The sequence below is a fragment of the Castor canadensis genome, chromosome 2, assembly GCF_047511655.1.
Source record: "Castor canadensis chromosome 2, mCasCan1.hap1v2, whole genome shotgun sequence".
NCBI lineage: Eukaryota > Metazoa > Chordata > Mammalia > Rodentia > Castoridae > Castor > Castor canadensis.
The window spans coordinates 96,489,697-96,561,785 of record NC_133387.1 but is presented as its reverse complement, the minus strand read 5'-3'; the positions used below and the strand labels follow the sequence as shown (position 1 = coordinate 96,561,785).

General features: G+C 38.3%; 1 pseudogene and 1 gene segment (V, D, J or C); one reads left to right on the top strand and one right to left on the bottom strand.

Annotated features, from left to right (window-relative positions):
• Window positions 1–32,445: 32,445 nt before the first annotated feature.
• On the bottom strand, window positions 32,446–37,632 carry LOC109685115 (thyroid receptor-interacting protein 11 pseudogene; annotated as a pseudogene).
• A 15,495-nt stretch (window positions 37,633–53,127) lies between these two features.
• On the top strand, window positions 53,128–64,089 carry LOC141420727 (T-cell receptor gamma chain C region C10.5-like). The segment is given in 5 exon segments: window positions 53,128–53,336; window positions 57,435–57,764; window positions 60,605–60,652; window positions 62,054–62,092; window positions 63,901–64,089. Coding segments are annotated over 5 exon segments (639 nt in total).
• Window positions 64,090–72,089: the final 8,000 nt, after the last annotated feature.

Below are 72,089 nucleotides of genomic sequence, written 5' to 3'. Positions count from 1 at the left end.
TGCTGGAAAGTGTTGTCACCATTTGATTCATCAATTTACTCAGGAAACAAAATGTATACTCTAATATCATGTGCAAGGATGAACATTAATTTTCATCCTTAGAGCATCCTCAAATTAACCCAATAAAAAATTAATAATGGCAAGGATATCATATGATACACACATATGTGTCTTCAAAAAGTGCATATTCTTTAAAGAAATGGAAAATAGTCTGGATGTTGTGTTGAAAAATAACATGAACCACATTAACCTATTAAAATCATAAAATAATACATTTATAAGCTTCAAAAATTGAATCATTCCTATTTTTGTTTGTGTAAATATTAATAAAATATTAATATTTATTTGTATGTTAGTATATACATATACCGTCACTCTATCTTCTTGAACAAGATAGGATACAAAGTACATATACTTATCTCTTCATTTGTAAATTTAGGGCTCTTTTTATTTCCATATATATGGACATTTAGTAGTTAGGTGATATATCATTAGTTAACATAAAGTATGTTATCTCATAAGTTATCTTTACTAGATCCTTGGCTTATTTCCTGTTTTGAAATGTAAGAGAACTAAAATAATAAATAAAGAGGACTTAAGTGATTTTGAAGGTGTGCATTGGTAATTTTTATAGGAATGCCCATCTGGTCCCTACAGGAGCCCCATTTCAGTCTTCTACTGCCATATGGATGAATATACCAAAGCGAACATTCAAACATCAGGATTCTGCTAGTACGTCATATGAAAATAGGATCTCACTGTGGTTTTCTTTTACTTTTCTGCTATTGTGAGATAAGCCCCTCATGGGTTAAAGAACTACTTATATTTTAGAATCATATTTGTTTGTGCCTTGACTGTTTTTTCATTTATTATTATTATTGTTGTTATTGTATTGAGGGTACACTTTATAAAGTGACATTTACAAAAGTTCTTACAATATATCAGAGTTGAATTCATCCTCTCCATTAGTCTCCTTTATCTTCCTCCCCCTATTCCTGGAATAGGTTCAAAAGACATCATTTTCCATTTACATACATATGTACATAATATTTCCACTGAATTCATTCTTCTACACCCTTTCCTTATATCCCCCTTGCACGCTGCACACTCACACACACATGCACACGCACACTGGTACCGACCCACAGTCAGGACCTGTTAATGCCTTTTTGTTCTCTATTTTTGTTTAAATAAAAAGATATTTTTGTTTGTTTAAGATAGTTACACAGGTGTTTGTTTCATTGTGGCATTTCCACATGTATATGCATTATAACATGAATTGGTTCATCTCCTCTATTTTTCTCCTATCTTAATCCCTTTCTTATGGTGATTTCAATAGGTTTAAATATTCAATACTCATTATTGCATCAGAAGAAAATATCAACTATATTCACCTTCTTAACTTCCTACCATTACCCTTTCTCATATGTGACGTCCCCTTAGCACGACCTATTTTTCATAATATTGCTTGCATTTGTACTGAGTCTATATTCCACATATGAAAGAAAACATGGCCACTGGTTTTCTGAACCTTGCTAACTTAAGGTGATGTTCTCCAGTTCCATCCATTTACCTGCAAAGACAAAATTTCATTCTTCTTTATGGCTAAATAAAATTCCACTTATATAAATATCACATTTTCTTGATCCATTCATCAATAGTGGGGCATCTTGGCTGTTTCCATAGCTTTGCTGCAATAAACATGGGTGTGCAGATGCCTTTATTGTAAACTGATATACATTCCTTTGAATATATTCGTTAGAGTGGTATTTCTGGGTCATGTAGTAGTTCTATTTTTAGTTTTCTGAGGAGCCTCCATACTGTTTTCCATAGTGGTTGTACTAATTTACATTCCCACCAACAGTGTATTAGGGTTCCTTTTCCCCCACAACCTCACCAACATTTATTGTTGTTTGTGCTATTGATGATAGGCATTCTAACAGAAATGAGGAGGAATCAAAATGTGTTTTTTCTCTGAATTTCCTTTATGGCCAGGGATGTTGAGCATTTCCTCATGTGTTTATTGGCCATTTGAAAAATCTCTGTTCAGTTCATTTGCAATTTCTTATTGGGTCATTGATCCTTTGGGAATTTAGTTTTTTGAGCTCCCTGTATATTCTGGTTATTAATCCCTTGTCAGATGTATAGCTGTCAAAGATTTTCTCCCATTCTGTAGGCTGCCTCTTCAATCTGGTGACCATTTCTTTTCTTGTGCAGAAGCTTTTTAATTTCATATCGTGCCATTTCTCAATCCTTACTCTTAGTTGCTGGGCCACATGAGTTTTATTTAGGAAGTCATTGCCTATGCCTATTGATTCCCGTGTCTTCCCTGCTTTTTCCTGCACTAGTTTCAAAGTTTCAGGTCTTAAATTAACATACTAAATCTGCTTTCAGTTGATACTTGTACAGGGTAAAAAGCATGGATCTAGTTTCAATTTCCTGCATACAGATATCCAGTTATTGAGGCAACACTTGTTGAAGAGGCTGTCTTTTCTCCATTGTATGTTTCAGGCACCCTTGTCAAAAATCAGGTGGACGTAACTGTGTGGATTCATATCTGGGTCTTCTCTTCTGTTTCAGTGTTTTTCATGTCTGTTTTTGTGCTGTACCATGCTGTTTATTATTATAGCTCTGAACTGAATTCTGAAGTCAGGAATTGTGATTTTTCCAGCATTGCACTTTTTGTTCAATATTGCCTTGGCTTATTAGTGTTTTTTTGTGCTTCCAAATGAACTTTAGGGTTGATTTTTAGAACTATGTGATGAATGTGATTGAAATTTTGATGGGTATTTCCTTAAGCATGTAGATTGCTTTTGGTAATATAGACATTTTCACAATATTGATTCTGCCAATCCATGAGCATGGGAGATCTTTCAATCTTCTGTAGTCTTCTTTGATTTCTTTCTTCAGTGTTTTATTGTTTTCATTGTAGAGGTCTTTCACTTCCTTTGTTAAGTTTATTCCTAGGTATTTTTTTAAAGCTATTGTAAATATAATTGTTTTCCTATATTCCTTCTCAGTCTGTTCATTATTCGTATATAGAAAGACTACTGGTTTTTGTAAATTGATTTTGTATTCTGCTACTTGCTGAAGGTACTTACGATATTTAGGAGTTTTGCTTTTTCTTATGAAGTAATAATGCTAAAAATCATGACACTGATTTGCTAAGTATCTCTGTATTTATGCAGAAAAATGTGTAAAACATGATTTTCACTGTATGGTATTAGGGTGAGGGGTGAATAGTAAATGGTTTTTCTATGAGTACTTTTGCAGTAAAAGCTATTCTAATAAATCTTTCAAAGAAAGAACACTTGGATGTATTACAATTTCTTAAATACCTTCTTTAATTTGGAGAAGGATTTTTGTTTACAAGGAGATCCAGGTTCTATGAAACACTTTATTTTGTATACCACAAAGAGGAAGCAAAATAAGAATAACCAGACTCAAGAAAGAGAAAATTTAATGTACATGGACTTCTTGGTTCTAGTACACTGATCAGATATCTTTATGCCAAATTCCTGGACCCTGTTTATAGTCATCTCTGAACTGGGGAAGGTCAGAGCTCAAGACAGGGCTCTGCCCATCTGTAGGCCTTTAACACTGGCCAGAGCCCTAGGCAAGGTCACCTGTGACTTCAAACCTCTCAGAGAGTTCCTCGCTCTGTCCACCTGGGATGACCTGCACTTCAACAGCACAGAGAGGGAAAGAACTGATGATGAGAGGACAGAGAAATGGATAGGTAACAGACACTGCATGCTGGTGATTTCTTATTTTCTCAGACTTCTTTATTTTACTTGTTCTGACAAATGTGGTTTTTTCTTAAAAATGCTCAAAGTCAAACTGGCCCATAGTGTTTGGGAAAGCACAAGAAGGGTTGGGGTGTTTGAAGAGAAACTGCAGCTGTTAAACCACAACCAACTTTGCTCACTTTCAAATGCATTTATCTCCACATACAGGAGGTGATTGTCAAACACACTGTTCATTTGGTAGGCAGGCTGAGCTCCCTGAATTTGACACAGAAGTGCAACAGCTGTTGTGGGAGTTGGAATCAGATGCCCAGGATTCTGCAGACTCCTCTGAAGAGCAGAGAAGGATATCCGCACACCTGACATAATCCCTTACATTCTACAAGTGTGTGTAATTTTCTCTGGTTTTTGATTTATGAATGCTGATACCATTTGATTTCAGTTTCTCAGTGTAGACAGGGTGGCAGAAGACCATGTCCTGAACCCTGTAGCATAGGTAGACAAATATATGAGCAATGGTGAGGTGCTTCAGGAGCAGAGAGATACAGAGCCCTGAGTTCAACTGCGTAACAAAACATCAGACAATGAATAATAGGCCCCTTTCTTAAAGGGACAAAATGACAACAGAATGAATCAGAGCAAGGCTTATCAGAGGATATAAGCATCAGGTAAATAAGTCATTAGAGACACTCAGAGGAGGACTGTGCAAAAATCACAGCATAAAATGTACAAATGTCCACCTCTGTGCTGTCAAGGAATGGTGAAGACTAGACATCCAGGCCCCATGGGCTCATCTGTTCATTACTAAGGGGAAAATATAATTACTGTTGGGACAATTGCTTCAGAGTTTCATAATCTTACCTGCTGGTACATTCAAATCCCATGTATCTTTTCCTTTGGTTTGTGCTCAAAGAGGTAACTTGTAGTCAATATTTGCATTGTTCCTAAGAGGATTGCCCTCATCCTAACGGTTCAACTCAGCATGTCTCAGGAAGCACTCTTTCTCAGGTTGAATTAATATCCTGACTTTTTACCTAGGCCTCGTTTGTGGGCTTGTAGTGTATGACATTCTTCTCCTGGAAAAAGAAAAATTTTGCTGATATAACACTATTGAGTTCCTGAGGTCCTGTCCTAAAGCCATCCCCTGGAGAGTTTCCACAGTCCTCATCACCTTGAGAAGCTCTACCTGCATGGAACTCAGCCTCTCAGAGAGATACCCAAGTGGCACTTCTGAAATCTGGTGCCCTCTTAGAACACCACTTGTACATGACTGGATCTGCACAAGTGCTCAGTTTCCACCCAAACTAATAGCATCACCACTACTCATCATAGTGACACACCAGTGACGAGGGAAAACTAATGGGCATGCTGCCTCTCTTCTGGGCAGAAAGGTGAATGTTCCTGTTTGAAAAAATAGTTTTCGAATTTACTTCATTGTAATTCAGATTACCTAAAAAGAAAGGAAGGATAATTATGATTTTGTAGGTTCTTTTGTGATTTCTAAATAAGATGAGATAGAACACTTCAGAACTCCATTTTCAAATACAAACTATATGGAGATATTTTACACATTTTCATAATCCCTCCTTGTCTGTCTTTGGTTATTCCAACATTTTGGATGAAATACTTAATACACACAAAGGAAATCACAAGTTATCATCTTGATATGTTGGATTTCATTACTTTTCAATTTTACAAGGAACACATGTGCATGAGTTAAAACACAATGGAAATACTAGGAATTAAGAAAAAACGAGCATAAAAATTTGCTTAACTCATGGTCAATGTTAGCCTCTGTTTCTGTGGCTAGGGCTCTATAATGAAGGCATGGTTGTTGGCTCCTTAAAAAGCCCCTCGTCCACCTCTACACTATCAACCCTGCTACTGAACATCTTTGTCAAAGGTAATACCTGCTATCATTGGAGGGAGAGGGGCTGAAACTTGCTTTGATACCATTATTTTGTTGGTCATAACTCTTCACCATAGATGGTCACAGAGAGGAGAGGCCTTGTCTACCTCCTGCCCCTCTCTCAATGCCTATCTGTAGATAGGAGTGACCTCTGTGAGCTGGTGGTAATGGTTTTGTGTTCCAAGAGGAGCAAGCTCTTCAGATAGCTCCTAACAGGACAAGGCCCAATACTTTCACCAAAGGAGACTCTGCCAGTGCTGGGAATCCTAATCCCTCCTCACTGCTGCTTCACCCTTTTGAGCTTTGTGACCTGAGACAGGTCATGGCTCCAATACACATCAGTTTTCTCATCTCCAAAAAGGAGAAAAAAAGTGCCAAAAATTGATCTTCCCTGAACTCTACTATGTGATTTCAAAGACAACATCTGGAGTGTCAGTCCAGCCCTCTCCTGATTGACCATCTCTTGGGAAATCTTCTAGACACAAGCATTATATCTGTTTGTGTGTCATCTGACATTCATGGTAATAATTTCTGAACCCATAATAATTTGCTTTTAGGAAATAGTTCCAAGTTCTTTCTCTACGTGATCACTTGTTACATCCTATTGACTTGGCTCAACCTGAGGAATCTGGCATGACAAGAGCATGGCTGGGCTGGTGCATTTTTGTTGTCATCTGGGTTGGTTCACTGAAGGCACCGTGGCTTAATGTGACATAAATCACCACCACCAGTTTCTGAGGGCTTGCTCTGGCTCAGACACTATTCTCAATTCTCCATATTGACTTATTTATTCTTTCCAAAAACCCAATGAGAATGGTCCTGATTTGATTCTCTTTTGATAAATGAGAAAACAGAAGCAGAGGCAGGTTTTCAAAAGGAACAGACTAAGCTCAGTTACTATCTTTCCAGATTTTCCCTGCACTATGAAGTCTGGGATAGAGGTGATTCCAATTCCTTCTTAGTGGTATCCCCTAATGTCTTCTCTGATTGTCTGCCTTGCCCAGGCAGTTAACAATGGTACTCATTGTTCTCTCTTTGTAGAGCCTGGAAACATTCCCAGGGAAGTGAGGCCACATCTATTTTTCCTTTTATTCCCAAGTATCTCTGGAATAGATGAAAGAGTGACAGGATAAGTGGAATAATGGATATTGATGTATTTCTTTTCAATCTCATTTCAGTGAATCATTACCATTGACAATACAGCATTTGAAAGAGGTAGCAAGTGATTGCATTTGCTGAATGCCTTCAATGGGCTACATATTTTGTAGACATTATTGTTTTGAACTCCATAAATTTAGTGTAATTCTTCTGAGGTCCCTGTGGAAACAGATAAGAAAATGGCTCAAAGTTTCATAGCTTGTCATTGGTAGATTTTATATTAACTATGTCTGGTCTAATGTCCTAAGAATTCTGGACTTCAAGCTCAGAAGTAGGGTAAAGCAGGGTGAAGAATTCCAAGCAGGGAAATGAGAATAGATGTGTCCCAGGTGGAGGGGAAATTGGTGGGAGGAGCAATGTTGAAGGCATGGCACAGAAAAGGGCCTGCAGAGTTGAGTGAAGAACTATTTGGGTATGATGTTCCATAAGAAAGGAAATGTGATGGATTAGTTAGAAGAGTGAGTAAGGCTGACACTGAGTTCCCTGACTGGTAGAAGTTTCTAGTAATAATGCCTGTGTTAAGAAGAGATGGGTTATTATGAGGTAGTGAATTTGCTCTGTGCATACATTCAGTTTGAGGTCTTTGTCATACAGACATATGCCCATGTGTCTCAGGAAACAGGTGTGAGGTAAACACAGATGTGTATGTTCCTGTAACCAGAGGCCCAACTCCATGGGTTTTAACATGTTGAGTCTTCCACTTGTTACAATATGCTAAATAAAGAGGTGAGTAGTAATAAAAGGCAGGGAAGGTGCTTTACTTCATGACACAGGCACACCACGGGACGACACAAACATCAGAACTTCAACCCATCCTAGATATAAAGACATGAGCTTTAGGTTTAACTGGAGGAAGAACCGAGGGAGAGGTATGCATAATTAAATAGTCCCAGGAAAAGTCTGGCCTGGTTGATCATTACCTCAGTTCTGGTTCTGGGAGGAGATATGGAGAAGTTGTTGTCCTGCCACCACTTGAGGGGAATAATTGGTTCCCAAGAGATGATTATTTCTGCCCCAGTGTGCAGCCTCATTATGACAGGTAATTGTCCCCATTTGGGGAATGATCTGTCCTTCCAGGCTCTGCCATTACTTTCCATGTTAAGTAGCTTGTGCCCAAGTCTGGATTCAGTGCTTTTTAACAAAAGCAGATTCTATGTACCTGTTATATCCCCCCATCATCCCTTTATAACTTCCCTGACTACTCTGCACACTGGCCTGATAGCCCACTGTTGTTGTTAAACATTCAATCTTTGAAAGGTAGAAGATGAAAAAGGAAAACAAAAAACAAAAGACTAAAACCTTTGATATAAGTCATGACCTCTCTCCATTAGACAGCTCTCTGTGCTCACGTGCTATCACTGCATTTGTGTCCCAAAGAAGGAAACCCTTGTACACCGTGAGACCTTCTGAATACTGACTACATAGATGAGTCATCTTTTGAGCAGAATCTAAGTTTCCTACTGCTTATCACTCAACTGAAAAACTGAGAGGCAGAAATGAGTGGAAAGAAATAGATTTATTCAATTCTTGCCCTGAGTAAAATAGAAGAGACTTTTCTGTATCAAATTTCCATCTTTTGGGGAGGGAGGGATGGGGTTTGTGAAAAGCCCTTACAGGACACAAGGATTACAATGAGACATAGTGTAGAAAATCCCCATTGGGCAGAATCTTTCTCTCCAGAGCAAAAGCAGCCTTTTTTATTTTCTTCTAAAAGCAATGGGTAGGTGACCTCAACCTGGGGCCAGCACCTGAATTTTCTTTAGACAAACTATGTTACTGCAAATTAATTCCTGTGGGCAGAGGAGAGAGGGAGAAATTACAGAGAATTTATAACATCTTGTGACACATTTGGGAAAGGAAGGCAAAAGTGACAGTTTCCACCCACTCTGCTACATAAGACAAAGCCAAGCTAAAGAGAAACCAAGTCATCTATTTGGCAAAGCAATATTTGGTTGACTTTCTCACTTCTCACAGAGCCTCTAAACCTTTAGCCTCTAAACTAAACATCTTAAGTCCATATTTTTATAGGTTCTGTAGAACCCACGGTAGTTCTGAGGTGGACATTTCTATGAGGTGCTCTGGTGTAGGTGGTGTCCTCGTATGGCAGTCTTCCCCCAGAGTGGATGTGCTATCAAGCGGGAGAGCCCCCTTTCACCATGAGGCAGGAAAGCTCTGAGAGGAGGCCCCATTTGTCCTGCAAGCTTAAGGCTCTGACCTTCTTCTCAGTGGTGAGACAGACTGCCCTGGAGGAGACGAAAGCCACCAACCATGCTATGACTGCTGTCAACATTAGCTCTGGCATTCCTTGGGACTATAATCTGTTTGCTATCATAGTTAGTTCATTTTTTCCACTTATCTATATTTATTTATTTAAATTTTTATGGCATATATTAAATTATACATAACAAGTGGTTTCATCATGACATCCAGACATGCTATAATATGTTGATCATGTTACTTTAGACTGTCATCTCCAGTTGTGTATTTTTCAACTCCAGTTTTTTATTCTATTTACTGCCAGGGACTTAGCCCTCCATCTGCCATCATGTGCTTATTACAGTTCATAGAAATAACATTTTCATCTCCTCATACACACTAGTCCTGTGGGAAAAATGGTGTCCATTTCCTATGAGTCAACTCATAAAAATCACAGTTCTAGAAATCACTAGTCTGGATATCTAAGTTGAGTATTTGCCTTGGGTGCTCCTTGCTACCCATCCTGTGAGTGGTTCAGCAGAGTCAGCCTGGGGCAGAAGAATGGGCACTGACTTGAATGGTTGTCTCTAGATACTGGGATCTTGATACTAGGATTTTTACTAGGATTATCTCCTGATACTAGGATTCTTCTATAGTATTTTGTACTTTCTAAGTTGTCAAATAGAAACATTTATTACTTTGGAATATTATTTTAAAATTTAGATTTCAAAGCTGGGCTTGTTAGCATAAACCTATAATCTCAGCACCATGGAAACTATAGCAGGAGGATTTGATTATGAAGCCAGCCAGGCATACACAGGGAGAGCCTATCTGACAAAAAAGTTTGATTTCTTTCAAAAGACCCACATGGTTTATGATAAAAATTATATTTTCATACTATTGAGCCAATATTGATGACATCTGAGACATACTGGTTAGAACCTCTGTGATGTGTTCTGCTTGGTCAAACTTTTTTTCTCTTATCTTAAAATATTTATCTCTTTGAACAAAATTGTATTAGTGAATCTGTCTTGGGGCATTCAGAAGGTGAGACAAGTAAAGAAAAGTTAGAGAATGAAAAATATTAAAGCAACCCATGTATATATGAATATAATGTAAAACACTGTACTGTAAGCTGTTGAATATTAGGAAAGCATGATGATAGAGAATGGGTAAGAAATGGAGGGAAGGGATTAATTTGATTAGAGCATGATCTACACAGGCCTGAAATACCCTGGTGAAACCCCGTTGGACAATCAACATAACACTTTAAAAAATGAGGGAAAGAAGGAGAAAATAGGTCTTTCCAGGGGTGGTTACCTATAGGAGTTGGGTAGGCACAAGGAAATAGGAATGGGGGATGTATTTTGTATCCATCTATGAAAATAGGAGAATGAAACCTATTGAAATTGTTCTAAGAAGAGGGCAGAGGGTGGGGAAGAGGGAGAATGATGGAGGGGGTAAATCTAACTAAGATAAATTGGAAGCACATATGTAAATATCACAATGTATCTCCCTGTACAACTATTACAGGATACTAAATTTTCCCAAAAAGATTATAAAAAGAAAAAAAGAGTAGATATTAAGAAACAGTGCTTTTCTATAAGCAGGAAAAGCTTTGATTTATCAGGAAAAGTAATATTTTATCTGTTTGTATACTGACTTATTTAATCATTTCCCTTTTCTATGTAATTTAACATAGCTTTAATTTAAAAACAAACCAGATCTAGCATTTTCTACCAATTTCTACTGACACCATTTGCTAACACTTTGGGTGCTCAGGTAGCTTACTGAGTATGTTAAGCCTTCTTTAACACCTTGGATTTGAAGCCTCTGGATTCAGGGTCTTGGAAAAAAGAGAAATAAATTACTCCAGTGGGCTCACTGGTCTGGAAGAGAATGGCTATTCCCACATCCTCCTAATGGTTCCTTGACAGGAAGCTTCTGGCTTTGGGGTGGATAGCAATGTATCTTGGACACTGGGGAGGATACAGTCAAAGGAAGGCTGCCTCTCAGGGAGGGAACCCTGACCTCCTTGACCTCTTTCTGATGCTTCCATTGGCTGCTCCCAAAATCACCTGGAGGATGAGGTGATCATTAACTCAGTTGTGGGTCAGAAACTCAGGGCCTGTGGAGAGTAGAGGTAGGTAGAAAATGGATCTGGAGGAGCAGAGGGAAACCCTAAGCAGGCAGTCAAGGATGTGGGTTATGCTTGACTCCAAATGAGCATAGCACCCTGGGAACAAGAAGATGAATTTATCCAGTTTAATTCATTTCACTTTCTACAAAGTCACCAAGATCTGATTTCTGACATAACAGATCTGTCACTGTTCTTTCAATAACAAACAGGAAACTAGACAAGTCTGAAGAGGTGTGATTAAATTCATTACTCAGTAGAGAGGAGCTTGATGGTTATTTGCAATATTTTTGGTCTTAGGTTAGGTGAAGGATAAATACATTAACAATTACCTTCTCAGATATTTATTGACTGTTAGGTAAATCACCAACATATTAGTAGAATAAAATAAATAACATAAGTATATCTATACTTGGATAAGTGATTATCGTGCTTTGTGAACCAATATTATGATTAACACAATTCTGTATGATTGATGTTCTTTAAAGCAATTAATAAGTACAGGGTAGCAAAATCAAGCTAATCACTTATTAAAAAGCTGAGTATAGAGAAAGGCCTGTCACATTTCTATAATCTAAAGTTTATCTGCACACAGTTTTTGTTGAATTGTGTCCTCTCTAGATTGCCTCTGTCTTCTTGATCCTAGTGAGGTACATTTAACTATTCCATCTCATGCTGATCACTAGTATTCTGCTGTGCTTTTGTTGCCCATTTTAAACATGCATTTGCCATGTAATTCCCCCAAATCCAATTTTATTCTAAAAGTGGCAGAATCCAGATTTGAAGTCCATGGGTATTCAGACTTCTTTTAACCCCCATATTTTTTGTGGTAAGACAACAGCAACAACAAAAACCCTGAAAAGTTAATTAGTCTTTATGTGTAGAGTTGTCTATGCAAAGAATTTGCTGAAAGAATTCAGTTCTATAGGAAATCAGAAAATGTAATGAATGTCCCCTTAAGTGTATAATAGCTATTTAATTGAATACACATTATCTGCCAGCATTACAGAAGTGACTTAACATACTTCATGTCATTTAATCCTGATAACAATATTGGGATTAATTTTTATTATTTTTATTTTTAATTTTATAGATGTTTTGTATAAACAATTGAAGACTGATAAGCTAAATGAAATGATGTTTGGTATTTTAACCCCATTCCATTGATGTTACTGTGAATGACAGAATTTCTTGCTTTTAGATGGTTGGAAAATTTCTCATTGTGTATATACACACAGCATCTTCTTTATCCATTCATCTATTCATACACACCAAAGTTAATTCCACATCTTGGCAGCTGTAATTGTGCTGCACTAAACATGAGGGTGCAGATATCTCTTTGACATGCTCATTTCTATACTTTGGTATATGCACAGTCGTGGGGCAATCCTATTACCATTCATACACATGTAAAGACAAATTTGAAGAACATGTAAATGACATGGGTCTTTGTTGGCATTTTATGCCACATTTCACTCAGATTTTCTTTAGCAAATGAGTATTGCTTATCTGATTTTTCATATTGAAGAGCTCTGTGTTACTGAATGAGTCACTTTAGCTCTCTTTATCACTGTCCTCCTGTGTTAAGTGGAGAAGAACATAACACCTCTCTCAAAGGGCTCTGGAAACACCTAAGTGAAATTATACAAGAAAATGTCTAGTACAATGCTTATCAATTAGCATGTCCTAAGTAGTTATTAGATTCTATATTACTTATAAAAATATTATTGGATATTAAACATAATATTGATTTGAAAATACTCCTCTACATCACGTTTTCACAGTTCCTGGGTCCAGAGAGAGGAGAATCTGATTTCCACAGATAATTTTGTCATATGTATCAACAATTATTGCTCTGTTCCTTCTTAGAGGTATCTAAGTTACAAATGAAATGTCATTTATCTGTGTCATAATTTTCTGGGTGACATCCCAATCAGCTAAAACCAAAAATGAAAATACTTCAAGTGATCCTAGGTGTGACATCTTTAATGATATCAATGAAGTATTTCACTATCTGATTTATATTTGGTTGTGTTGTTTAAAAGTATAAGTTGAGTTTCTTACCTGAGTCAGAATGAATAGCAAATCATTGAAACATAGACATAATATCAGAATGGAGCTGGGATGCCTTCAGACTTGTGAAGCAACATCATTACTACAGTATGAAATCACAGAGGGGGACACTCACTCACTTATCCTGCCACAGCCCAGGTGAACACATTTTCCCAGCTACTGTGGTGTAGGAAACCCCAGAATTGCTTGTAACAGCAGTAGATCATGAAGAACCCTAGGAGATCACCTGACCCTCCACTCCTCTGATATACTAGGACCGCCCCACCCTCCTGCTAAGGATCTGAGGCCTCCAGCCCACAGGTCCACACTGTCTCATCTTCTCCCTGTGTTGCTGACCCTGCTGACAGGATGCCACTCCTAGAAACAGTCTTCTTCTCCTCCCTCTGGGCTTGTGAGTTGCCTCCATCACTTCCACCTAATGAGATGAAGTCTTTCCTTATTGCTGCTTCTTCACATGTCCTGTGTTGATGGGGTTTCTCTCCTTTGCTTGCAGATGGACTTGGGCAGTTGGAGCAGCCTGAAATTTCAATTTCCAGAGAAACTCCTCAGAGTGCCCAGGTGTCTTGTGAGGTTTCCTTCCAAAACTGACAGATTAGACTACACCAGTACTGACAGAAACCAAATCAATTGTTAGAATATGTATTATATATTTTAACAAGTTATAATGCATGTTCCTTTGCAGGAAAAAACAAGAAAATTGAGGAAGTAAAAACTTTCAAACTTCCACATCAACCTTGAAGATAAATTTCCTAACAAAAGAAGATGAAGTCATGTACTACTGTGCCCACTGGATGGAGCACAGTGTCATAGTTCTCTGTGCCCACCCACATCCTTCTCAACATGGGTAACAACAGCACTGCTCAGCTGAGCGCCCAGACTGAGGCTTTCCTGTGTGCAGCACTTCTGGAGCTTCCCAGGGAGACTTTTGGGTTCTGTTCTTCTAGTGGGTCCCACTTGGACTCATCAATTATGGTCAAATTAGGCTATGTGAGAACTCTGTAAACATAGGGTAGAAGTCCCACAGCATAATCTAGTTATTTGTTAATTGACTGTGTCTATATTTATAGTAAATCAATAGTTTAGAATGAAGGAGAGGGTTAAATGCCAGGAAAGAAGTATACATATTATAAAATATTGATGGTTATTATTTTCCTAAATCATTCATGGGCATTGGAGATTTTCTGAGGTTAAATGATCCATCAAATATAAGAATTGCATGCCTTTTATTGGTATTCTGAATCCTTCCTGAAGAATTCTAGTGCCCATTACATCAGTGATCTAACATTCTGATCACTGATACAAATCCTATGCCTGGTAGAATAGGATGCAGCTCAATTCACACTCAGGGTTCAAGACTGGGAGAAAGGAAGCCCTGCTCCAGTCCCAGGCCTTGAAGACTTTGTACATCAGTGTCCTGCTAAGAAAATAAAAAATCCCAAATAAAAGCATCATTGATTTCAAAACACAGATAATACCTACTCTCTCACCTGTAGGGACACTAACATAATACCCTGCAAAAGTCACCATGATAAATAATTATTAACATCTTTAATGGGCTTATTCTCTGAATGGTTGAGAACATATAGGAAAGATTGCAACAAAATACCAAAAGTAAAAATATAAAAATTGCTCTCCCTCTTCCTTGAAATCTATTTCTTACAGAGTGAAAATTAGGGAGGAATAATTCTGACACTAGAAAGTATCCTTTGCCATGTGTGTGGGTTAACACCTTTAATCTGAGCACTAGAGGTGAGGCTGGAGGATTACAAGTTTGAGGCCAATCTGTGCACCAAATTGAGACCCTGTTTTGAAAGAGTGAAATAAGAAAGAAAGAAAGTGAGAGAGAGAGAGAGAGAGAGAGAGAGAGAGAGAGAGAGATAAAGGAAGGAGTGAAGGAAAGAAAGAAATGGAAAGGAAAAGCAAAGTAATGAAAAGTAAATAAAAAGAGAAAAAGAAAGAATGTTTTTCAGGTATTATTGACACCTTTTGTAATATGGACATCTTATCCTACCACATAGTACACATGCATGCAGGTGATCTAAGTCCTTGAAATAACTGTGACCCATTTATGCTCCATTTCTCCCCTTCAAACACCAGGCTGTGCTGTGAAGTGCAGAGACACCAACAAAAGCCAAAGGAGGGGACACTAGAGGGCTCCAGGGAACTGATCAGGACAGACTGAGGACACTGCTTCCCACATACTGTCCCTGGTGCTCCACAGTGGGAATGAGCAGAGCTCCTGACTAAGTCTCAGCTGAAGTCTCCTGTCATCTGATGTTAGTGTTTGAATAGACACAAAGGTAAGAAGAGTACAGAAATAAGAAAAATGGTGTGAGAATATGAACCCTTTCCACAAAGAAGTGAATAAAAGGATGTACTAAGTCCTTCACAAGATTGTGTTTTCTGGATACAAAATATTGTTGGTTTGGGGGCCACAGAGGTTCCACCCAAATCAATCACCATGGCCATTGAAGCATCAAAAGTTTTTTGTCCTTTTAGGTCTGATGGGTCACAGTGGTGAATGACAGCTGGGAGTGTCTGTGTTGGAGGGTTTTTAACAGGAGTTGTGGGCTTTAGTAAGGGGTCATGACCTGCCTGTCTCAGTTTGGTTCCCCCAACAGGTGAGCCTCTGGCACTGAGCATAGATGGTTCCTGTGAGAGGTTTACAGGAAGATCAGCAGGAATGAAGCAGGGAGAGGAATAGACACTGAAACAAGCGACTATGAACCGAAACCTCTGAAACTTGGAGCCAAAAAAAAATCTTTTCTTCTTCAAGTTGATTTTCTCAAGTATTTTGTCATAGCAATAGAGAGCTAACTAGCATACACAGATTTTGTTTTTAAGGTTTATTAAGGTCATCCCGGAGCAAGTCATATCTAAGCTGTTTATTTAATGGTAACATTCAAAACCAAGAAAATTTAAAAATTAGTTTCCTTTGGCTAGGTAGTCCAAAGTATGAAGTTAGGTTATACATGAGTTCTTCCTTTATCCTGTGTCAAAAATACCAGGTAAAGTATAGTTATAAGCAGCAACATGTTATTATTGAAAAGTTTCCCAGGAAGCATGACAAATGGAGAATTTAGAGTATCTATCTATCAATCAATCATCTATCACTATCATTTCCATCTCTGTCCCTTGCCCTGTCCCTCTACCTCTCCCCTTCTCTCTATCTCCGTCTCAGGTTTAGACAGGTAAAGAAATTTAGTTCTTTAACAAGAAAATGACTTCTTTACATTAACATATTCAGGTGGCAAAAATCATAACAAAAATTGGATAATAAATTGTACGAGGAAGCCAATTTCTGTGGGAGGTCTAGAGAGATAGTCTGGAACACATTCCTACTGTCTAGCATCAGACCTCAGATTGGTTTGTGTTTATCCATTCTTCAGCCCCTCCTGGGTCAAGTGCATCTAGCAAGCAGCTACCTCTCACTACACAAACATACCAGTTGGTAGGTGTAGGAGTCAGCCAGGATGCATTTCCACAGAGATTACCAATCCCATGGCTTTCCCTGTGACCATGCCATGCCTTGCCCTGGATGGGGGATTAAGAAGCACCTGGAATCTCCAGCTCATTTGAGATTTGTCATCTAAACACTAGACTACCAGGCTGGTACTCTGTTTGCAAAATAGCATCCAGCACACAGCTACCTCTCATGATGCAATAATTTGGGTTAGTGGGTCTATGGATGGCATGGTTGAGGATGTGCTCCAAAGAGATTGCCCCCTCCCATAGGTAGCACTAGATGGGCTCAGAACACAGGGTGCTCTGGGCTCCACCTCTGCAAAGTTTGCCCTTTCTTTCTTTTTAGCTCTAAAGTTTGATATTTCAGAATTTTCCCACATCTCTCTTTTCTTTCATTTGTACCCTCCACTGCCTTTCTCAACTTTAGTCATGTAATTAAGGTTTTATTTCAGATATGTGGAGACACAGGAATGTGGTGGGAGTTTATAATCAATCATTTCTTTATAGAAAACATTCAAACTCCTTTATTCCTGCTTCCTCCTAAAATATGCATTACTTTATTGTTAGCTATAGTCACCATTCTGTGCATTTGTTCACACTACAATGCACTGGTACATTGCTGTTTAGAATAAGAAAAGAAACTAATTCACTTTATCTACTTTTTATAACTGTTTGAATACTCCCTGTGATTCTCAGAAAGCAATACCCAATGTAATATGTGGTCAGCTTAGATGCAAATCCTCTGTTTTTTAAGGATCTAGCATGCACCTGAAAGGGATCCCAGCCACACTGTCCTTCCAACTACATTATGCAGTGTAAAGTTGCTGAATTAACTGGGTCTGGGTTCTGGAAAACTTGAGTGCAAATCTCAGGTCAACTTGAACTCACAAACTCTGTTTCCCATATGACTTTTAATGGTTATAATGATTTATAAGTGAAGCAGAGAGGGAGAAATGAACAGATGATCTCTCTCTCTCTCTCTCTCTCTCTCTCTCTCTCTCTCTCTCTATATATATATATATATATATATATATATATATATATATATATATATGAGTTTTCATCTCATTCAATCCAGATATCCTGGGGCCGTGCCTGGCCATTATGGAACAGGGAGAAAGGAATTAGAGAGGAGATTTGGAGTTGAAGGTAAAGTGTTAAATACCCAAGAAAATTTCTTCCACACATAAGTACCTTTCATGGATAGCTGTTCAGAATAAACATTATTCATTTGCTAAAGAAGAAGCAGGAGTTCTATTGGACTTGCTTTCCTGTTGGTGTTGCATAAATGTATAATACATGTAGGTGCATGTCAAATGAAAAAGAACCCCCAAGAGAGTAGATGATCAACAAATTCAGAAAGGAGGCAAACAGTAAAACTTCTTAGGGGAAGAAACTGCTGGAAAGTGAAGTGACCTGGACTCTCACAAGTACTACCCTTGAGTTTTCACAAGTAAACTATGTGCCTTTGTATATTACCACAAAGAAACATATACAGCATGTTTCAGTATAAGCAATGTCATATGTGAAATTAAAAGTGAGTTAGATTATAAAATAACTCATTTGTAATAAACATATGTGCTTTTATCTAGTCTATCTGTCAGATAATATGCTTATTTGTGGTTAAGATGATGGTGTAGTAATTTCTCTAATTGGAAATCTCTAACTCGTGGATCAGATTCATAAAAAGACATCAAAATTACTAGAAGACAGACCTATCTGAAACAAATGGATGCATATTTATTTTTTTCTCAAGTTAGCAACCAATCCTTGAAATGAAAAATGTGATCTATATTCATACCTTTTGATCCTGTAACAAATTTGGTTGAAGTTGATCAACTATGAAAATTGTCAATGTTAAACTTACAAAAAAAAGTGCAAAATTTTTCACAATTGTTAAAACTTGTTCTTTACCTCATGTGACTCACTTGTCATTTGTATATTTGTTTACTCATTCTTACATTTGATGTAGGATTGAAGTTGTTTTCAGTGGTCCTCTCAGGATGCATTGAGTAGGATGATACATGTATGTTATTTAAAGCAGGGTGAGAATCAAAATACTGACTTTAATACACAAGTATTAGATTTTTCCTTTCTTTCTTTAAAAAAAGAATCCTCTTTGCCTGAACATTTGTGTCAATGACAAGAGAAAATAAAAATTTTTAGAATGTCTACTATTTCTCAGTTGCTATTCTAGGCACACTATTTCATTGGAACTTTACAAAGGGTGGGAAATAAAAGGTCTCATTGTTAATGACACTGGTTCAGTCTGTGATCAGAAGACTTCCAAATTCTTGTCCTGTGCGGAAGAATCCATGGCAGGACACATGGGTATAAATGGAATTTATTAAAAGTTAAGGAAGGGAAATACAAAGGGAAGCACGGTGGGGTGTTTCTGCTCTTCAGGTGCTTTTAACCTATGATAACCTATCAACGATTGTGGAGAGGCAGGGGTGGTTCTCAGGCAGGTCAAGGTCGTTCCTAAACCAAAGCATGGTTAATCTAGGATGTAATATTTTTTCTATGAGTCCCTAATTTAGCCTGCCTTATCATCATCTCCACCTTAAAATGAGAAACAAAGTCCTGAGAAGTGTGGGTACCCAAGGTCACATCACAGAGGAAGGAGAAGGAGGAAGAAGGAGAGGGAGAGGGAAAGGGAGAATGAACTGGTTTGAGTTGTAGCTTTCATACAGCTGCTGCCCTAGTCCAGCAGTGGGGTGATGACTGCAGCTCAACGGCAAAGAGACAGGGAGTCTGAGGCAAGGAAGAGGGAGGTCCTGGTCATTTTCAGACCAGATAATCAGCCCCCTCACACTCTGGAGTCGATGGGAATAAGAAGGAAAGTCCTTGAGATAAGGGTTACGAGATATTCCTGAGGAGAAGCAAGGACAGGGAAGAGTGAGGAACTAAATTTATTCTGAGTATATATGTAAATTTTAAAAAGCCCACCACAATGAACAAGATGAAATTTAGGTTGATAAGAAATTAATGTGGAAACTCTCTCCCCATCTCTTGTGGCACCTTCTTCCAGAAGATTATTACTTTAAGACAGTTCCACACTATCATGATGGGACAGTTACTCCTTTGGACATCATTTATGATGTGATGGCAACATTCGGGGTCCATTCACAGTTCCTTCTGTGTCCCCTTCTCCATCCGAAAGGTGGCTCCTTGTCTTTTCCCTTGCTTCTATCACTAAAGGGCCTCTCTACCTGCCCACTGTGAATGTCCCCTGTGCCCTTGGTCCTTCTTTCTGTGTAATAATCTCTTCCTGTCAAGACCACATGCTCCCCTGGTACCTCCTGGATCTCCTTTCCTGGAACCTGCGAGCCTGTCTTCAAATAAGCCGCTGACCTTGACTGCCCTTCCTTTCAGTAGGAAACAATTCCAGGTGCAGTCTCCATCCTTTAGTCCCTTTCCTCAGACCCACTGGACTCCTTGTCCTTGGGTGCACTGCTGGTCACCTTTTCCTGACCTATGGATTCTCTGCCTCCCCTCAATTGTCTGGTCCTGTGGCCTCATCTGCTGGTTCATCATTCAGTCCCATTGGACACTAAGGACATGTCACTTCCTCCTGTCTCCTGTTACTCTTTTCCCTTTCTTTTTTTTCTAGGGCATCTTTGCCATTTCCCCACAGATTTGGGCACCTGTAGAACTTTCTTTCTGGGCATTTCCTCCTCTTTGATGTCTTCTGTCATCTTTCTTCCAATCACTTCATCCACTTCTGTTTAGCTGAGGCCTCTGAGAAGATGTCCTTGGACTTTTTGGGACTCCCCTTCCAAGGGCACCCTCTCTGGTCCACTTGGTCTTCTATGCACCTGTCTAAATGCTGGGTCATGCCAGGAAAAGAGACCTTTGCTTTACCTCTGTGTCCCTAGCACTGTGCTCGATATAGTAGAGGCACAGGTGACAATGCTGAATTGTATTATCTCTATGGACATTCTTTTGATGGCCTGGTTACTTTCTGAAGAGAGGCCAATTAAGCTGATTCTGTCTTACTTCAGAGATACTGTCTCAAGTAACACTTGCTCCTTGACATGTGGTAGTCAGCCCTGCATTGATTCCCTTAAATGACAGGGAGCTTTAGGACAGAAGCCTGGGATGAGTTGTGATTGGCACCCCCCGCACTGCTCTGAACTGACCACCTCGGGCATGGCATCATATGCCTCTTCCCAGTGACGTCTGATTTCTCGGAGGTGACTTTCTATTACTTTACAGAGGCTGGCACACAGATTCAGAAGTGCCTACTGGGAGTCACACCTGAGTCTGGCACCTGACTGCAGCAGACAGCTGGCTAGTTAAGGCAAATTTTACAGTTAAATTGTGTTCTGCTGGGAACTTGGAAACTACCACAGAAGGACAAATGCAAATGAACTTCCACTTCACAAGTAGGGGCTTGTGAAGAGACAGCCCTGCTGCAAAACCCGGAGTCTCTCGGGTTTGACTCCAACTATTGTTTTGAGGAAACTTGTGGGCCACTTTCCAAATGGCTTAGGAGAAGCAGTTTTGGTGCACTATGAAGAACATGGGCTTTGGGATGTGATCATGGCATTGTTATTACAAGCACAGGCAGTGGGCTGCTAGCTGCAAATGTTGGCACCACCACTTACAGGCTGGATAACCTTGGGCAAGTTACTCTACGTTTCTGAGCCGCAGTTTGCTTACTTGTAAGGTATAAATAATATTTAAATATATATTTATTTATATGTATATATATACAGATATAGCTAGATAGAGAGCAAAAGAGAGACATGACAAACCTTTAATCAGAGTTAGCAGTTTCACCATTATTACTACTTAGTAATTGTAAGACTTGAGCAAATTATTTAACCACCATATTTTGAGATTGTTTTATGAGGATTAAGCAAATACATATGTGTGTTTGGCACAGGGTAGGCTTGTGGTAGTTGATAGCCATTATTGTTATCCCAGGCTGGATGTCATCAGGCCATTTTGCTTACTTTACAACTGTGGGCACCTGCTGACAAGGACTTCCTGGGGAGCCAGGTTCCCTGAAAAAGCAAGAGAAAACAAAGGAAGGTTTTGGAGCAAATGCTTTGCTGTCACATGGATCTGCTTCCCTATCTAGTGACTGTATCCTCTTAATTTCTAGTTCCTTTTGTGTACAATGGGGACAACAGAGGGAAATATATTCTTGTGGCATTTCTGTGAATTTCAAAGCCACCACACACTGTTGGTCTTCATAGGTGTTGCAGATGTGGGTTGGAGGCAGGACTCTGGGGAGGGGGCTGAGAAGGAGAAGGAAGAGGAGAAGAATCAGAAGCCCTTCTCTCAGTAACACCTGAAGGACATCCAAACTTGGAAGAGCCGAACCCTGAGTGTGGCCAAGGCTGCTTTTTCAGTCTTCCTTATGCCCCACCCTGCTACCTCCCACAGTGCCTTGTGCAGGGTCTTACATACAGAAGGGCCTCAGCAGACAGATACGGGGAATTTGAGACTCCCCAGCCAGAGTACTGTGCTTGATGGACACCCACAGGCTGTGGAGCAACAGGCCTAAGACATGTGATGTCCCTCTACGACATCCATGATTGGGGGACACTGGAGTGCCAGCCATTCTTTCCTGGCCAATTCTATGAACCCCAAGGATCTGACATCTCTTCATGAGCAATGCTTTGATTCTTCACCAAAGAGGGAGACACAAATCTGGGAGTGACAATGGAGGTTATCCAAGGTTCACAGGCAAGGGATGCCAGGACCCTGAGTCTTGCTTGGCATTGGTGCTGGCCAGCTCGCAGGCCTACAGCCACTGCAGGGGAAGCTCTGAGTTCAGGCTGCAGTCACGATGAGTTCTGCACCATTTGCTTACTGGCTTATGGCAGTGAGGAGGAAGGGCTGTTTCTTTCCCCCTAGAACAGGAATTCTCAGAAAATTGATTCTCCTTCATTAACAGTACATGCCATTAATGGGGTGCTCTTAACTCATTTTTTTGCTAAAATCTTTTTTATTGTGGATGAAAACATTGCCAACTTACATATATCATATTTAATTGGAGTACTGTCTTTTTTCCCCTCCCTTGCAGTATTCCTGAGAAATTAAAAAATGCATTGACTTTATTTTTTTAAAAAAAACCTAATCTTAAGGTTGGGTTGGAAATTTTTCACAAATACTTATTTCCATACAAATCAAAGACAATTTATCAACTTTAAATAATAAAAACTCAATGAGTTAAGAAATAAAGATGTAAATAATCACAAATGTCACAACATTAAAATTATTATTTTCTCCACAGGAACATGTAAAATAAATATCACATAATTTATCTGATATTTACAAAATCAAAAATAAGCTTTTGTTGATAGAAGATGTTTTAAACATCTTGATATATGAAAAACTTCATGAGTTTAAAACCATTTCAAATAGCTTGAAATTGGTACATTCTAGTTTTCATCACACCCTGTCCCTAAAGACATAGCTGGCTCTTTTTATTCACCCATTTATTGACTAGCTAAGTATATTCAAGTCTTTTTGCCCTTTGAAACTAGCCATTGAAAGGTTAAAAGAAATGAAAGGCTTTATTTGGGGGATACTGCATGGTTCAAGAAAGCCATGTCTTTTTTCCCTATGGATTTGTTGTTTACTTTTGCTTTCTTCTCCTTTTAAACCAAGAATGTAGGAGCCAGATGTAGTGGTTCACACTGTGGTCCCAGCTGCTTGGGAGGCAGAGACAGGAAGACTATTGTTCAAAGCCAGCCTAGGCTAAAAACTGTTATCCAGACTATTTCTCAAAAGAACAAGCCAGGCATGATGGAGATGCACACCTATTAGTCTCAGCTACATGGGAGGCCTAAGTAGGAGGATTGAGAGTCGAGGCCCACCTGGGCAAAAAGCACAAGACCATATTTGAAAAATAACTAAAAAACAAACAAACAGGCTGAAGTTTTGCTTAGCAAGCTCAAGGCCAAGTTCATTTGCCAGTATTGACCCCAAAAAAGTGTTTAGGAACTAAAACTCAGGAAACCATAGGATTGTGTATCTTACTGAAGTCAATTTCAATGGATACATGAAATTTTCTGTGATAGCATGTTTAATACAGCTAAAAACCATAAGGAATGTTTTGAAAAACTGTGGAAGCCACAGCAACATCCAACCACAAATTCCACCAAGTTCGTAGAGAAATAAGCAATAAAAATTACTGTTATTAAAATACTGCAGTGAGTGTGCTGCGAGCAGGTCCTAAGGCCAACATTAGAATTCCTTGCTTCATCACTGTCTGGTCACTAAGGAGGTTCCTTGAGCAGATGACTCATCTCTCACACAACGTAGTTTCAGAAAGGTCAATGAGTTTTATCTGCTTAGATCAATGGACACTTAGAATGCATATTATGGAGCTATACTTCCAATGACACAAGAAAAACATTAGGTACTACAGCTTTCAGACAAGGTCACATACTTAAGCAGCAGCCCTGTAATATTGTGCTGTGTGATATTGGATGTACAATCCACCCATAACTGCTTTCAAACTTAGGGTAAGCTACTGGGTGAGGGGGGACAGGTTGTTTTGGTAAGGTAAGGAAATACTTAAAATGTCATAGAGCATTTCAAATATGGTGACATACTACTTAAATATCCACCATGCCCCTTCTTTTCAAAACAAAACACTTTTTTTCATATTTATTCCTTTAAAACATACTGAAGAATGGCAAAATAAATAAATAAGTTACTGGAGATTCCAAGATGGCGGCTAGAGGGAGGAAGCAGAAAGTGTGCCTCCAGTGAAATCTTATAGAGATGCTGGAGACACACCTTGCAGGCAAAGCTACCGAAAAGAGGCAAAACTTTGACCCCTCCACACCTCCAGCCTGCCCAGAGAATCTCCACTTCACATTGAACGGAGAAACCAGGAGGGCCCCCGGGCCACCACCAGTCGCCCGCAACCAGACGGCTTGGGAAGACATGGACAAGGTGAGCTAAGTCATATGCAGTACTTCCACAAACAACCCTGGGCCAGATCAGCATAGCCCCCTGGACAGACCGGCCCCCACCTGGGGAAAAAAGAGAAACTGAGTAATAAGCAATAAGAAGAATAAGGACATGTAGCAAAGAGGGTGGGGAAGGGTGCCCTGAGCACCGAAGAGGGGAGGAGGGGAATCCTTCCTGGAACTGTAAATAAACAAGCCGGGCCTGGCCAGAGAGGCTCTGGTGGGAGCGGGGTCATGCACCCAGCAACCAAGAGCGAGAAAGCTTGTGAGAGTGGCAGAAGGAGGAAAACTCCACAGGAGAGAGGGGAAGACCTACCTCCCAGGTGAGCTGTAAATATATACACGCAGGCCTGAGAAAGCAGGTGCAGTGTCATCTCCCCCAGTGTGCTTGGAAAGGGGAAAGCTTGTAGCAGTGGCTCTCTTAAAGGAGAACTCTGAGTAAACAAAGCCTGCGGGGCCAGGTGAGTCCTAAGCTCACCCAGAGATCTGCATAAATGAAGCCTGCAGCAACAGCAGGCTGACAGCAGCAGGCAGGCAAGCCAGAGCAGCAGATAGCCATTCACAGACCTGTCTCCAGACTCTTTTTTTTTCCCTCTCGCTACCTTTGATGAGACAGCAACTGACCTATGCATGCTGAAAACCTTACTGAAACTGTATTGCATTTGAACTTGGGACACTTGGTGGGTTTTTTGTTTTGTTTTGTTTTGGTTTTGTGCAGTTTTGTTCTACTTTATGTTTCCCCTTTTATGAGACAACAACAGAACAACATCTGAGGCACCATCTCCAGGATTGGAGGCTAAGGGATGGACACCAAAATTATTAACACTGAAACTTCATGACATTCGAACTTGGAGGGTTTTCTTTATTATTTTCTATTTTTTATTTAGTTTTATTTTATTTTGCTTTTATATTTTTTCTTTCATTTACTTATTTTTTATTTTTTATTTTTACTCTATCTTTATTCTTTTTCTTTTTTATTTTCAATCCTCTCTCTGTCTCTCTAATGCCTTTTCAGCTTACAGTTGATTAGTATACTGTCTCTCCCTGTTAATATCTTTGAAACCTTTTTTGTTTGTTTCCTAGTTTTGTTTTTTTTTCTACTTGATTTTTTTCCCTTTTCCTTTAACTTCTTTGCTTTCAATACCCTCTCACCCTTCCATTCTAAATATCACTAGTGCTATTATTATAAGACAGAAAATACTTAATTGCACACAGTACAGGGACAATAACAACACCAAGGGCAATGATGGGAAGACACAGAAAACAGGGAAACCAGTTACCCCACAGCGAAAAATTAGTACAGGAACGAGGGGGAAGTGAAGAAAACAGATACTCAGATCCAGATCCAACAAAATGAAGATAAACTATGCTAAAGAACCCAATGAAGCCCACAAGAATAATGTAAAAGAAGATATACTAAAGGTACTCAATGAGAATTTTTTAGAGATGATACTGGATATGGTCAACCAAAATGTAGAGTAGACACTCAAGAAATTCCAAGACAACAAAAATAGAGAATTTGAAAAAGCAAAAGAAGAAATAAAGGAAACCATAGAAGCACTGTATAAACCCAAAGTGAAATAGAGAACACGATTAATAAAGAGATAATGAACTTAGGACAAAAATAGACAACATTAAACAGGAAATGACCCAGGATATGGAAAACCTCAGAAAAAAGAATGAAACAGCATTGCAAAACAAAATGGAAGGCCAATCCAGCAGAATAGAACAAACAGAAGATAGAATCTCACAACTCAAAGATGAAATGGTAATTAAAGGAAAAACCGAAGAACTATAAATTAAACAACTTAAGAACTGTGAAAAGAAAATGCAAGAACTCACAGACTCCATTAAAAGACCAAATTTGAGAATCATGGGCACTGAAGAAGGAGAAGAGGTACAAGCGAAGGGAATGCATAATATATTCAACAAAATAATAACAGGAAAAGAAAAAGCAAGAAAGTAGAGAGTAACCTCAACTTAGGTACACAAAATCAAATCTTCAAACAACTAAGACAACTAAATGACAGGAATCACCACATACTTATCAGTACTAACACTTAATGTTAACGGACTTAATTCACCCATCAAAAGGCACCGCTTGATGAAATGGATTAAAAAGGAAGATCCAACAATTTGTTGCTTACAGGAGACACATCTCACTGACAGAAATAAGCATAGGCTTAGGATGAAAGGCTGAAGAAGATTTACCAAGCCAATGGCCCCCGAAAACAGGCAGGAGTAGCAACACTTATCTCTGACAAAGTAGACTTCAAACCTACATTGATCAAATGAGATAAAGGACATTCCATACTAATAAAAGGGGAAATAGACCAAAAGGAAATAATAATTATCAACTTATATGCACCCAATGTCAACGCACCCAATTTCATCAAACATACTCTGAAAGACCTAAAAACATATATTAACTCCAACACAGTGGTTGTGGGAGACTTTAACTCCCCATTATCATTAATAGATAGGTCATCCAAACAAAAAATCAATAAAGAAATCCAAGATCTAAAATATACAATAGATCAAATGGACCTACTTGATGTCTATAGAACATACATACAACTTCTACACAATATACATTCTTCTCAGCAGCCCATGGAACCTTCTCCAAAATAGATCATATCCTAGGGCACAAAGCAAGCCTCAGCAAATATAAGGAAATAGAAATTATACCATGCATACTATCTGATCACAATGCAGTAAAACTAGAACTCAACAACAAAAGTAAAGACAAAAAACATGCAAACATCTGGAAACTAAATAACTCATTACTTAATGAACAATGGGTCATTGATGAAGTAAAAGAGGAAATTAAAAAGTTCCTGGAAGTCAATGAAAATGAAAACACAACCTACCAGAACCTATGGGACACAACAAAGGCAGTCCTGAAAGGAAAGTTTATAGCCATGAGTGCATATACTAAAAAGACTGAAAGATCCCAAATCAATAACGAAATGATACATCTCAAACTCCTAGAAAAACAAGAACAAGCAAATCCCAAAACAAAAAGAAGAAGAGAAATAATAAAAATAAGACCTGAAATCAATGAAATAGAAACCAAAAAACCATACAAAGAATTAATGAAATAAAAAGTTGGTGCTTTGAAAAAATAAACAAGATCGATAGACCCCTGGCAAACCTTACTAAAATGAGGAGAGAAAAAAATCAAATTAGTAGAATCAGGAATGCAAAAGGGGAGATAACAACAAACACCATGGAAGTCCAGGAAATCATCAGAGACTACTTTGAGAACCTATATTCAAATAAATTTGAAAATCTTAAAGAAATGGACAGATTTCTAGATACATATGATCATCCAAAACTGAACCAAGAGGATATTAATCACCTGAATAGATCTATACACAAAATGAAATTGAAGCAGTAATCAAGAGTCTCCCCAAAAAGAGAAGTCCAGGATCTGATGGATTCTCTGCTGAATTCTATCAGACCTTTAAAGAAGAACTAACACCAACCCTCCTTTAACTGTTCCATGAAATGGAAAGGGAAGGAAAACTGCCTAACACATTTTATGAAGCCAGTATTACACTTACCCAAAACCAGGCAAAGACACCTCCAAAAAGGAGAACTATAGGCCAATCTCCTTAATGAACATTGATGCAAAAATCCTCAACAAAATAATGGCAAACTGAATTCAGCAACACATCAAAAAGATCATTCACCACGATCAAGTAGGCTTCATCCCAGGAATGCAGGGGTGGTTCAACATAAGAAAATCAATAAACGTAATTAACCACATTAACAGAAGCAAAGACAAAAACCACTTGATCATCTCAATACATGCAGAAAAAGCCTTTGATAAGATCCAACATCATTTCATGATAAAAGCTCTAAGAAAACAAGGAATAGAAGGAAAGTATATCAACATTATAAAAGCTATACATGACAAACCTACAGCCAGCATTATACTTAATGGTGAAAAAACTGAAACCATTCCTTCTAAAATCAGGAACTAGACAAGGATGCCCACTATCTCCACTCCTATTCAACATAGTACTGGAATTCCTAGCCAGAGCAATTAGGCAAGAAGAAGGAATAAAAAGAATACAAATAGGTAAAGAAACTGTGAAAATATCCCTATTTAAAGACAACATGATCCTATACCTTAAAGACCCAAAAAACTCTACTCAGAAGCTCCTAGACACCGTCAATAGCTACAGCAAGGTAGCAAGATCAACATAAAATCAACATAAACAAATCATTAGCATTTCTATACACTAATAATGAACAAACAGATAAAGAATATATGAAAACAATTCCATTTACAATAGCCTCAAAAAAAATCAAATACCTACGTGTAAACCTAACAAAAGATGTGAACAACCTCTACAAGGAAAACTATACACTTCTAAAGAAAGAGATTGAGGAAGACTATAGAAAGTGGAGAGATCCCCCATGCTCAGGGATTGGTAGAATCAACATAGTAAAAATGTCGATACTCCCCAAAGTAATCTACATGTTTAATGCAATTCCCATCAAAATTCCAATGACATTCATTAAAGAGATCGGAAAATCTACCATGAAATTTATATGGAAACACAAGAGGCCACGAATAGCCAAGGCAATACTCAGTCAAAAGAACAATGCCGGAGGTATCACGATACCTGACTTCAAACTATATTACAAAGCAATAATGATAAAAACAGCATGGTACTGGCACAAAAACAGACATGAAGACCAGTGGAACAGAATAGAGGACCCAGATATGAAGCCACACAACTATAACCAACTTGTCTTTGACAAAGGAGCTAAAAATATATGATGGAGAAATAGCAGCCTCTTCAACAAAAAGTACTGGGGAAACTGGTTAGAAGTCTGCAAAAAACTGAAACTAGATCCATGTATATCACCCTATACCAATATTAACTCAAAATGGATCAAGGATCTTAATATCAGACCACAAACTCTAAAGTTGATACAGGAAGGAGGAGTAGGAAATACTCTGGAGTTAGTAGGTATAGGGAAGAACTTTCTCAACAGAACCCCAGCAGCACAGCAACTAAGAGATAGCATAGATAAATGAGACTTCATAAAACTAAAAAGCTTCTGTTCATCAAAAGAAATGTCTCTAAGTAAAGAGAACACACACAGAGTGGGAGAAAATATTTGCCAGCTACACATCAGACAAAGGACTGATAACCAGAATATATAGGGAACTTAAAAAACTAAATTCTCCTAAAACTAATGAACCAATATAGAAATGGGCAAGTGAACTAAACAGAACTTTCTCAAAAGAAGAAATTCAAAGGGCCAAAAAACACATGAAAAAATTCTCACCATCTCTAGCAATAAAGGAAATGCAAATTAAAACCACACTAAGATTCCACCTCACCCCTATTAGAATAGCCATCATCAGCAACACCACCAACAACAGGTGTTGGCGAGGATGCGGGGAAAAAGGAACCCTCTTACACTGTTGGTTGGAATGTAACTGTTACAACCACTCTGGAAAAGAATTTGGAGGCTACTTAAAAAGCTAGACATTGATCTACCATTTGATCCAGCTATACCACTCTTGGGGATATACCCAAATGATTGTGACACAGGTTACTCCAGAGGCACCTGCACACCCATGTTTATTGCAGCACTATTCACAATAGCCAAGTTATGCAAACAGCCAAGATGTCCCACTACTGACGAATGGATTAAGAAAATGTGGTATCTATACACAATGGAATTTTATGCAGCCATGAAGAAGAACAAAATGTTATCATTCGCTGATAAATGGATGGAATTGGAGAACATCATTCTGAGTGAGGTTAGCCTGGCCCAAAAGACCAAAAATCGTATGTTCTCCCTCATACATGGACATTAGATCAAGGGCAAACACAACAATGGGATTGGACTTTGAGCACATGATAAAAGCAAGAGCACACAAGGGAGGGGTGAGGATAGGTAAGACACCTAAAAACTTAGTTAGCATTTGTTGCCCTTAACGCAGAGAAACTAAAGCAGATACCTTAAAAGCAACTGAGGCCAATAGGAAAAGGGGACCAGCAACTAGAGAAAAGGTTAGATCAAAAAGAATTAACCTAGAAGGTAACACATATGCACAGGAAATTAATGTGAGTCAACTCCCTGTATAGCTATCCTTATCTCAACCAGCAAAAACGCTTGTTCCTTCCTATTATGGCTTATACTCTCTCTTCAACAAAATTAGAGGTAAGGGCAAATTAGTTTCTGCTGGGTCACGAGGGGGTGGGGGAGAGAGGGAGGGGGCAGAGTGGGTGGTAAGGGAGGGGGTGGGGGCAGGGGGGAGAAATGACCCAAGCCTTGTATGCACATATGAATAATAAAACAATAAAAATTATATAAATAAATAAATAAATAAGTTACTTAGGAGACAGGTGACATCTTGAAGCAGCATTACCTCAGGTACTTAATTTTTTAATTAAGTGTTTAAACCATCAACACATAATCAAACTTCCAGTTTTCTAATATATTCGAAATCTACAATTCGTCACAGTAAAATTTACTTCTGGCCAGAGCCAGGGCTGTTTACATATTTGGATTAGTATAGTTTTCACCTTTCACCTTTGCTATACAAATGTTTCTATCTTAAAGTCATATCTAAATTTACAAAATCTCCAAGAAATGTCTTTTAAATGTACAACTTCAACAACGGATACAAATATGAACATCCCGATAGAACTAAACTCCAAGTCAGAATTTTTATAACAAGTTTATAAAATATTAAAGAAATATTCTCTCACTGCCCTCAGTGACCACTGCGCAGGGACACACGCCCTGGATCACTGCATCTCGAGCAGCAACACCTCAGAGAGAGGCAGAAGGTGACAGGTTTGGTGACATTGCTGACTACAGTTATATGGCTGCAGCTGCACAGTGTAACTTACATCAAAGTTGTATTTGCATGAGATAACCTAGTATTAGATGACATCTTTAAACAGCCACCTCAGCTCTTGAAACTAATGCTGTGTCCACACCATGGTCAGCAAGCAATAGGAACATACTATTGATCACACAGTAATCCTCCATGGATCTCAGCAAAACTGTGTTGAGTAAAATTGCCCATCTCAAGAAGTTACATAATGTGTGATCCCATTTATACAACATTCTTGATAAAACTATAGAAATGGTTACAGTGACTGTCAGGGATGAAGGCGGGAGGCAGCAAGGGTGGTTGGGGTTAGGAAAGGGCAGCTGAAGAGACCCTTGTGCTGGAAGACTTGTGTCTTGACTAGGTAGTGATCACATGCACCTACACACATGACACAATTGCACAGAACCAAATGCATATTCCATCTCAGGGCACCTAGGAGTTCTTAGGAAGACCTCACTCTTCTGTCTATGCCAAATCCTCCAAAGATGATTAATATATGCTTGAGATGATTTTCTACCCTATTCAGGGAAGACTCTACTAGTTTTGTTTCATTTATTTTTATAAATCCCTTGGTAACCTTTAAAAGATGAGCCCTCTGTCTCTAGCTTAAGTGAGCTTGAAAACCAGAGAAGGAAATATAAAGCTGATATAGGTAGCTACCAGTGTTTATGTGTTTCCTTTTAATTTCTGTAATTTAAGATAAATCATATATGTCTAGCTTAAATAAGGTCAAATGAGAGAAGGAAAAATCAGATTGTATAGCAAACACTTACTCCTCTGATACCTGCAATTTATAAAATCAATAAGAATATTTTTATTAAATTTAGAGAAATTACCACCACCAATACATGACTTCTTCCGAAAGACCACTTTGTGATAAAATACATAAACATAGTGTTCATGGCTCCTTTAAAGTGCAAGATAGTCTCTGGCTTCAGAACCATCTATTGCTTTAGCAGGTCTTTGACACAGGGCAAGCACTGCTGTCAGGTGACACTTGGAAAGGTGTCAATGTGGGCAGTACACCTGACATAGGTCAAAAAAATATGCCTGGGCTCACCATGTCCAAGTCCAGGTGGTTAATAATGGCACAGCTGCAGAGCAGGGGACCAAGAATGGATTCATGTCTGCTCTTCTACCTGCCCTGGGTTCTGTTGTACCTTTAAAACTTGTGCATTTGTATCCAGTTGTCTCCTGGTGAATCTAGACATTATATGTCATAATCAGGAAGCTTTGGTGAGGGGACAGATGGACAGATTCCATTTCTAGAAATTTAACAAAAAGCTCTGAAAAAGAACTACTAAGCATAGATTGCAGATTTGGTCTTAGAGGTGTGTTGGGGACATTTTTTGATCTTCCTCCATGCCACCCAGCTATCCACCTAGCAACACCTCCTTCATCTTCATTAAACAACTGCTCCATCTCCTCCTTCTTCATACCAAGGATGGTTCCCATTAACCGTAATACTTCATGTCGCTTATTTTTTGGTGTGTGGAAATGACCAATGAGAAGATTTCTCATGAGGACTTTGTCCACTTTTCCTTCTGTGATGTTTACTAAATTCATCAATTTCTTTTGTGTATCATCCAGCATTTCCTGTCGGAGCTCAGTTTGTTTTTGAAGTTCTTCAATCTGTTGTTCCTTTAGATCTAACTGTTCTGTAAGTCTGGATGCTGAATCCAGTGCTGCATTCGCTTCATCCAAATGTTCTTGCAATGATAATACTTTTGCTTCAAGATTTTCTGCCTTTGTCTTCCATTCGGCTGCAACGTGTTTTTGTTTTTCTAATTCAGCAGAATGCATCGCGTTTTGCTCGTGTTGGAAGTGCTCTAGGACCATCTGTAGGTTACTTAATGACAGCGCATACTGCTTTACTTGGTCCTGAGAGACAGTGAGCTGGGCTGCACATTCATCCCTCTGCTTGGAGACGATGTGCAATTGTTCTCGCAATGACTCCACCTGCACACTGGCTTGGTAACTTGCATTTTCCATTGCCTTAGAGGATGAGAGTAGCTTTTCCTCCAATGATGTGACTTTCTTTCTCAGTTTAGCCTCTCTATCTTCCACGGCCGACAATTTCTGAGTGTGACACTCTTCCGGTTCTAACAGACGGTTGCACAGTCTGTGGAGCTCCTGGTTTAACTGTGACTCTTTGTCCTGTAAGTGGTGGACTTCATTCTGTAGGGCACTGTTTTCCACTTGTTTCTGTTTCAGGGCCATCATGACTTGGTCTCCCTCCTGTTGCAGTGCAGTTGTCTTCTCCTGCATTGACTCGACTGTAATTAAAAGCGATTTAGCTCCCCAGCCTCACCTGTTCTTTTTCTTTCAATAGCTGCTCCAAAGCAAGAGCCTTCTTCTGCATTGAATTGTACTCTAACTCTTTTTCTCAAAGCATTAGAGAAAACTTCATGTTAGTCTCTTGTAATGCTTGATATTCTGTTTCCTTTCCCTTGGATGTTTCTACTAGTTGTTCATTTTCCACTTTTAGTTTAGAAATGTCCTTCTCTAAAATTAACATTTCTTCCTTCAGTTTTGTTACTGTGTGCTTCAAATGCTCATTTTCATTCACATTGTCAGTGAAATTTTCATTTGAAGAAAGTAATTGGTCACTTTTGGTTTTGATTAAGAGGTCTTTTTCCTTCAGTAAGTGTTGTAATACAGCTTGTTTCTCTCTCAGCTGCTTAATTTTTGAATCAATTTTGTCATGTTCCTTTCTTTCTAGTTCTGAGGAGGCAGCAATCAAGTCAGACAATGTGTGATAGCTTTCCTGGAGTGTTCTAATTGTCACATCATTTTCCTGCAGCAGTTTTCTCAACTCTTCTACCTCTTCTTGAAGAAAATGAGAAAACTCACTCAATCCAGCAGACGCACTTGCTGTAAGGGCCTCTGCTGCCTGGGAGATAAATGATGGTCCAGAAGAGAGCAAGTGTGACAAGATATCAAGTTTTCCTAGAACAAGGTCCTTGACACTGCAAAGCTGTCCTACGCTGTGCTAAACTTGTGCTAATTCTCGTCCCAAATGTTTGAGTTTGATTTCCTTCTGCTCATTTCATTCTGTAGTCTTCTTGTAATTTAGAATTGCTATCACGGTCCACCAAAACTTGGGCCTGAAGTTGATAAAGTTCCTCCAGAACCTGGGCAGACTCATGCTGAGTGTTTTGGACCATGGTGATCACCTGCCGTTTCCATTCTTCCATTTTCTTTACTTGCTGTTTTAATTTATTACGCTCCTCTAGCAGCTCCTCAAACTGATGACTACTTACACCTCCAACCTCATCCCCAGGACTGGAAGTTTGTAAAACTGCCAACAAAGTTTCACATTTCTGACTCAGTGCATCTATTTCAATGTCCTTTTCTTGAATGATAAGTGACAAATTCTAAAAAGTTTCTCTAAACATATCTTTACCAGTACTTTCAAATCTAGTGGACAGTATTTTATTGTCGTCTTGCAGCTTAATGAGTGCTGCTTCTTTGGCAGCAACGATATCCATCATTTTGTGGTATTCTCTTTTCAAATGGCTGGTTTCCCTTGTCTTCTCCTCCAAAACAGCGAGTACTTGTTCTCTCTCCCTCGCGTAGGCCTGGAGTTGCTGTTGAAGTTGGGTCACATCGTGGGTGTAGGAAGCAGAAGACATTCTCGCCTGACGAGCTTGCATGTCCAAGTCTTTCTGCTGGATAATCTCTGTTTCAATGAACTGCCTTTCTTCATTCAACTGGGTTTTTAGTTATTCAATTGTTTTTTGTAAATTCTTAATTTCCTCATCTTTCTGTAAAAAGAGCTGGGTATGTGTGATGTTCATTTGTTCATGCTAGTGTTTAAACTCACCCATTTCCTCCTTCTGCTCCTGTAAAGCCCGAAGCAGTTGCATCTGACTCTGCTTTTGATCTTCAATTATCTTTTGATGATGTTTAATTTCTTCTTCCAGATGATCCTTGAGTAGATTCAGTTGACAGACCTCAGATTCTAGTTCTGTGGTACTGTTGAGGGTTTTAGGCTCAGCCCCAGGTCCAGTTCGACTCCACTGTTCCTGGAGTTGTTCCAGTTCTTCTGTGGAAGATTGTTTTCTTCTTTCATGGATCCAAGACATCTGTCCCTTTCTTCTATGGTCTTCCTTAAAGTTTCATTTTTTTTCTTAAGGTTTGAGAACATTTATCAAATTCTTCTTGCAGTTGTGAACTTTTTCCTTTAAGTTTTTCAATAAAGATTTCTTTCTCATTTATAAGCTGTGTAAACTGTTTCTGGTCTTCTAAACTAGATGACAAAATATCCTTAGTTTTTTTGTGATCTGTATCCATTTGCTCAATATCCCCTTTGAGTTCCTCTATTTCAAAGTCTTCCTCTTGAATGAGTTTAATTAAATGCTCATGTTCCAGCTGGAAGGCAGGGGTATTCAGATTACCTACATTTGACAGTTGCTCAGTGGTTTGTTTTTCCTTGGCTAATTGCAAATCATTTAGGGCCAGTTCACTGTGAGCTAACTTATCTTTCTGCAATGTTGTTGGTAATGTTCATTTTGTTGTCCTCAAGTTGATGAACTCTCTTTTTTTCATCATCTAGATCTTGCTTCAGTTTCCCGATAACACTATTCCTTTCGCTTTTCTGTTTTGACAGCTGATCTTTTAATGAGATCACGTGCTTTGTAGCTTCTTGGTTTTGTGTGTGCAGGACGTCCAACTCAGCTCTCAGTATTTCCTTTTCACTAATACTCTGATTCAGTTCTTGCTCCTTTGCCTCCATGTTGAGTCTTAAGTCACGTAACTCCAAATCCAAATTCATGTCTCTTGTAGTTGTACTTTGACTTACTTCATACTCATTGCTCAATTTTCAGAATGATATATGAAGTTCTTCCTTTTGTTGACTCAATATTGACTTCTCTTTTTCTAAAAGTTGAATGAGGTTTTTAAGTTTAAGGTTTTCTTCAGCAAGACTGTTATCCTACTTTAAACAACTTAGTCGCATTATTTCATTTTCAGCATCAGACAGAGCTTCTTCCTCTGAAGAATTCAGTAGAAGAATTCTCTCATTTTCTGTCAGAGCATCACTCTGCTTCACAGCAGATGGCTGTCGTTTACTACACTCCTGTTTCAAGTTTTTGCACTGTTCAATTATTTGTCTTTTTTCCACATTTAACTGTTCTTGTTCTCTCTTCAAGGTATCTCTGCCATTTTCTGCAGAGGTTGATTTTTTATTTATGTTTTGTATTTTATTTTACAGTTCTTCAAGTTTTGTTGTAGATTCTACTTTTTCAGGTTGTAGAACCTGAATAGTTTTTTGCGTCTCATAGATTTTAGAGTGATCAGTCACTGCAAGTCCTGAGTCACCTTGCAGCAATAGATTTTCAAGGTCTTCAACTCGTTCCTTATAGTCACATAATACCTCTTGATGTCGACAACATATCTGTCAATTTCTGATGATGAGCCATCTGCAATACTGATATTTCATGTTGATAGTCATCAATTTCCTGACTTTGGCTCTGCTTCAGTTCTTTAATAATAGTTTGCAGTCTGCAGAATTCCCTTTGCTCAGAGCTGTGTGTTCCCTGTGCTTGAGCAATACGCTTCCAATGGCCAACTTCAAATTCAAGTCTTGAAACTTCATCTGACAATCTGCTTATTTCTTGTTGGGAGGAAATTAGGTCACCAAAATCCATGTCATCTTCATGGAAGGCTGAAGCCTGATGACTGAGTTCATAGCCAAATGAACATGACACAGTGGTGGCTGGCATACTGTCAGTTCCTGAATGCTCCTACTGAGCAGTTGACCACAGTTGCAGCAACAGATCCTGGAGCACAATCTGGCTTGCTTTAAGATGGGTGATCTCTACCTGTTTCTGTTGTAGTTCAGTTCTGTAACTTGCAGGTTGCTGCTTGATTTGAAGCTCTGCTGCTTCATACTTTTCTTCTAGATCAGTGCAATGGTTTTTAAGCCTTTTGTTCTCTGATCTTAAGATGGCATGAATGGCTTGCAATTCCTTTCTTCCATAGTTGGGAAAATTTTCCATTTCCTCCATCTCCATCAGCATCTCCCTGATTAAGCTGGAAATTTCTCCAATAAGGGAAATCAGGGTGCCCAGGACTTGACCCAGAGACTGGGCCAAGCCTGAACCGAGACCCCCTAACCAAGACAACATCACTGCGGGTTGAGAAATGACCTGGTCTGCTCTGCAAAAAGCATCCAGCACAGTCGGACAACCCTGCCAAGTGTCCTCTAACCATGATCAATGCGTCCCTAACAAAGCCTCAGGTTCCAAAGCAGGAAGCAGAGCTCCTAGCAACGCCTGGCATGACCAATGCCGGCCTCAGACTTAACCACAGTGACAGTCACCCCACAGGCATCCCGCCTTCTAGGGTGTCACTTCTTCCCCAGCTTTAGTGACTTTCCCCAGCTCCCTGGGCCACCCCTGCCCACTGAATGCTCGGAAACTGCAGTGGATGTCACGGGGTGCTTTTTAAAAACAAAAGATCCTAAAAGGGATCCTAGACTGGCAATGTCCCAATATAGAGTGACAGTAAACACAGCAGAACAAACACAGCAGCACAGAGGAGACAGGGAATCTGGAAGGGTGACTACCAGGGCACATGCTGGTAGGATCAATGTTGTCAGACATGCTTAATGACTTTTATTTTGTTTTTGACAGGATGTAGAAAATGAGGAGATGAGGGGCAGTTTTGCATCTTGATTTCAGATAAACATTTGGCACTGCATCCCACCAAATCTTAGGCACGAAATTAATTCAAATAGTCTTGGGTAGAAGTGTGATTGGAAACTGGCTGGCTCTGGCTCTCTGAGCAGCAGGGGAGTGCAGTGCCTTGTGACCATCCCCAGCAGAAGGCCTCTTTCTAACTCTCCGTCCCCCATAATAACAATGACATGACCTGATCAACTTTCCTATTGATTTATTCTTATATTCTCTATTTGCTTGACACCAGCTGTGTCAGTTGCCTCTGGGTTCCAATATGACAAGAGTACAGGATACAAGGTAATGAGTGAGGGAGAGAGAGGGGGCTGACCTCCTCTCCTGAAAGGCCACATGAGTTGGGTACACTAGCCTGTCACCTATGTGCTTGGGTACAGGTGCAGCCCACGTCCCTGGAACTGGAGACCCCAGCTTCCTGTCCCCTGAAACACTCTGAAGCAGACTGGTAAGGTCCAGTTGGGCCATCTGTGCAGGAATACAGACCCTCCACAGCCACCTGCGAGACTGGGGACTGTGAGTCAGCTGCCACTGGCTATCTCTTCCTTCCTGAACAAGGGAAGTCTTGCAGTCAGAAAGTGAGTTGATCATTGGAAGATTTGTTCTGGTGCATCTGGACGAGGAAGGGCTCTGGGAAACATAGGTCAGAAAGAGTGGAGGAGGAAGGCTCCCTTACAATCTCTGAAGGAGCCAGGTGAGGTGATGCTCACCTGTGATCCCAGCACTCAGGAGGCTGAGGCAAAAGGATCACCACTTCAAGGACAACCTGGGCTACATAGTGAGACCCTTCTCAAAAAAAACACGCCCCGCCCCCAAATAGTCATTGAAGGAATCATTCGACACTCACTCAGTTTTTTCCTGCCCAGATGCACAGCAGGGGTAGTTGCCTGGCCACTTATCCAAACACTGCCACCAATTCCTAAATGCCACATTCGTTGCCCACTCTCCTTTAGAATTTTCATGGGTGAAAATGCAGAGCAGACTGGCCGCCCATTACTCCCAGGGAAATGGAAGGAAATCTCCACACCAGCTTAAGTAAAGTATCTGATAGAAGGTCACCTTATTTTATTGTCTGGTGAAGTGGCAGAGTTTATAAGTAAACATGCTATCTATATTGTTGTTCGAGCATTGTATTTCATGACAAATAGTGTGTTTTATAACACGGGCTGCTGACTGCTGATTTTGGCTATAAACAAGGCGCTGGAATGGCAGAGAGAACATTTCCCTTCACACAAAACGAGATTGCCATGGTGTGGTACTGTGGGAGGGCCATCCACAGTGCACCACTGGGCACACATAGAACATTAAAACTTTGTGTTGGTGAGATTCCTGGCAGAGCATTTGGAAGGCACTCAGAAGGAAGTAATGAACAGTGACAGTCGGTCTGCTACCCTTTTGGGCTGTGCTAAATTGGTAAGGTGAATTTTTTTTTGTTAGGAGCTTCAAAGCCAAAGGCATCTTACTTGACCCATGTTTTAGAGAACCAGGCAAACTTCCAAGTGCATGTCCTCTTGGGATCCTTTTTAAGGGGTAGTAAATAGGCCCAGATGATGTGCAAATAATGGAACTAAAACCCTGACCTGGCAGTGCACCTGTGACTCACACCTGTAATCCTAGCTACTAAAGAAGCTGAGATAGGGAGGCTCATAGTTCAAGGTCAGCCCAACTTACAATACCCATTCCAATGGATAAAAGTGAGTGTGATGATGTGCACCTGTCAACTCAGTGATGATGGCAAGCTTAAAATAGGAGAATAGGAGACTAGGCTGGCCTGAGCAAAAATAGCGAGATCTATCTCCAAAATAACCAAAGCAAAAAGGGCCAGAGGAATGACTCAAATGGTAGAGCACCTGCCTAACAAGCACAGAGCCCTGAGTACAAACCCCAATACCACCAAAAAATAAATAACAACAAAAATAATCTCCTGCTTTATATAACTGTTTATTAACATGTTGGGGTGAGTGTTGGAGGGGCAAGAATATTTACGGTGGAGTTCCATTCCTTACCAGTGCACCCCAGGAAACAGGGGAATTATTTTTCTCTGATGGAGCAACTCACAAGAGAAGTCCAAAAAGATGTTCAGGGGTCCTTTAGGGCCACCACCTGGGCAAGCAGGGCTTCTCCCTAGGATGGTTTTCATCTACTGTCTTAAAAAAAAAAAAAAACATAGAGTTCACAAAGATGTGTCTTTGGCCCTTGTCTCTGCTCTCAACATTTGGCCACCTCATTCACCCTGTGACATCATTTTCTCTTCTTCCATGCAGGGTCTGCTTGGGCCTCCATGGAGTCAGTGAAGGCGCAAGTAGCCCCAGCAGGGCCCTGTGGATGCTCAGAATTGGTACTGGAAGCTACTCATTGGTCCTGAGTGGGTGGTGGATGTGCTACAGAGGTGTGCTTACAGCACAGACCACAGTGATGGCATGATGGGCACAGCATGCAGGGGGTAGCGGCATGCAAGGTGATGATCTTGAAAGATGAATAGGGAGCTGTCTGGGGAGAAAGGAGCTGGGAGGGAAAGATATTGGAGGTAGAAGGCTCTTTTTGTTCAATACTGCCTTGGCTATTTGTGGTCTTCTGTGCTTCCAAATGAATCTTAGGATTGTTTTTTTTCAACTGCTATGATAAATGTCATTGGAATTTTGATGGGAATTTCCTTGAGCATGTAGATTGCTTTTGATAATATAGCCATTTTCACGATATTGATTCTGCCAATCCATGATCATATTTCCATCTTCTGTAGTCTTCTTTGATTTCTTTCTTCAATGATTTATGGGTTTCGTTGTACAGATCTTTCACTTCTTTTGTTAAATTTATTCCTAAGTATTTTGTGTTTTGAGGCTATTGTAAGTGAAATTGTTTTCCTATATTCTTTCTCAGTCTGTTCATTGTTTAAATATAGAAAGTCTACTGGGTTTGTAAATGGATTTTGTATTCTGCCACTTGCTGACAGTGCTTACGATGTCTAGGAGTTTTTCTTTTACTTATGAAGTAATTATACTAAAAACCATGACACTGATTTGCTATGTATCTCTGCATTGATCCACAAACATGTATAAAACATGATTTTTGCTGTACACTATTAGGGTGAGAGATGAACAATAAATGGTTTTTCTATGGGTCCTTCTGCAGTAAAAGCTATTCTAATAAACCTTTTAAGGAAAAAAAATACTTGGATATATTACAATTTTTTAAATACCTTCTTTAATTTGAGACTGATTTTTATTTGTTTACAATCAGATCCAGGTTCTATGAAACACATTATTTTGGATACTACACAAAGGAAGCAAAACAAGAACAACCAGATTCTAGAGAGAGTAAATTTAATGTACATTGACTCCTTCATCCTCAGTCACTGATCAGACATCTGATAGGCTGAATTCCTGGCCTCTGTTTAGAGATGTGGAGCCATCTCTGCACTGGGGAAACTCAGGCAGCAAGAGAGGAAACTGTCCATCACCCAGAGCCTTGTGGGCCTGGTAACACTGGACAGAGCCCCAGGAAAGGTCACCTGTGATTTCAAACCTCTTAGCGTGTTCCTCGCTCTGTCCACCTGGGATGTCCTGCACTTCAGCAGCACAGAGAACTGATGGTGAGAGGACAGAGAAGTGGATAGTTGGGGGATTGCATGCTGGTGGTATTTTATTTCCTTAGTCTTCTTTTATTTACTTGCTCTGTCTGACCAATGTGGTTCTTCTTAAAAATGCTCAAAGTCAAACTGGCCCATTCTGTTTTAGATGGCACAAGAAGATTGGGGTGTTTGAAGAGAAACTGCAGCTGTTAAACAACAACCAACTTTGTTCACTTTCGAAACACCACAGTTAATGGAGAGAATGCATTTATCTCCACATACAAGAGATGGTTGTTAAACTCACTCTCTGTGTGGTAGACAGACTTGGCTCCCAGAGTTTGATACACAAGTGCATCAACTGCTGTGGAAGTGGAATCTGAAGCCCAGGACTCTGCAGACAGTATGCTTTCCATCAGTCCTCTCCCCTGAAGAGCAGAGAAAGACGTTTACAGGCCCAACATAATCCCTAACGTTTCAGCATGTGTCTGTCATTTTCTCTGGTTTTTGATTTATGGAGGCTGACACCTTTTGGTTTCATTTTCTCAGTGTAGACAAGAGTGACACAAGACCATGTCCTGACTCCTATAGCAAGAGTACACATGCATATGAGCAAATTGAGGAGCACAGAGATACAGAAGCCCTGAGTTCAACTACGTAACAGAACATCAGACAATGAGTGATAACAAGCCCCTGAAAGGGGAAAAATGACAACTGAATAAACTAGAGAAAGGCTTAACAGAGGATATAAGCATCATGAATATAAGTCAGTAGAGACCATTAGAAGAGGGTTGTTCAAAAATCACAGCATAAAAAGTATATGCGTCCTCCTCTGTGCTGGGAAGGAATGGTAAGGACTGGGCATCCAGGCTCCTGGGCTCATCCGCTCATGGTCTACAGAGGGAAGTATAACTACTGCTGGGACAATTGCTTCAGAGTTTCATTGTCTCACTTGCTGGTACATTCAAATCACATATAACTTTCCCTTTGGTTTGTGCTCAGATAGGTAACCTGTAGTCAACACTTGCATTCTTCCTAAGAGGATTGCCCTCATCCTAATGGTTCAACTCAGCATGTCTCAGGAAGCCCTCTTTCTCAGGCTGAATTAATATCCTGACTCTTAGGTCTCATTTGTAGGCATGGGGTGTATGAAATTCTACTCTTGAAAAAGGAAGTTTTCCTGAGATAACACCACTGAGATCCTGAGGTCTTGTCCCAAGGCCACACGCTGCAGAGTTTCCTCATCCCTCATCACCATGAAAAGTTCTATTTGCATGGAACCCAGCCTCTAAGAAAGAGTCTCAGTGGCACTTCTGAGATGCTACTCATATTAGTGACACACCAGTGATGAGGGAAAACTAATGGGCATGCTGCCTCTCTGCTGGGCAGAGAGGTGAATGTTCCTGTTTGAAACAATAACCCATACTTCATTTTAATTCAGGTTATCTAAGCAAAGAGACAGAATAATTATGATTTGTAGGTGTCTTTGTGGTTTCCAAATAAGATAAGATAGATCACTTCAGAAATTCAGAACTGCACTTCCATATATGAAATATATGGATATATTTTACATGTTTTAATCATCCTTCCTGCCTTCCTTGGTGATTCCAACATTTTAGAAGAAATACATAATGCACAGGAAGGAAATCACAAGTGATCATCTTGGTATGTTGGATTTCATTGCTTTTTAATTGTACAAGGAGCACGTGTGCATGAGTTAAAACACAATGGAAACACTGAGTGTTAAAAAACAAACATAAAATATGTTTAACTCCTGGTCACTAACAGCCTCTGTTTCGGTGGCTAGGGCTTTATAATGGGCTTGGATCCTGAAAAAACCCCACATCCACCTCTGCACCCACATTCCCACTACTGAAAATCTGTGTCAAGGGTGAGATCTGCTAGCATGTGTGAGAAGGGATGGAGGGAGAGGGGCTAAAACTTGCTTTGATGTCATTTTCCTGTTGGTCATTCCCTTTCGTCATAGATACTCATAGAGAGCAGAGGCCTTGTCCACCTCCTACCCCTCTCCCAGTGCCTGTCTGCAGATAAGAGTGAGTGGCCTCTGTGCAGATGGGTTAGTGGTCCAGGAGGAACAAGTTCCTCAGATGCCTACTCACAGAACGAGGCCTTTACTTTCTCCAAAGGAGACTCAGTCAATGCTGGAAAGCTTCATCCATCCTCACTCCTGATTCACCCTTTTGAGCCCTGTGACCTGCAACCAGGTCTTGGATCCAATAGACATCTGTATTCTCATCTCCAACCAGGAGAAAATAAACATACCAAAAATTTGATCTCTCTCAAACTTTACTATGTGATTTCAGTATCAATATCTGGAGTGTTAGTCTAGCTCTTTCCTGCTTGAAGATCTCTGGGAAAACTTTTAGAGACCAGGATTTTACCTTTTTATGTGTCAATCCACCTTCATGGGATCATTGCTGAACTAGTAAACATTTACTTTTAAGTGATGATTCTAAGTTCTCTCTCTCTCTTTCTCTCATGATCACTTGCTTGGAGAGCTTCCTGTTGACCTGTCTCTCCTTGTGCAAATCGGCATCACAACAGCATGGTTGGTGTGTTTCTGCCATCATCTGGACATATTCATTGAAAGCAGCATGGCCCACTGTGACAGAACTCATCAACAGTTTCTGAGGCTTGCTGTGTCCCAGGCACCATTCTAAACTCTCTACCTTGGCTAACTTATTTATTCTTCCCAAACACCCAATGAAAAGGGTCCTGATTTGATTCTCCTTAGATAAATGAGAAAACAGATGCAGAGGCAGGGATTCAAAGAGTACAGACTCAGCTCAGCCACTGTCTGTCCAGATGCTTCCTGCACCAGGAGTTTGGGATGCAGATGATTCCAATTGCTTTCTGGTGGTGCTTCCTCTCATTGCCCTTCCTGCCCAAGCAGTTAACAATGGTAACTCATTGTTCTTTCCTCATAAACCCCAGAAACATTCCAAGCAGAGTGAGACCATGGCCACTTTTCCTTTTTTTCCCCATGTATCTAATTTCTTTTCATTCTCATTTTAGTGTCATCACCATTGAAAATAGAACATGAAAATAGAACATTTGAAAAAGTTATCAAGTGATGGCACTTGTCGAATGCCATCGTACTGAACTCTGTAAATTTAGTGTAATACCTCTGAGGCCCTGCTGGAAACAGATAAGAAAATCACTCAAAGTTTGTTTGAGTTTCTCATTTCCCACACAGCCTCAAACATTAATTAAATATTCCAAGTCCATATTTCAGCAGGATGCATTACAACCATTGGTAGTTCAGAAGTGGACGTCTCTACAAGGTGCTTTATGTAAGGTGGTGGACGTCCTATAACTGTTTTACAGAGAGTGGATGTGCTAACAAGCGGGGAGGCCCCTTTTACTATGAGGCAAGAGAACTATGTGGGGATGCCCTGTTTCCCTGGCAGCAATGAGGAGTTTGATTTGTGAACTCAGCCAAGACACAAGTCAGCAGTGACTTAGGCTGTTTGCAGTAGAGGACAGCCACTAGCCATGCTGTCCTTGTTTATCTCTGGCAGTCCTTGGCAACCGTAAGTTGTTTTCTCCCACAATTTCTTTACTTTTTCTGCTAATTTTCATTTGTTTATTTAAATTTTTACTGGCATATATTAAATTGTACATAGAGGTTTCATCAGGACATTTCCAAACATGCATACAATGTATTTGATCATGTTACTTTTGACTGACATCTCCAAATATCCACTTTTTATTCCATTTTTCATTGTATTTACTATGAGGGACTTAGTCTCATATCTGCCATAATATTGACTCATTATTACAGTTTATAGAGATCATATGTCTTTTATAATTTTTAAAATTTTTGTTATCACATTATTGTTGTACAGGAGGTACATTGTGACATTCACAGAAGTGCTTACAATATATCTTCATTAAATTCACCCTTCCTTCATTCTTCTTTATCCTCCTTCCCCCATTCTTAAAATAGGAGATACTGCCTCTATGGGGGAAATTCTTATAAGAAATAACCTCAAATTAATTTTAATCTAAATTTTCAATCATGGTTTCATTGGACCATTGACTTACACCCTGAAAAGGAAGACAAAATGCATGGAGCAAACACCAGTTATGGGAGTAAACAAATCCATATTTAGAGACTTTATCTCCTTTCTCTTTTGACAGACTTGAACATCACTTAAGAAATTTGGCCACATCAAAGACAAACCACCCAGAAACAACCAGCCATATCTAAGTAAACATTTTCAACTAAATATTTAAAGTATTGATTCTCAAAATCCTGAAAGCATCTGACTAGAGTGCACTACATGGAATACAGCAGGCACCCAATTAAGGTCTGTTGAAATGCCACTAATACTTTGATTACTAATCAGGTGCTCATATCACCTTTTATGGGGGCATTTTGTATAGATAAATGCTCAAAATATCCTGATAATTTGGGCTCCAAATGCTGTCTTTCACATCTGCATTAGGTGAGACAAGAAACTCTGAATATTAAATCCACTATTATCTTGTATAAATAAAGTTGAATAACATCCATGAAAATTTCCACGATCTATATTTTCATATACCATACCAACGATTACTCAACTCTTCACATTTAGGAAAATGTGGATGTCTATCACCTAGAATCATCTTATAAAGTACAGTTGTAGAAATCACTAGACCCACCTGAATATCCATATTGACTGTTTGCCTTGGGTGCTCCTTGCTGTTAGTCCTGTGAATAGGTTCAGCAGATGCATCCTGGGGTACAGGAATGGCATAGACTTTGAAGGGACACAACAGAAATTAGGATCATGAGTATGTTTTTCTATAGCATTTTTGTAGTTTTTAAATTATCTAATAAAACATTTATTACAATGGAATATTATTTTAAAATTTATTTTTCAAAGCAGAGTGTAGTGGCATGAACCTATAATTCCATCACTATGGAGGCTAAGACAGGAGGATTTGAGTCAGCCAGAGCTACACAGGGATATGCTGTTGCAAAAAAAAAAAAAAAGTTTATTTTCCAAAAAATACACATGCTTCATGATAAAACAATCTTTGCTTACTATTGAGCACTTAGAGATGACACCTGAGACTTACTGCTTAGAAGTCCTGTGAATGGCTCTGCCTGGTCAAACTTTCTTTCCTCTTCTCCACAAATTTTTGTCTCTGAACAAACTAAATCTCGCATTTTCTTCTGTATCACACTAACATCACCTGCCAAGTTAGTCACAGTGCTAATTCTTTGGGTTCTCAGGTAGCTTACTGGGCTTGTTAAGTATTCCTTAGCACCTGGGATTTGAAGCCTGAGGATTCAGGCTTCTAGGAAAAGAGAAACCAATTATGCCAGTGGGTTAACTGGTCTGGAAGAAGGTCATTCCCACCTCCATTTCATGGGTCTTGGACAGGAAGCTTCTAGGCATGGGGCTGATGGCGTAGTATCTTTGCTGTGGGGAAGGATGCAGCCAAGCCAAGGCCACCTTTCAGAGGGGGAACCCCAGCCTCCCTGGCCTCCTGTTGATGCTTCCATTGGCTGCTCCCAAACATCACCTGGAGGACCAAGTGACCAATAATGCAGCCTATGGGTCAGATTCTTAAGGCCTGTGAAGGGCAGAAGGTAGTGGAGAGGACACCTGGATGAGCAGAGGAAAACACCAAGCAGGCAGTGAAGGATGTGGTTATGCCTATTTCCTGATGAGCAGAACAACTTGGAAACAGAAGGAAGAATTTATCCAGTTGTTTTTATTTCACTTTGTACCAAGAAACCACGATCTTATCTCTAACATGATAGATGTGTCACTGTTTCTTCAGTAACACACAGGAAACTGGGTAATTATTGAGAGATTATCATTAAATGAGGCCGATTCTGAGCAGGTCAACAGAACCTGGAAATTCAAAGGAAAATAAAAGACTGAGAGTTCTTTTCCTGGCAATTGGAAAAGTTTTTGCTTCACCCCTGCTCTCTTCTTCTCTGCTCTCCCCTTTCCATTTTCTATGCTGCTTTCCAATAATTGCTGCCCCAGTGGAAAACAATTGATGAGGTCAGTTTATGAGGAAACTTGTAAACTATCACAAAACCTATATTCAAGGACTCCTGACACAGACACAACATCAAATTCATGGGAAAAACACAGGAGACTGCTGGTCACTCCGTGAAGACTTTTGTAGAAGCTGTGAGCAGTGTGATAGCTCAGGCTGGCACATGGTATTTGGAGAAGGGACTAAACTCATAGTAACCGCTTCAGGTGAGTAACATTTTCTTATTTTTACCCTAATAATAAAAAATGCTTAGATGCTTCTTAAAATTAGAAAAAAATGAGCACCATCCTTATCTCTCTCTGCACTATTCTTGTCCTGAGTAGAAGATACTAGCTATGGCTAGGTGCCAGTGACTCACATCTCTAATCCTAGCTACCTGGGAGGATGATATCGGGAAGATCTCCATTTGAGGCCAGCCTGGACAAATAGATTGAGAGACCCCATCTTCATAATAACCAGACTAACCTTGACTTGACTGGAGGTGTGGCTCAAGCAACACTACACCAGCTTTGCAAGTTCAAAGCCTTGAATTCCAACCCCAGTCCCACCAAAGGGATATGAAAAGATACTGGATGTAGAAAGAAAACTTGTGTTCATCTTTTTTCTCTCCCTGTCAGTAACCAGACTGAAATTCTGCATTCATAATGCATGTACACCCAGAGGATAGTCTCAGCTAGAACTTACAATATTTTGTGGAATAAGTCACTAGACCACTTGTGTAAGTTATTGCTCCAAGGTGTTCTTAGGTAGGTCCTTAAGTGAGGGATCTCAATATGGAATTTTAGTCATTACTTCTTCTCTATACTTTGGGATGTGACATAGTGCTCCTTTCTCCTGGCAACCAGTGAATTCTATTAATTTGGTTCTTACTCATCCTTAACATATAGTGTCCAAAATTTAATTCTTAGAGCTAATAGCTATAGAACATCAATTGATCCCACTTCTTATTCCTCTGACAATACAGGGCTGGCTGATTATCAGGCAAAATTTATGCTACTATGACACTTGTTATATTGCTTGAAGATTTGTAAGTTCCACCAATCGAGTCAAAAATCTATGAAAAGATATCATTTTTCATTCTCATTAATTCTCTCAGCAAATTGCATTGAACGCAGTACTTTTCTGGATGATGGAGACAAAAGTGCAACCAAGATACAGGCTCAGCACTCAAGCTTCCACCCCCAGGGATTAGAGATCTAGATTTTGGTTCGATTGTGCGTCTCCATATTCTTTAGTCTGTTGGTGCCAGGTAGGCAGGAAATCCTGGGTTCATGAACCCCTTTTCCTGCTCAATTTGTGTACTATTTATTGCTTATAAAATCCATACGCAGGTTGAGTGTTTCTAGTCAAAAAATCCAATACTCAAAAACATCAAATATCTAAAACACTGTGCTCAAAACACTTTGTGTAAGTGACACACACCTTGTATTGTATTTTAAGGGAAAAATGATGAAATGGCCTAATATCCCATAAAAGATAGAATTATCATTTAGTTAATTTTTGAGAGCTACCTGTCATGCTAAATAGTTTCAGTGCTTTTTCTCTTTACTCGACTGCCCTATGTAAGGAGAATCCCTGCTCCTCTTCACAGATTAAGGCACTGAGGCTCAGAGAAATTCAGTTGCTTCCTAGTCACAGGAACAGTAACTGTGGCAGTTTGTCTATTACAAATCACCTGGTGTGTACCATTATATGCTATTACAAACATTAACGCATGTTTTTTTATGTGCTGCATAATTCTTCTTTGTAGCTTGGCCTTTTACATGTATCCTTTCATTAACTATTTAATAAGAAACAGCTCACAGCTTGCATTATTATTCATTCATGTGCACAATGCTTATAGCCCTGAAATACCTGCCACAATGGTCATGGGAGTCATATTGAATGTACATTTTTTAAAACTAAAGAAATTATTCTTAGGGTGCCTCTGTAGAGGCAAATCATTTTGACACCATTGCCTTCAATTTTATTGCTAGCATCAAATTTGCCAGAAATGTTGAAACTGCTAAAAGAGTTAGAGTAAATATTCTAAATTGCATTCTTCAGTTCAATAATTCAGAGTGACCTCAATTCTTAAGATGGAACAGACAAAGAAATATTCTCAGGTTTAGATCCTTTAATGTGCAGCATGAGATTAAAACTCAATGCCCTAGAAACTGTCATGGAATTTTCCAATGAAAAAGAACATCATCCAGCAATGAACAGCTTAAGAAATCACCATTAAGAATTCATAGTAGGGAAGAACTCAAGTCTATTGTCCATTTGAATTGAATCTAAAAAGCAGCTATTTTATAACCAATCCATATACTTTTCCCTCTATTCGAATGAATCACAAAATACTTATAAATAGCCGAGTGTATGCTTATTAAATACTCCAATATATGATTACTCTTATTGGTTCTCTTTGAAATTCAATAAATATTAAATAACTGTAAATTAAACCCTAGGGCCAAGAACTGATTTATACATAATAAGGGAGGAGATTTAGAAGCTTCTTGCAAATCCTGAGAACAAATAAAATCAAATTTTCAACACATATGATACAAGAGAACAGGCTTATATAACCCAAACTGCTAGGCAGAGTAGGCTTAGTCTTTAACTTGCGATTACATTTAGATCTAGTGTGATTTATTTGAAATTTGTCCTTTCTTCATGTCAGCATGACAAACTTTCATTTTCTTATGTAAATACTGAAATAACATTGCACAATCTTAAATTGATTAGGCCATTATAAGGAGAATTTTCTGAAGGCTTTTTAAGACAATTGGTAAATGAATGTCAAAATTCTAAGTTTCAGTCCTGGCACAAACCTCATCTATAGGTAAAATTTCTCTCAATTCTGTTGAATAAGTTTCAACAGAATTGCCCCACATGGTGGGACCTCCAAAGAGGTTGGATCACTTGGCCAGGTCCTAAAAGGCAGCATTCTTCCTGATCTGGAATGGGAGACATTAACAAGAGGTTTAGAATGACTGTTGGCCCCTGAGGGTTGGAGGGGTTAGATCTCTTTGTTATTTCTTTATTGAAAGGTTATATAAATATATTTTCTGTAATTGAATCTAAAAAGTAGCTATTGGGAATTTTTCTTAATTTGCTAAAGTTGCCATTTGGTCACAGAACATTAGATATTTGGTTGTTTGGTCACAGTATGCTTAATATCAAATATCAAAATATTTCACTGTGTGACCACATTCAAGAGTGACATTAGGTGCATTTGTATTTTTTAAAAAATTCGGTTCAATAATTGAGCTCATTCCTCATTAATCACCACCTAATCTACATCTCACATTATGAAAAATGGTCAGTTTCAGCAACATGCCTTTTCTGTCAAAATTAATAGTTTCTGCTTCCAAAAGTAATTAGAATGTAATATGCATCATCTCAAATATTACCTGGTTGACTACAATAGGACTTCTACATAGCTGTCTATGGAAGTAAGAAAAAAGTCTGCTTCACTCAACTTGAATATGTACACAGAGAGATATAGCTAGTACAAATTAGTATTTATAATATTGAATTTCTCAATTGGTTTATGCCTACAAAGTTAAAAAATATATATCAATACTAATATCAGTTAAGCAATATTACTCATTTGTCCTTATATTTCATCAGAAGTTTTGTCAACACTTCACCTGCATCTAACATGTCTATATATGGCAATGTTCACCCCAGTTCTCTCTGTTTGGAATTTCCATAGGTGAAATCACTGGATATTTTATCCCCCCCCAAAAAATAATCACTCAAAAAACAAACAAGGAGCACTTTTCCACTTAACTTATCGTTAACAGAAGTGTGAAGTAAGAATAAATTGTAGAGACTTAGTTCTGTGTAATAATTACTAAATCTGTGCTAAATTTATTTACATGCTGTTCCTTTTATGAGCGTCAGCTCCAAACTAGCATTCATTGAGTGAGTTTTAGGCTGATATTGTGCAATTTATATTGCTGGATCATATTAATAGAAGAGCATCTTTCTTAGGAGAGGTTACACAAAGCCTGCACCAGAATCCATCCCATGTGTCACAAGGGATAGTTTTAGGAAAGAAAGTTTCATCTTATGTCCTAGCATTTTAAGTTTGTTTAAATTTTGCATGTCTGTTTGCATCTCTCCACTGAGCATATCCTCAATCCTTTGTGCCTTATTTGATCAAGAACACAAAACAATCCCTAACGCATTAAGAAAAACATGCTATAACGCACAAATTATGGATCATTAATTTCAACCCTTCCAAATCTATTGAAGAAGTAAAATACTGTTCACTAGTGCAGTCAGACCACTAAATAAAAGTAAAAGACTGAAAAGAAAAGAGAAAAAGAACATGTGATTACCAAGCAAGAAGCCCAGAGTAAGAATTTATGTGCAAAGATAAAATAAAAGTATAGTGGAATATGTATTTTTTATTAATTGTCAAGAAGAAACATGTAGAATTTTAAAGTCTGATATATTTTCATGATAAAATTAGAGATGTATTTCAACACACAATTTCTGCAGGAGGACAGTGAGTTATAGTGTGGGCATTTCCTATTAATTCATTTGCCAAAATGGAGGAAGTGGTCATTAAACACCGTGATTCAGTGCTATGCATCCTATAACTTTTTAGATCATGCACACATAGGGACCCATAGATAGGTTCAGTGAGAAAGCACTGAGTGACCCAAAGTGACTTTAAGGACCTCTTGCCATTTCTATAGTCAATCTGCCTGGAAAAGCAAAGCCAGCAGACAGAAGCTGGGTTTCTCATGAGCTTACTGAACATTCAAGACTGAGTTTTCTGGCAAGAGCCTGTGATTCCCATGAGAATAGAACCATTACTTTTGGACCACACAAGTGAATCGTTTCCATGCACCGATTCACATGGTGACCTCAGCTAGAGCTCCCTTGATTGTCTTAACATGCAACTAAGACAGATGGGAGCCTACTGAAGCTTGGGGGGTGTGAAAGGGAGGACTCCTGGGATGATGGCTTGGAAATTCTAGGCATATTAGAGCAAGTAGAAAGTAACAGGAAGTCAGAGGAAGCTTCTTCCATCTTATAGCTATGGATCTAATTGCAATCTCCAAATGTTGAATTTCTATAAGTAAAGGGCAAGGCTTGGCCCCATGTACTTAAAATGTGTTCAAGTACACAAAGCAAACAAGTAACAGCGGTTATGATGATGGTGATGACTACAGCATTGACAACAGTAACTTCTTGTGATTCTGTAATATTTTTAGCGAAATTGCTTCTAGTATCTTGTTTCCTTTTAGTTTTTCTTCATCACTTGTAGTGATGTTGAATTAATTTTACACTAACATCATTGTTTCTGGATAGATTAAGGATAAAAAACTTTAAAGTCCTTTTGATTTGCTCAACCACAGAACTCATTTTGAGCAATATGAGCCAGAATTATAACCCTGATGTCTTAAGAATTGAGGCAAATATGGTGCCACTAGAACTTGACACACTCAGAAACCCTGTACTAGTGTAATGTTTTTGACATGGGTTGAATCATTGTGGATTTCTAATCAGAAAGTCTTTGGTGGAGGAACAAAGCTTGCTGTCATAGGTAAGTATCCAAGGTAACAGAGGATAGGCATGGAATGATTGTATTGGATTCATAGTAAGAATGTTTAGAAAAAAGAGGAATATAGGGGAATTTGATGTCGAAATCTTGGGAGACATTCTTGATGCAAATTCATTTACTAAAGTAAGACAGAGAAGTCATTGTACAAGTAATGTTAGGATTTAGCTTTGTGTTCATATAAATATTTATAAAGTGCTCTTATGTACTGTATGTAAGGATATTGTTAACATGTTTTGACCTTAGGACCAAGTTTACTATTATAGGTAAGACTGTGATATAATCAATAGATTGTTCACATTCCCTTTTCTCACAGTCATATATGAAGTGAAAGAGTCTGGGCTTTGAACAGAGGGAGAGCAGGAGTTTGGGCTCCACTACTATTAGTGACTTGGGTGATTATTCTTTGGTCTCAGTTTCCTTATTCATAAAATTGGATGGCAGTATGACTTCAACAATGTTATATGAGCATTGAATGAGATAATGGAAAGAAAGTTCTTGAGACACTGTATGTACAAAATAGATGTCTAATAAATGTTCTTCCAATTCAAATATAGAGGAATATCATATGTCCTCTGGAGAGTTGTTTTCAGCAAATCACATTACAGAGAAGAAATTCAGCTTACTTCAGACTGATCAAATGCAAGATTATCTCAACATTTGTTCACACAAAAAAATTGTATCTGGGTATAGTTGTATCTTTTTAGCAGATGTTTTCATGGTTTGGCATGAAAAATGATACTAAAATATGTTTTTTAAACATTTGGTATTCTATGTGCTTTAAATCATAATTCTTTATCATAATCACACTATCTCTTATATCAATATACATCGCTCCCCAAATTTTTAGTCAATTTGATTAGGTTTCTGTCCACATTCATCAGAAAAGAACATCAAATTCATAAGAAAGTACTCAACATATAAAACCAATTAAATATATTTGGATACTTGTCATGATTCTGAAATACATAATTAAATATGAAATAGCTGTAACTATCTGATGAACAGGAAAACAAAAAGTACACAACATTTACATAAATTCTCATATGTAGGTTTGAAATAATCGTACTTTTAATACCTAACACATGAATAATTGGTAAATTCATATTGCCGCATGGGAAAACCCAAATAACTTAAGCAAACTTAACTCAAAACGTATTGTTCAATTAGGCAAATGAACTTTCATAAATTAATTGGGCAAAGTTATTTACTTTTTCAATAAATAAAATGTATAGTAGCCATTCTATTCATGATCCAAATAAAAACAGAATGGCTGACAAAACTTTGACCATGAAAACCACTCTTAATGTGTTCATTTTCAAGTAGTTTTAAATGATCATATGAGGTTCAACATTGAACCTTATATATGTAGTAAGCATGTGTAAAGAAATACACTATTTATTGCTTTTTTAACTATTTTATTAAGAAGTTATGGAAGTTTGAAATTCATTTGAAAATTAAAGAATCTAGATAAAGAAAAGTGGCAATGAATTTTATGGTATTAGCTAGTAAATTTTAAAGATCATCATTTAAATTTCAGTTTCTTTATTATAACAAATCAAAAGTATTACCTTGACAAAAAACAGATTCCTAGGATGAAAACTAGATTTGTTAATACATTAATTTAGACTAAAATAATAATAAAATGCCCAATTTAAAATTTAGTCTTGTCTCTTACAATGTGGTTTGTAAAGTATACATAAATATGTGACTGGAGATTTATAACATATCTTACTATTTGCATTAAAACTATTGCTATAAAAATAAAATAAGTTGACCATAAACTCTATTCGTAGTTACAGCATTCACAGAAATGCTAACATTATATGCTTATTGATTTTGTATAAAAACGAGGAGCTTTACTATGTGAACAAATGAGAAAATCAATTCCATTTTCTCAAAAACAGTGCCTCTGAAATTTTACACAAACTTTAGACTAGGTCAAAGACAATATTGGCACAGCATTTCAATTTCAAATACAAGTCAAATTAGAAAGAGATCCAACATTCAAATTAAATCAACAGCTATGAATAGAAGCATAGTCAGTTAACATTTCAGATACAAAAAATATGCCTTTGTAAACATATGACACTTGTTTTATATTTCAACATTATGTCTTCAAGAATCTCTGGAACCATAACTTTTTAGATTACACCAATTACACTTACACATCGGTGAGCAGATCAAGATAAGAAAATAATGGAGCCCCAAAACAGATAAGTTTCATATAGGTTGACACATGTCTTTGAAGAAATACTGAGAGTCAAAATGTGCATATACACAGATATGTAGACTCTAATGGGGTCAATTCATATTAAAATGAGTATGAAAAATACACTTTGCGTATATCCTTAGTGATGCTTGAACGTTACATTTTGAAATTCCAAAATAAAGCACGTTTTTAGTGAGTATGTTCTGAGGTCAAACAAAATTTGGTAAGGTTAACACAGAGTATTTCAGAAAAATGACAAACAAGTATTTTTAGTAGAAGTTGAAATTTTTCTTCTAAATACAAGACACTGAATATTTTGGAGGTACAACTTTGTTTATTTTTTTTTCTTTTATTCATATGTGCATACAATGTTTGAGTCATTTCTCCCCCCTTCCCTCCACCCCCTCTCTTACCTACCCCGCTCCCTCCCTCTCTCCCCTACCCCCTCACTGTCAAGCAGGAACTATTTTGCCCTTATCTCTAATTTTGGTGAATAGAGAGTATAAGCAATAATAGGAAGGACCAAGGGTTTTTGCTAGTTTAGATAAGGATAGCTATACAGGGAGTTGACTCACATTAATTTCCTGTGCATGTGTGTTACCTTCTAAGTAATTCTTCTCAAACTAACCTTTTCTCTAGTTCCTGGTCCCCTTCTCCTATTGGCCTCTGTCACTCTAAAGTATCTGCATTAGTTTCTCTGCATTGAGGGCAACAAATGCTATCTAGTTTTTTGGGTGTCTTACCTATCCTTGTATTTCCTCTTGTGTACTCTTGCTTTATCATGTTATCAAAGTCCAATCCCCTTGTTGGGTTTACCCTTGATCTAATGTCTGCATATGAGGGAGAACATATGATTTTTGGTCTTTTGGGCCAGGCTAACCTCACTCAGAATGATGTTCTCCAGTTCCATCAATTTACTTGCAAGTGATAAGATTTCATTCTTCTTCATGGCTGCATAAGATTCCATTGTGTATAAATAGCACATTTTCTTAATCCATTCGTCAGTAGTGGGGCATCTTGGCTGTTTCCATAACTTGGCTGCAATAAACATGGGTGTGCAGGTGCCTCTGGAGTAACCTGAGTCACTTTCTAGGAGGTACAATTTTAAATACTGCCCACCTATAACTTATAGTAGTTAAAATGTGCAAGCAAGATGCTGTATAAAGATAGAAACTAACCAGGAAATCTCAAGGAACTTCAGAAGTGGTCATAGGATCCACATTTGCAGCTGAGAGATCAACTAGATAGATCTTAAGTAGGCATGAAAGTATATTCCATTAAAATATATAATGGCATGGTGTGACCAACAGATGTGCAAACTTACCTATGATACTTATTCATATGAGAAATAAAATAAACAGGATACATTGCAGAATTCACCTAAGGGACAAATGTGTTGCTGAGACTTGCCGAGCAAGCAAACGTGTTATTTGGCAAGAAAATGTAAGTGAGAAAGAATGGAAAAGAGAACCATTTTAGAAGGAACCGTGGATCCTCATCTCTACAGAGACCACTCCTTGTCTTCCGTCATACACTGTGAAAACATGTTCTGCTCTGAGAAAACATAGGAGATTTAAGAATTCTATGTTAGCATGTGGACAAAGGCAAAGCCAAGTTTCCATCCAGGCTCTGCCACTTAATAACTATGGCATTTCAAAGTCTTGAAACTCTTTGAAATCTCTTGAAACTCTGCATAGCACTGAAGTCAGGACAATAATAAATATCTGAAAACCTATGGTTATTGGAGGACCATGGTAGTAACAAATTCAATGCAATTTGTCATTTTAGCGCTGTGCTCTAGGGTGGTCAGACCATTCAGTGTTTGGTTTTCTCTAATAATTCTCTTTGTTAATTTTCCATTTCTCTCACAGATAAAAGCTTTGATACAGATATTTCCCCCAAGCCCACCATTTTTCTTCCTTCAGTTGCTGAAATAGATCGCCATAAGGCTGGGACATATCTTTGTCTTCTTGAGAATTTTTTCCCCGATGTTATTAAGGTATATTGGAAAGAAAGGGATGGTGATAAGGTTCTGGAATCCCAGCAGGGAAACACGATGAAGACTAAGGACACATACATGAAGTTCAGCTGGCTAACTGTGAGTGAAGATTCAATGAATAAGGAACACAGATGTATCGTCAAGCATGAGACTAATGAAAAAGGAGTTGATCAAGAGATTCTATTCCCTCCAATAATGGAAGGTATGTGTATCTCAATGAAAATAACTACTTTCAGAAAATGTATTTATGAAAAACAAACATAAATCTTTTTAAATCTCATTGCATTTGGCAAAGGGCCGAAGGTGCAGAGGCCCTGGCTGTGGTCCACTAACTCGCTGGAAGAGAGTGACACTCGCTGGTGTCACAGTCCTGAATGGTAAAAACAGTGGAAGAGATCCAGAGTGAGCATGAAAATGAATCATCTTGTTCTTTTCCCTGTGGCTAGCAAGCCCTTTGGAACTTGTGGGGAATCACACACATGACAAAGCATGTCATGTCGCCTATCTGGATTTTTTTAAGTAAGACTTCGTCCTTTGGGTTTATTAGTTTCTTAACTGACAAGTGAAGTCTCAACAGGCACCTGAATTTCACTGGCACTGTGAAGACCAAATGAATAATGTCAGTGAAAATGTTTGCTTTCAAATTGGGGAAAAAAGAGGGCAGAACCTCTTTATTTGGTGGCCCAAATAAAGTATACACATGTAAGTAAATGTAAAAATGATAAGATAAAATTTTTAAAAAGTAAAGCCAATAGTTTCCCCAATAGTTAATAGTGATGTAGTACAAAGGGCTGTTAAAAATGTATACAGTACTCAGAAATGTAGGTGGGAAGATCTGAAAGCCCTCAAAATTTCAGCATAACACACATTGACTTGTTTTCCAATAGATTTGGTGACATTTTTTAAAATGCAGTTTAATTTCAGCCTGCTATTATCACATACCCCTTTTAAGATTTAGATTTATAGTCACAGCAAGCCTTTTGTAACAATCAGATAGTAAGTTACTTTAAAACCAATTTACCTCTGACACACCTACAAAGCTTTAAAGATAAAAAGTGAGACCCCCAATTTTCAATAATGGAGTTATGACATACCAAGTGTGTTCAAATGACGTATTTTACAAGAGTCATGAAGGTGAACAATGGTGAAGATTACACATTATGCATACACCTGATAGCATTGGACTGTATACTTCAAATGGTTAAATGTTATTTGTATTTCCATCACAAAATAATTGATGTATAAAATGTCTTGAGGCCCATTATTTTGTGCTACTCATATACACTCATGAAAAATTTTATTGCAAAAAATTCAGTGCATCCAGAAGAATGAGTATATTGCAAATGGGTTCAGCACTACTGCCATGGTACCTCATTTTGTTAGTCACTGCTTGGCACATCAGACCATATGCCTCATCTTTGCACACCCTCACATATGGGCACACATCAGAATCTTGGTACTGAAATTTGAGCTGCTATTAAGTTTTGTGCTAACATTAAAGTTAATGTAAATTTTTTAAAAAGTTTGCATTCAATAATACTGCAAAGATATATTTATTTATATATATGCGTTTATATAACATTATCCTTAAGATTGTAGAAACAGCCCTGATTTTTTATTTCCTTTGGGAGAAAACAGTGGGGAGGGGGTAAATATGCAAAGTGTAAAGTTAATACTAACCACTGTGCTAGAGTCCAGTTAAATTCAAGTGTTTCCAATGGTCAGGGAAAAATAAAAGAATAGTGATGAACATGGGGTAGGAAAAGGATCTAGTTTGCTTGGCAATGGTTTACTTGGCATGAAATCCTAACATAAATGACTTTCATGGACTTCTCATGGCACCAGTCTGAGGAGGACACTTCTGTCCATAGCATTCTACAGTGACTATCTGAGCCTCTTCCTGAAGGTTTTTTGTTTTTTATAAACTCTAAAAATAACCCATGGAAATACAAATCAATGAAGTGATGAAAGAATTTGAAGAATAGAGCTATTTTGTCCCAAGTTTGGAAGCAACATTGATTCAGAGAACTTAGGATCTATGTAGTTTATTATTAGGAAGCAAACTTCATATTTTTACCCAAGTTCTTGGTGCTAGGGGTTTTCATTGATCTTTCAGTGAATAAAGTCATTATAAGAAAAAATCGACTTTTAGGCCCACTAAGGCAGTTTTAAAGATATTTTAAAAGCAAATATAACCATACTATCATTTTTATTATTGTGAGTTACCTCAAAGCCTATCCTCAAATCCATTTTTAAGGCACACACACAAAAGAAATAATGTACTGTAAAAATCAAACAATGTAGGGATATTGGTATGGAGATGTACACATGTACAAGAAAAATAATAAACAAAACAAACTTTCTGACTGGTTTTACCAACCATTTAAAAATATTTTAATCTTAATTTTTGTCCTTTAAAAATCATATATATATATATATACAAGTTTTATGTAGAGAACTAGAACTGTGATTTGGCCCATCTTGTTATTCTCACAAATTTTTTGCACTGATACAGTCAGCTCTTATAATCATAACAAGACTGTTTACTAAAAGTAATTAAGATGCTAAAAGAATTAATAGTTTCACTTGGGGTGCAACAGTTCATGTCAAGAATGCATGCTGAAGCTTGTAAGCAACCAATATTCCTGTTTTTCCATTGAACATACATCTATATGTCACCTATTTTGTAGCAGGCTTATGTGAGGAGCTATGAATACAGAGGAAAAGGAGTATTGCATATTATTGTCCAGTTGTAATAAAAAAAACAAGGTAGCATTCATGAAGGACAATATCTGAATGTTACAGTTCAGTTGTGGCAAGATATAAACATAACGAATTTCAATATTTTCATGTGCAAAAACAATATATGAATAATATCTCCCAAATTACCTGGAATGTAACCAGTTTTTTATAGTTTTGCAGGGATGTCACTCTGTTGGCAGATTATATTCATTTATGTACATATATGTATATATTCACATATGTACACTCTCAAATTTCAGGCACAATTAACTGACTGACTTGTTCTCTAATTTCTTTTAGTTAGGGCCACCATTAAACCCACAGACGCTGGTCTGGAAGATGACAATGGTAAGTTTTAGTTTATTTTTGCCAATTTGCCACAGCCTAGTTTATTTCCTCCTGATCATTTTAACATTTGCAACTTCCTAGCTTAAGGAAGAAAAACCGGAATGATGAATGTTGCAGAATAGACTGAGTGACATTTAAAATTAATCTATCCTTTCCTTAGTGTCATATTAACACAGTTAACTAATGACCTTGATATGAGAGAAATATAAAATAAAGGATACAGAGGTATACTCTGAACTACTTCAACAAAAGGACTTTATTCATTCATGTGTCTTTTGTTTGTAATGGCTGAAGCAAAACATGATATCAAGTTTTTCTAGTATTGTTTTATCGTCATACATAGATAAAACTCTCACTTTAAGTTTCATTTAGAGTGCTAGAAATGTGATTTGATCTATTGTACCATCCCCAGAATGAATTGCACTGAAATCCTCAGCCCTTACCAATAAGGAGGTCATTAGTTAAGAATAAATAAGATGCTAGAAGATTTTTGTACAATATTGAAGTTGTTTTTATTATACTAATTTTTTATATTTACATGCATTATTTTTACAAAGTATTTGCTACACACCGCATCTTTTTTAACTCTGACATCATCATATGAAATTTGTCTCTGCTACCCACTGTTATGATTTACCTAGATTCTAAATTTTATTTCCTTATTCTTGACATGGAGCCATCCAGAATAAAACTCAGTTATGTGTTAGTGAGGAGCTAAAAACAATGAAGCATATGAAGTATTTAACACAGCACTTGGCACAGAAGTGATCACTGGATTGGTATTGGTTTTTAATAATTATGTCATCCTTCTGTCCACAAGCACCTCACCTCCAGAAAATCTTGTATATGAATTTTGCATATGAATTTGGGGATGTACATGATTTGGAAAGATATGGTTGCTTTCTTCTGTGTAGATGATTTCTCTAAATCAGACTCCAAACATATACAATTCTGTAATGGACTGTAGAACTGGACAGTCTGTTTGGGGTATCATGCTTCTGCCTTCAGTGTATGTGGAAGCCTGAAAAAGTTAATTTCCTGAATATTTTTCCATTGACCACGCATTTGTGGATCACTTACTTTGTGGCAACACTAAGCTAGAAACTATGACTATAGAGGAAAAACATTCATAAATATTATACTTCAGTTGTGATTAAAAATAAAAATGTATTGCATTTGATATTTTCATGTGCCAGAAACATCATACATATGGAATTGCTAGGTTCATATTTTTAATGACTAGACAGTTATGCTGTTATGCTGTCTCTGTCAACAGACTATGTATATATATTTATATATGAATATAAATATATGTATACACATATGTAGTATACACATATGTAGACAGTTTGAAATAATAGGCAAGAATAATTGACTAGCTCTTGCTTTCATTTCTTTTAGTTGTCACAACTATTACTCCCAGAGAAGCCAGTTTGAAAGGTGAGAACATGTTTGCTATCATCTCATGCTGCAGCATTTTTTCCTCCTGATCATCCTAACTTTTCAACATCTCTGGCTTAAGGTAGAAAACCACAATGACTGAATTTTACAGGATAGACTGAGCAATAATATAAATTAATTAATCATTTCCTTGGTGTCTCCACAGATAAAAAGAGCTCTGCCGCCAAACATTATTCAGAGAAAAAGAAATTTTACTTGGCCTATCTTTCTAACATCAAAAAGATTTCATTGAAATGCTCAGCCCATATAGTAATAAAAATGCATTTGCTAAAAATAATTGAGATGCTAGATTTTCTACAATACAATTTAAACTTAATTTCTCTCTCATGCCATGAAGCCCTTCAGAATTCACCTCACTTAAGTGTTATTGGGGAGTTAAACGCAATGAATGCAAAGCTTTAACATAGTGTGCCTGGTAGAGCAATCATCAGCTGTTAGGAATTATCTTTTACTAATGTTGATTGACTGTCTCTCCTATCTGTCCACATTGTATGTATAAATACACTCACATTCATATTCACACACTGTCAAATAATGGTCATGAATAATTCAGTGGGATTTGTTATCGTTTCTTCTAGGCTTTAATGCCACAGATCTTAAAGCTCGTTTGAAGAGTGAAAATGCTAAGTTTAATGTATGTGGGTCTTTGTCTTATGCTATAGCATATTATCCTCTCTCTGTCATCTTAAAAATACAACTATTTGCTTAAGGCAGAAAAATCAGAATTGCTGGATGTTACGCCATAGACTCAGTAACATTTAAAATCAATCTATAATTTTCTAGTCATAATAAACAACTGGTTTTCATATGAGGAGACTTTAAATTAAAGGATATAGTGAGATGCTGCGAACTGTTTTAACAAAGGACCTTCACTCATGCATGTGTCTGTTTGTAATGGCTATAAAAATCACACCAAATTCATTCTAGAGTTTAAAAGTCTTCTAGCTAGTTGTTAAAATCATGAAGGGGCTCTAGTAAGTGCATTTTACACTTAATACTCCTATCACATGATACAGTAGACCTCCTCATTTTACACATGAGGACAGTGAGCTAAGATTTATTGAGTCCCTTGCATGTGCCACATGGCTAGGTCTGGGGTCTCAACTCAGGCTGTCAAGTAAAGACTTCATACTCTTCCTCAGGTCTCTGTTCTTCCTCTCTCTATGATTCTATTCTAAATTAGAGACTTGGAGCCAGAAATTCTCAAGCCAAGATCCCAAGTCATGGGCATCTAGTTTGGGTGGGGAAGTTGACCTAACTAAACACATGACTTCAAGCAAATGACTTAATTCTGTGCCCTCAGTTTGTTTATAAAATAGAAATGGAAATAATCCCTCTCTCCCTTTCTCCTTCTCAAAGTTGCTACATAGATTGAATAAGACAAACTTTCCATCCAAAGATGTCAGAATCCTATTTTTAATTTGGTTAGTGTTTTATGAATATTATCTCTAATTATTACTTAGAGACAGCATGGGGAAAAAATTCTAAAACCTTGTTAGCACGCTTACTTTTATCCCAGTTGGACTCATCTAGTAAAAATGCAGTCTTGCCTTTTAATATTAGGGATCTGCTATGTGAATTTAGCAGAGGTTGGTTACTTACTTGACTTTCAAGGTGAATCTTCCCCTTGATGATTCTACTGAGAGTGGTAGGTGTTGACATTTGCATTTTGGGAAGGAGTATCACTTCAATGTAGGTCACCAGAAATAATCATCTAATGCTCCATCCCAAAAATTTGTGTTATGCTATTGAAAGAACAAGTGAAACTAATGCATGCCTTCTCTTAGACTTGTTTCAGCAGCAGCTGGCAAACACCTTTGCCTACTACACCTACCTCCTCCTGGTCCTCAAGAGTGCTGTGCACTTGGCCATCATCATCTTCTGTCTGTTTAGAAGAACAGCCATCTATGGTGACAGGAAGAGATCCTAACAGATGGTGGCACAAAGGTTCATCTTCTCTTCATCAATTATTGTCCAAAACAATAATTGTTTGGACAATAATTGGTTCATCTTCTCTTCATCAATTATTGTCCAAAACAATAATTGTTTGGACAATTATTGTCCAAAACAGCGTCTGCAGATGTTGTTGCTTGGCTGGTCTACTGGGCTCCAAATCCTTAATGTCACGAGTGTATTTTTCTGTCACTACTGCATTAAGATTTTCAAACTTGAAGCTTGTCCAGCATCCCAAATCATCCCAGCCCTAGTGTGCACAGTTCACAGCTTTTAGTCATGGTCCATGGTGCTATTTAACCAGATAACTTCCTAAAAGCTTCCTCTCCACACACCCTGCAAAGCTTTCTTTGTCTCTTGAATTAATGCTTTGTTTTTCTTAAGAAACTCAAGAAATAAAAAATATTAAAGCCTGTTTTTGCACATGGGTGCTTTAATTTGGTGAAACTGAATTGAAAGTTGAAGGTTAAGAAGCAGCATGACAATGACTTCAATGTTGGGTGTTGACAAGGTTCCAACACCACAGGATATTTCTGTCCCTGAGATGGTGGTGATGATACTTTCCATGGGGTCTTGAGTCCAAGAGGAACCACAGCCAGCTGCTACTCCCTGTCGAAGGTCACCAGATTCAAGCTCATTTGGTTTGAGACATTCTGATGTCAATAGGAAAAAGTCTAATGTGACTCACATTGTGTGCTCAGCTCAGTGCTGGTGTTTCAGAGTATTGTGTCTTGATTCTCACAATGTCCCCATAAGAACTGCCTTAATCTCAGAATAACAGAGGAGTTCAACACATGTCTAAGGACGCAGAGGGCCTGGTTTGCAATCTTGGCCATGGAATTTTCCTTCTGGGTTATGTCAGGTACTTGAACTCCTTGTGTTGTAATTCTGTCCTATAAAGTGAGGCTAGAATACCCCACCTGCTGGAGTTGTGTGGATTAGATGAGCTCATAATGCTGGATGCAGCAAGTCCTCAATAACATCAGTATGTGCTCCTGACTTTAAAGAATGGACAACCGAGTCACACACACTGAAACACAGCAGTGATGACATCTATTCTAATTATCTGCAGAAAGGATGGCTGGGATAAACTAGACTTAGCTTCCACCGTACATCAGATAACCCATGATCCTCTTAACAGTCTTTGAGGTAGGAACAATTACAGGGCATTTTCTAGAATTGAAAAGTGAAGGTACCTACTGAAGTTATTTAAAGCAAGGTCTCTCTGAACCCAGTGTGTGTACATGTATACATGCATGTGTGTGAGAGAGTACATTTATATACATGTGTTATTTACTCACTATCCTATGTCTTTCAGATACTTTAAATTGGGAAAACAAATCATAAAAATGCATGGCTTCCTAACTAAATGCATGTTCCAATAAGTCAGTCAGAATTTCCTCCAGGATGTATGGTCCCCTCACATATACTTCAGGCCACTGGTTTGTCACTAACTTCCCATTTGTCTACCCTCTATGGATAAAACTGTGGTCTACTCTGGAATTGCTCTCATTATTAAAATCAAAATAGAAATTCTGCCTTCCGTTGACCCGCCACTGATCTTTTTTAGAGTGCTAATGAAATGAACTGTGAAACTCAGGCACAGAAGGACCTTAATGGTACTCTCTGGATATAGGTGCTCTCAATTTTTTCATAGACTGAATGGGACAAGAGGTCTTCAGAATCACCTTATGGAAGAGTCTGGTGTAGCCTGGAGCATTTTTGAGGCCAGAGGAAGATTATGTATCTTTCTTGGTGCAGTACTTTTCCACAACAGGACAACTGGCAAATATATGGAAGACACATGGTGTGGTGAGAAGATACAAGGGCCAGGAGCCACACGTCACAGCTAGTTAGAGTTCTGAACACTTGGTCTGGCTCTAAATACCTAAACCAATATTCTTTTTTTTAATGACACAGATATTCTACATCTTTATGCAATTCTATGTGATAACTTGATATATGTATATACTGTTTGCCCGCTTAAATTAGAATAATCATATATATGTATATGTATATGTATATATATATCCTCAAACATTCATAATTTCATTTATCTTTGAAACAATCAAAATCTTTTCTGCTACCTTTTTGAAACAGGCATCACATTATTTTCTATAGTTTAGTCTCAAACTGAACTTTATTCATGGTTAAGAGAAGGTGTCCAAGATAAAATAATTTCACCCTCATATACAAAGTTACAAAATCTGTGACTGTCATCTTATGAAGTCATAACAGCAATTTCTGGTTAGTGCTTCCTATGAACCAAGCAGTGTATTAAGTATGTGCTACTTCTTTTATTTCTCACCAGTAAACTGTGGGATATGTGCAATTGAATGTTCTATACAGGGGAAATTGAGGAAGAGACCTCCCCATAGCTCTACAGCTAATAAGAAAGAAGGATGGGATTTGTCCCTAACAGCCTGGCTTTGGCAGCTTTGCCCTAACCTTCTACAGGATGTGAGTGTAGAGTGGAAGTGGGTTACTCTGCAGGAAAATCTCATTAGGCTCAGAGCTGGTGAAGAGAATTGTCTCCTTACCTTTCTATATTTCCACTCTTGATTCTTGTGCTGTTCTCACATTAGAGGGCTACAGGCCAATCTGCCACACTGTTTTCATGAGGGGAAGACTTTTATGCATCCACTAATAGGAATTCTGAAGCTCAGTTCCTTAGCACATTTGGATGAAATAAATCCTGAAATAACAGGCTGTATCCAAAGTGTTCAACTGAAAATGAAGTAAAGATTTACACAATTCCACACAAAGACACTCCTATCTCAGGAGTAACTATACAGCTACAGCACCCGGTACTCTCTTAACAATTGAAAAACAAGGAAACTCTATGTGTTCTTAGTTGTAAAAAAAAAAAATAAAAATAAAGAAGGGGGTGGATTCCAGGCAACAATTCTCATAACTTTTGCCATTATGCATTCTCTTCATTGCTTTGGATTCTCTTACTCAAAGACTTGAAATCTTAAGGCTGTTTTTCTCTTAACCTGCTCAAAACTAATAAAGTTGATTTCCCCATTATATTAACCAAAGTCCTATATAATTTTCAATTTCAAGTTCTATGTAGTAAGACATAACCAGAATACTGCACTATTTCACTCAAAGTCTAGAAACTCAACATTTTCATGAGCTGTGAAAACTTATGTGACTGAATGAATGGTTTTCACCATGTTCTGTTAGGCTTTTTGTTTGGGGGTTTCCCATTTCAATTTGTTTTGCTTGAATTATAACAAATACTTACTACTTATGAATATTGGGAATTCTGTCTGTCAGTGGGCATGCCTTCTAATGCTTTCAGCTGCACCACAGTACAGGCATTATATCCTTTACATTATACAACAAGGTCAGAGAACTAACATTCAGTACTGATTAAGCACTAATTTTAAATAGGCCCAATGCTAAACATAAAAAAAAGAACTACTATTAGATCTCCCAATGATAAATACTAAGTAAGCCACAGAAAAAACTATGCCCAAATATTATACTTGAAGTCAGATCTAACTTAAACCCTGTTCCTCTATTCATTCTACCAGTGGCTCTTCCTCTCCTCCTGAGAGGACCTGACAGTCAATGAGGCACCAAACTTATCACAGGCTGGGGATATATGAACATAAAAAATCTCTTTTAGTAATTCTAATGCACAGCCAAGGTTGGCGCCAACCAATGCTCCATGAGCGGCCATCATGGAGCACCTTACCCATTGTGGAACAGGTCTCTGCTAAAAAGTGTTCTTACTACTTGACCCACTGATTTACTCAGGATTAAAATACATATCTAACGGCATGTGCAAGGTACTCATTCACAACAGCATTTCCTAAACCAGCCCCAAGTTAACCCAAATGCCCAATAAGAAATTATTAATGTATGTATTAACATGCAGGTACTAAAAATGTGAATTTCCTAAAGAAATGGAAAATAATAAAGACATAATACTGAAACAGGCTATGCAGGGTATAATGTCAAATTGTCAAATATATTCACGTGCTTTAAAATGCAAAATACTTATTTTTTGTAAATATGGATGTACTGTATAATATGCATATATTTCCCTTTCCCATTATTACATAATGATAACTTTCAGTATAAATTATCTGGAAGTCTCTTTTCACTTAAAAATCTGAGTGAGAGTTTTCATCATTTCAATGGGCAGGGAAATTTTTAAAAACCACAAGATATTTTGCTGGTGAACATAAAATCCTACAGCTCATCACTCACTTCAAATGGATCCTTGGTTTTTTTTCCAGTCTATTGCTACTAGAAAAATTCTGTACCAAATGATTTTGAACATGTGCAGTGGTAATATTTAAAGAGAATGCCAGATCACTGTTCAAAAAGAGCCCTGGTTAGCTCTTCTGCCTGAGTGCCTGAGAGGCCTGTCAGACTTCAGGATTATGTTATTCTGACAGGTTAAAGTAGGATCTAATTTTGGTTTTAATTTGGTTTTGCTCTTATTATAACCTAAGACAAACATCATTCACAAATCAGGTTTATTCACGCTCCTTTGCAACATTTCATGTCCTTTCACCATTTTCTCTGCTGAGAAATACTAACAAGTGTGACATTTGTTGTCTGCATATGTTCATTTCTGAAGGAAAATACATAAAATAAAATGTTCAACATGTACCAGGTTGGTGAAAAATGTGTATTTTTAATTTTTATTAAGGAATACTATTAAAGTTAAAATTTTATATGTTTGAGTTAAACAGTGACATTTAATTTAATACAACATTTCTAATTTAATATGAGAAAGGTTTTGTTTCTTTGTTTGCAATCAACTTCAGATTCTCTGAAACAGATTCTTACGGAAACCAGGCGAAGGCTCCTTTTGGAAAAACAATGAGAATGAGGTTCAAGAAAACAAATTTACTTTAGGTCTGCTCCTTGATGCATTTCAATAGATTAGATGTCCCTAGGCCAAATGCCTGGCCCCTGTTTAAGAGATGTGGAACCATCTCTGCACAGGGAAGGTCAGATAGCAAGACAGGAAACCATCTATCACTCAGGGCTTTGTGGGCCTGGTAACACTGGCCAGGGTGCTAGGCAATGTCTCCTGTGGCCTCAAACCTCTTAGCACCTTCCTCCCCTCACCGGTTGGGCAGGCCTGAACTTGAGCAGCACAGAGAGAGACAAAATGCACAGAGGAGACAGGTAGGCAACGTTGTGGCTACTACTGTTTTATTTTCTCAGGCTTTTTTTGTTTACTTGCTCTGACAAATGTGGTTGCTTCCTGGAAAATGCTCAAAGTCAAACCAGCCTCTACTGGTTGTGACAGTGCAGCAGTGGCTGGGATGTTAGAAAAGAAAATAGGGCAGTTAAACCACAACCAACTTTGCTTACTTTCAAAAGGCCACAGCTAATGGAAAGAACGTAGCTATCTCCATACACAGAAGGTTGTTAAACTCATTCTCTGTGCTGTGGGCAGACTGTGCTCCCTGTATTTGATACACAGTGGATCAGCTGCGGTGGGAGTTGGAATCTGATTGCAGGGTTGTGCAGACACATGCCTTCCATCACTCCTCTCCCCTGAAGAGAACAAAAGGATGTCTGCGGCCTCAACCTAGTCTTAACATTCAACCAAGTGTCTGTGGTTTTCTCTTGTATTTGATTTATGGATGCTCATTTTTTTGGGTTCATTTTTTCAGTGTGGACAAAGAGGCACACAACCATCTCTTGACCCCTAGACACAGACATGAGCAATGGTGAGATGCTTCAGGAGCACAGAAATACGGAAGCCCTGAGTTCAACTGTGTAACAGGCTGTCAGATAGTGAATGATAATATAACCTCTACAAGCACAGAATGGCTAAATATTAACATGAGCAAGGTTTAATGGAGGATATTAGCATCAGTTAAATGAGTGATTTAGGACTCTCAGAAGAGGGTTATTCATCACTGTAAGCATAGATAACAAGTGTCCCATAACCTGCTCCCCAGCCATGGTCAGATTTGGCACCCAATCCTTGGGCTCATCTACCTATTACATCAGGGGGAAGAATGACTATTGCTGGGATAATCACTTCAGGCTTTCACTGTTTGACTTCAGGCACATACAAGTCACGTGTGTCTTTCCCCCGGGTCTGTGCTTAGAGAACCCACTTGTGAGCAACACTTGGATTCTTCCTAAGAGCATCACCCTCATCCTAGCTATTCAAGCAAGCAGGTGTCATGAAGCACTGTTTCTCAGGTTAAATTAATCCCAGACTTTTGCTTTAGGCCTCCTCCATGAGCGTGGTGTATATGTAACGTTGCTCCTGAATCTAGATTGTCACTGAGATGACACCTTTGAGTTCCTGAGGTCCTGTCCCAAGGCCACACACTGGAGAGTTTCCTCAGCCCTCATCACCATGTAAAGCTCTTCCTGCATGGAACCCGGCCTCCCACCGAGATTCCCACTGGCACTTCTGAGATCTGGTGCATTCTTAGAATGGCATATAGGTATGAGAGGATTTGCACAAGTGTTCAGCTGCATCACCACTATTTGTGGCGACACACCAGTGTTGAAAGAAAACAAACAGGCATGCAGACTCTCTGGCAGGCAGAAAAGCAAATATTTGCTCTTAAAAATGTACTTCATGATCAAATTTAGTTCATTTAAATTAATTTAGCAGAACACTCGGAAAAAATGATAGCAATGGTACTTTCTTAGTCCTTGTATGGGATCTAAAGAGTCTATGTTTTGCATACTTTCATAATCCCTCTTTTGTTCCTTTCATAATTGAAGTATCTTAGTTCAAAAGCATAATGCAAACCAGCAAGAACACAGCTAATCATTTGGATATGTTGGATTTTATTACTTTCTAGTTGTTAAAAGAGCATAGTGCATGACTTTAAGAGCACAAGGGAAATGCAAGGTGTTAAAAGAGAAATACAAAGTAAATCTGAGGTATGAAACAGAAAAACTCAATTCTGTGAATTGATATAAAAATATTGACTTACTACCAAAGTGTTATTTCACTATATTAAGAAGTGTTTGGATTGGGCACAGCATCAAACTTTCCTTCAGTTACTCACTAACAGGTCAGACTAAGTTTCACCTAACAAAAGAAGGATCATGACATGACCTGAGGGTCACAGGTGGGCACTCAGTGTGATGGATGTGAGGATGATGTCTGTCAGTTTTCACCATAAATAAATTCTTTATTAGCTGTGTGACAAGGCCAGCAGAGAGTGTTACCACTTCACTGTCAGTGGGAGACTCTGTCTCCATCTGTAGTCTTATTATTTTTAATAACTTTTAGTTACAGAGTAACTGCAAAAATTCTAGTCATAAGAAACTAAGAGGAACAAAATTTGCAGTTCATAAGTCAAAAGATCTCTCTTTTGTGACTTAGTTATTATCACCTTTTGAACAGAGAAACAGGAAATAGACTCTGCAGCATCCTAGATCATGCTTGCATTGCTAGTAGGGAGAAGGAATTGAAAGCATAGTATGGACTGCTCTTAAAACTCCTCCTTTTTCCTGCCAAACCTCACTGATCCAGCCAGCACTGAAATACAGAAGAAAGAAGAGAAGAGGGAGTGAGGCTTCTCACTCTCATGTGCAGAGCCCTTTCCTGCACATGTACCCAAGTGGAGAAGGTGGTCCTTCTACAAAAAGGGTTGAGAAGGAAATATTCAAACTTATTGCCTGGCACATAGTCAAGCAATCAAATGATCTGAATATTTGAGTGATAGCAGTAACACTCTCCTACTCAGTATGTACCTCAAAGAAAATAAAAATCCAAATTAATGATTCCTTGCTATCATGACACATGCACACATACTAAGGATGCAGAAATCAGTGGATCCCTGGGAGGGCTCCCGGAGCCAGAAGATGCAAGAGGAGTATTGCTGACTAAGACCTACAGAAACCCCACTGCTGTCACACACACCTGGTTGACCAGGAAGAAGGATTAGTTAAGTAGCTTTTGTCACTGAATTTTCTAATACTGGAAGGATGCATCTTGGAAAAAATGGCATCCCTAGTTTTCTAATATATTTTTACTTCTAGATTATTATTTTTTTAATTTGAAGTT